Raw genomic sequence first — 72,089 nt, forward strand, 5'->3', positions numbered from 1 at the left:
TGATTCCCCCACAGGGGGAGTCACCCAGGGACGCTCTAGTCCATGATTGGCCCTCCAGTCTGCTCTATGCTTTCCCTCTGTTTCCAAGAGTGATTCAGAAAGCCATATCCTCTGGAAGCAAGATGATTCTAATTGCCCCACACTGGCCTCGCCAAGTCTGGTTCTCCTTTCTTCGTCAATTCCCAGTGGACAGTCCTTGGATTCTGGACCTAGTACCAGACCTACTGACATACATGTCGGGGCAGTTCCATTCCTCCCTGCGGACCCTCAGGTTGACAGCCTGGCTACTCCACTTCCATCGTTAGTCAGACTTCATCGTTTTTCGCCTGAGGTGGTGCACATTTTATCCTCTTCTCATAAGTCTTCCACCAGGAAGATTTATTCCAGCAAATGGAAGAGATTTTCCATTTGGGCTCATGCCCAAGGACTTGACCCTTACGCAGCCCCAATTCCAGCTGTTTTGGATTTTTTGTCCATGCTCTTTCGGCAGGGTTCTGCTCCTGCTACCATTAAAATGCAGCTGGCTGCTATTTCTAATTTTCATACCTCCTACGAGCCTTCCCTTATGGCCCATAAACTCTGTAAGGCCTTTCTGAAGGGCACCTTGTTACTCCGGCCTCCTGTGTCAGAACCTATCATGCCCTGGGATCTAAACTTTGTTTTGCAAGCCATGACTTCCCCACCTTTCGAACCAGCTGCCTCCCGTGAGTTAAAGTTTCTGTCTTGGAAGACTGCTTTCCTAATAGCCATCACATTAGCCAGACGGGTGTCAGAGATTCAAGCTCTGTCCATCAAACCCCCGTATTAAATCTTCCATAAAGACAGGGTTTCTCTTCGACCTAATCCGTCCTTTCTTCCTAAAGTAGCATCTACTGTTAATCTCAATCAGTCTATTGAGCTGCCAGTTTTCTTCCCTCAATTCTCGAACAAAGCAGAGTTTAGATTTCATCAATTGGACGTGCACAGGCAATTACGATTCTACTTACCCAGGACAAAACAACTACGAAAAGCTGACCAATTGTTTGTGTCTTTTTCAGAAAGTAGAGCAGGATCCCCTATTTCCAAGGTTACAATCTCCAGATGGATTTCAAGTTGTATTTCCTTTATTTATTCCTCAGAGGGCAGAAATCTACCGTTCCCCGTCAAGGCTCACTCTACTAGGGCTGTTTCTGCGTCGATAGCTTACCATGCCAGGCTATCTTTGGATGATATTTGTGCTGCAGCCACGTGGACTTCCCCACACACCTTTATTACTCATTACAAACTGGACGTGACTTCTGGGAGCCAGCTTCCTTTGGTTCCACAGTCCTCAGGAGTATCTTCCTTTGAGCCTCCCAGGATAGAGGTGCTGGGGATGCTGTCCCGTGAGTAAGAATGTAGGCGAGACTGGACTACATAACATCAAGAAGTTATGTACTCACCATAACGTTCGATGTATGTAGTCCATCTCGCCTCACATTCTTACATACCCTCCCACCTGCCCCCTTCCTGGAGGATTTGGAGGTTGGAATTGGTGTTTGAGTACCCTTCAATGGTAGTTGTTTTTCTTATTCCCCTTGATAGTGTTCTACTGTAGTGGGTTGTTATGCATGAGGTTAGATTGTAGGTTCGCAGCAAACTAGATCTGGGGCTATGGAGCAGTGCAACATGGGATACCTGTTTAGCCCAGCCAATAAGAGACTTTGTTCTAGAAAATAAAAGTTGGCTGAGTCGGAGCCGATATTCGGCTCCGAACCCATGAGTAAGAATGTGAGGCGAGTTGGACTACATACATCGAACGTTATGGTGAGTACATAACTTATTGTTTTTTTAATGGTCAAAGGTGTGCCCACTTTGAAATTGAAGGTCTGAGATTGGTGGTACCTGGAAAAAAATCTGCTTACTTTATCAGTGACCAGGATTATCTGTCTGGTAACCCATGGAAAAGGTCAAGGCAGCTAAGCTGCAAGACTAAATTTAGCAAACTAATTTGGAGCTCTAAAAGCATTAGAAGAGTGACCCTAGAAAGTATGCAAATAGGGAACAAATCACTTTCTTCTTATTTGTCCAGGCACTGTGTTGCTTTATGAAGTAGAGCGCAGGAGGAAAATGAATCTTCCAAGTAAGATTTAAAGATATTAAACTATCAGAGCAGTAAACTGTTTTTAAGCAAAGTGCCAAACCTCTTCAGCGTAATGGGCAGAGTTTGTTTTGGAGAAGGGTTAAATAAAGCAAGTGCTCTTTTTTGAAAAGCAGACAATAAGTTGTTAAACTTGTAAAGAGTTTGTATTTTAAAACCCATGATTAAAGTATTGTTTATTTATGGTGTTTTTAAGCTTTATAGTAAATGTATTTATTATTTTATTTATTACTATTGTACTGTATATAGTTACAGCAATTTTGTGTTTATATGTGTTATTGAAAACATTGCGTTTGATGTAAAATCTTGGTTTATTCTTGACTGATAGGAATCTGTTCTGATCCTCTAAACCAGTTAGGCCATTATACAGCTTACGCCAGCCAAAAACTCTCAAGCCAATTCTCTACCCGCAATGCCCCTGTGTTCATTACACCAGATCTCGTTTGCCGCTCTGTCAGCAAGACACGTCGGCCTTCTCTCATCCAAGTGTTGCCTTATTTTTCTACTTTTAGTGAGAAAGTTATATATTTTGCCTTAAACTCCTTCCAGTTCTGTTTGTTTTCTATCGTACTTATAAATTACTGTATTTTCCTTCTCTACCCACCCCTTTTCTAACTCATTGGGTTTTTCTTCATACCATCATTGGCACTAGCCCTTTTCTACGTCAGGTAATCTTATCTACCATCATTGGTAGATTTCTCCTCCTCCTCTTTCCTCTTGTGTGGGTGTAAGAGTGTGGTTTTCTTTTTCAGTGTATTTTTATTTTTGCCCTTCATTTTTGGATATGTCTGACAAACAAACCATGACTGAAAAATTTCCTGACAAACCCCTAAGGGTACGTCAGGTTTCAAATGTGAAGACTGTGATGGGAAGTTGCCCAATTCTGATGGGTATCTTTCTTGTGTATAATGCTTAGGGGCACCTCAGTTGTTACTAGAGTGTGAAATTTGTTAGGGGTTCAAAGAACATTGTCAAGAGTGTTGGTACAAGCTTTTGCTCAAAGGTCTCCTTAAATCCCCCTTCACTGAAGCCTTGTCCAAAGCAGACATGAAAAAGGATCCTTCAAAAAAGAAAAGCCTGTCTGTACCGACCTAATCGTCTGTTCCAGAGGCTCCCACTTGGAATTCCTCGGTTCCGCATTCTTCAGAACAGATGACCAAGGCTCTGAGATTTCAGACTTGACTCCTCCGCACCATAAACCTCTACAGTGCCATCAACTGCCTTGGCAATGACGTCTGTGGTTAGTGGCTCAGCACCGGCTTCACCTATTTCAATGCAGCCTGCTACATCAGCACCAATGCAATTTCAATCTACCCTCTCAGCGCTGAAATCTATATTGGAAGTGCCCAGGACAAGATATTCTCCTATGATAGATCCCTATGTAGGACAAGTACTAAGCCCATTTTTAGAATGCCCTGAGTCTCCTTTGGCCCTCTTGATAAAGTCCTCCAGGAGTCTCTCAGAACTGGATGTCATTTGGTAGATCAGCTGTTACTGGCCAGAGGTATCCCTTTCCCTTCTCATCTGGATTTGGAATCTTTTCTCCTGGGACTCCTAATTATCACTGTCTGACCACGACTGCAGTTTCAGAGCACAGCACTTCAATACCCCCGGTACCGTCTGTCTCAGTTCCAGAAGTTGCTCTGACCTCTTCAGTTCCTGTTTCAGAGCTGAGTCTTGGGGTCAAGACCCCTCCTTCGGTTCTGGGGTTCCCAGATCTGCACCCACTTTGGGTACAGTGTCAGTCTTGGTTCCAGAAACCCTGGCCTTGGAGGGTGGCTCCTAAGAACTGAGTATGACCTCTGTTCCGAGGTGGTCTTTCTCGGTTCTGGGCTCCAAATTCTCTTTCTACAGGCTCCCAACTGGTCCCACCCATATCGGAGTGACATGTTTCCCTTTCCTCTGGTCCAGATTTGACACCTATATCTACAACAGGACAGCGAGCACCAAAACTTCAAGTTATCCATCCACAGGGTCCTTCTTCAGAGTCCTCCCCAGAGATCCCCACTGAGGAGCCACCCCGAAAAAGAACTTGCAAGAGGAAGCATCTAGATTCCCCTGAAGAATCTGTCACAAAAGACCTGAATTTCGATGAAGGGGAGAGTTCCCCACAGTCACCCCCTAAGGATGTCTCCTTTGGAGACATCCTCAAGATTTTGAAATAGAGGGGTAACTGGAATTCCCAAGTCCCATCCTCTGAGGACATTGTGTAGTTGCAAGCCTTTGGTGCTCAGCCATCTACCTCCTGGGTATCTCCACCCGCTGACTACCTGTTAAAACTAATCATGCAGCGGGCTTGGAAGGCTCCTGACTCCACAGAGCCTGCTCATCGGAAGACCACCAATATTGGGTAAAGGGTTTGTCAGATGCCATGGTGGTGGCAGCAGCCACTAAAAAGGAACTAGCCGACTAGAGTCCCTCTGTTAATCCTCCAAACAGAGTCCAGGACGATAGACGGGGTCTGGAAAGTGGATCTGCACTTCATCGACCTTCGTACTTGGGTCCTTGAATTTTATGGCACATTTTACAAGACTCCAGAGAGACCTGATTAAGGAATTATCAGAAACTCTAGGTGGAGCTGTGTCCGGCGAAGTATAAGATATGGTTGCCTCACAGCTAGCCACCCTGGTATCCATTTTGAACTCATCGCCCATGCAGTTGAAGCGATGACCAGGGCAGCTAGTTCCAGTGTTGCCATTAGGTGACATGCCTGGATGCGCTTGTGTGACTTTGCGTAGCCCTTCGTCTTCCTTTGTCAATGCTCCATTTGACGGTTCTTCCCTGTTTGGCCCTAAAGTTAAGGACACACTTACCAGATGTGAAAAGGGTGGTAAGACCTTGTCTGCCTTGGGCATTAATTTTTCTACTCTTCAACGATCCTTCTCCAGGAATCAGAGGAGTGGGAAAATGTGGTTCAAAAAGTCTCAGAAATCTTTTCATGATGCATGTGGCAACGGTTCTCTTCGAGGCAGAGGGGGGAGCTCAGATGGAAGACGCCAACCCCAAGGCAGAGGTGGCCTATGAAACCAGGGGTCCAGAGATTCCTTCTCTGGACAGCCCTACCAGTGTTGTTGAAAGGTGGCCTGATTGCTTACCTATGGAAGACTTTCTCTGCACCTGTCAGCCTGGTGGCAAATGACAACTGATTCATGGGTGCAGAAGATCATTGCCAGAGGCTACAGTATCCCTTTCAATAAAACTCCCAGCTGTATATGTATATCTACATGGTGCTGAGGCTTAAGTGTGTGGCAGAAGAGCACTGCTGCCTTGGGCTGTGATCAACACCAGTTGTATCCAAATATGTGTTATAAAACAGTGTAAGAAACTTCTCTATGTGGAAGATTTTCAGTCCATATATTTCTAGTTAATCACTGTATATTAATCAGATCAGACAATAGTAGTAGAAGTAGCGAACGTAAACCCGTCAAGTCAAAAAGTAATAATAGAAAATATATAATTCTACAGCATTACTAAGTATTCGAAAGTAATCCAAGCAAGGCAGGCCGTCTGTTTCCAGTCGAAAATCCTTTATTAAGTACACAGACAAGCGATCCAAGTAAAACAAAAATAGAGTAATAATTTCCTCACAAGCTTTCTAAATATATATATACTTTTTATCAGGCATGGGAGTGGTTTATTGTGCTGTAAGACAAAGTGTTATTGGTACACATGAAGACAAACTTGTGTAAGAACGCAAAAACTGCACAGCAACACCCACGAATCCTTGACACAGCACACTAGTCCCAAAGCAAAGTACACAAGAAAGCGAAAGATGTACTTTAATAACTTTAAGTGTACAACAATATAATCCACTTTTCGTTAACACAAATAGTTCAACTTCTTCAGAAAAATTCATTCAAGAATTTTTCTGAAGAAGTTGAACTATTTGTGTTAACGAAAAGTGGATTATATTGTTGTACACTTAAAGTTATTAAAGTACATCTTTCGCTTTCTTGTGTACTTTGCTTTGGGACTAGTGTGTTGCTGTGTTATTGGTACACATGTTAAATTCATATCCCTTCCCCCATCAGTGTGACATTCGAGCTGGTCCTGCCCTACCTAGTAGCTGTCTTAATAATATATAGCCCTAATGTACTTTAATGGTACATCTTATTTAACCAAATTATTAAGTAGATTATTAAGTCTGTGATTTTATCCAAGGCAATATACTACATGGCTGGAAATATATCAACCTTAGTTCATTTTGTGATCAAAAATTATATATAAATATATGCATATACATTTTGCATGTAAAAATCAGTTTCTATTTTCATAACCTATTGTTAACAAAGATCGCTTTCGTCCTTCTAGACTTCAGGTTTGTGTACAAGAACCCTAAAAACCTATATAATTGTATAATTAGTTAGTATTGTTATTACCATCATTTTGAATAAAGTGGAAAAAAGAGAACTAGAAAAAAATAAGACAAAATGTATTTATGATGATGGAAACAAAATATACACTTAAATATCAAATGATTTAAAATGGTATTTAAAACCAGTTTGTAGAAAAAAATAATAAAATAAAATAAAATACAATTAGTCATGTAAACAATGTGGCAATTTTCTAAGTTCCAGTGCACTTTTAATTGAACAGTAATAGTTTAGTCCAGGCTTTCTAAAAGAGTTCAGCTTTAATTGCCACATGAGTTCATGTTTCTCCAGAATATTCGGGATGTCTCCTTCAAGATCACCCATGTCTATGTGATCCAGGATCTGGAACTTAAAACCTGTGTGTCTTTTATGAAGAGAAAGGTGTTTGGCTAGTGCATTATTTTTACATCCAGAGCGGATTTCTGACAGATGACAAGAAATCCTTCGCTTGAGTTTATTTACAGTCTTCCCCACATAGAATGTATCACATTCATTGCACTGTGCCCTGTAAATTAATTTTTTAGTGTTACAGTCACCCCCTGCACTGGTTTTAATGATCTTCTTTAAATAAGGGCAATAAAAACTATCACCTTGCTGTATAAATATACAAAATGTACAATTAGTTTCACATCTTTTAGTGCTTTTCTCACATGGTCTAGGTTTAAATTCAACAAAACTTCTAATATTCCTGGCCTTCCTATAAACAAATGATGGGGTTTCACCTAAGATGTTAATCAGAAAAGGGTTTCCTGTGACAATGTCCCAGTTTTCTTCAATAATATTTTTGATACTGTGATAATCCAAAGTGTATGTCAGGATACAGCTATTTTTGCATTTGTTATTCTCTGTGGAATTACTTAACATTTTTCTACTGGGGAGGTTGAGTGAAGGTGCTTCAGTCCTTTTCAGTTCTATAATGGGTTCCAGGATGTTTTTTAACATCTGACTTTCATAGCCTCTCAATAGAAAATCATTCTCTAAGTTGTTCAGGTTTCACAAAAATGGTTCCATCTCTGTGGTAATTCGAGCTAATCTATAGTCTTGGGATTTCACTACATTATACTTGGTTTTTGTAGGATGTAGACTTTTACTGTGGAGTAATAAGTTAACCCTCGTTGGTTTTCTGAATAGATCAGTGGTGATTCTGTTATTGCTGGTGTCCTTGGAAATCTGCATATCTAAGAAAGTGGTTGAAGTACAGGTATGGGAAGAGGTAAACTTCAGGAAGGGGGTTGTTTGATTGAGGTAAGTGATAAAATCTCCAAGATGCAAGGTGTCACCTTCCCACACAATAAAGACATCATCAATAAAACGTAAATACTGTACAGCCAAAGAGCACAGTTACGAATTCTGGCTTACCAGGAATTCACCCACCTTGCTATCATCTCACTGCCTTCTATTCCTATCCTGCCAGTAGTGATTATATTTTGATTACAAATACTTTGCATTTTTATGCATGCACACTGTATTTAGTAGTAGCTAGTTATACATTTTAAAATGCAACAACCTCTTCCTGCTTTTATGATAATGTGCTACCATCTTTTTCTCACACCAAGGTCGCAATTACAGTATACTTATAAAATATGCTAATCATACTATTGATGTGGTAGCTATGGTCGAGCAGTCTCTCTACAAATTTTGCATGCCAGCACTTATTCACCACTTTTCTCCAACTATGCTTGTATAACTCATTACATGTGAGTGATACCTGCAGGTGCATCTGTAGTTGACTCCTACTGACACCTCTAGGCATCAGATATTACTGGTTCATATTTGCATCAATAATTCTAAAACTGTTATCTACAAGGTTTTAAAAAAAATCATCTTCAAGCTTACGCAATGGCAAACTCAACTGCGTTAATATTTGACCTCTAATGCAGATAAATATTAACTGTTGTTTTTATAATATTAATTTTTATTGAAATAATTTTCACATTTTTTCTAAATATCTTAACCAAGTAATACAGACAGAACTCCTTATCCTCATTTGAAAGCTCTCAGCTAGATGAATAGAATGCTGCTGACAGTGTGTTCAGCTTGAGTGGTTGCTGAGATATTGTAAGTTGTTTGCAAAATATTACAAATGTAATGGTTAGTGGGTTTACTGTGACTTATAAAATTGTTTAAGACCTAGAACTTAAAGAATAATGTGACTATAAAATTAATTTTTTCTGATTAGTTTTTCATTTATGCTTCTTTCATAACCCCCTATGGTTCCGGTTCCAGAGATATTAACATTTGTTTGAAATGTGAGGATGTAATTTGATTCTGTCAAAAGGCTTGGGCTCTGCCCACTGGAAGTTGCAGTGCAAACTTCCTGAGCTCCATTAGAGAGAATGAGATAAATTAACCTTGACGCAATATTTTTTAATGAAATAATACAATTTGTAAATAAATTAGGTAATGCACTTTTAAAATTAAGCATAAGGACGCACACATTTCTTGTTTAGGAAAAGAAGCATTAAAAATTTGATCAGGTAGATGGTATTAGAAAAAAACACTATTGGCTGTCTAGCCCAATTGCTGCCTATAACTAAAGGCAACAATAATCTACATCCCTCTGACTGAAGACCATTTGCCAGTTCAAAAAAATCTTAGAAGCAAAATTTAGACTCAAACTCTCTCTTTGATTGCACAGCAGGCTTCCTCTGATGTTCATCGTGTTTCACTGTTGCAGTCATGACTGTAGGGTTCTCCCCTGCCGGCAGGCAGTCCTCGGTTGGCCAGAATCCCAAAGTCTGGGTCCGGCGTTGGCTGTTCAGCCATGCTCCCTGACGTCAGAGTGCCAGGAGTACAAAGCTGACAGCCAACGCCATGTTCTCCAGTTTTTCTTGCCGTGCAGTGATAGCAGTTCGCAAGTGCCGGTCGGCTGACTCCTGACAATTTTTTCTCAACAAACTTCAGTCCAAAGACTTTCTTCTCCTACTCAAAGCTAAGTACCCCGTTGAAACTTTTTCTTGCTCCAGTCCAATGTCAGAAAAAGTTAATAATTGTATTTCATGTGGGAAGCAAATACCTCATAAGGATTTTCATTCTTACTGTATTCCTTGCTTAGGCCCTGACCACGACGTAGCTAGTTGTCGGTTTTGTGCTAGATTCAATCAACGTACAATTAAACAAAGGTACGATTTTGCATTTCATTACTTCGGTAGGCGTTTTAATTACAAAATGTCGTCGGATACGGTTCCGGCTACAGGAGTTCACAAACGACGCAAGGACAAAGACAGGCCTCCGAGGTCCAAATCAGACGATATCGTTCAAGCAGAGCCAGCTTCAGGTTCGGCCGTCGTCAGTGTGGCACTTTTGCAGCCTCTGTCGTCGGCCATTTCGGAACCTATGGCCGAAACGGACTCCCACGAGGAGCCAACTAGGCCTTTGAATATTTCTGTTGTAGGACCTTCGGACAATGCTCCTTCGGATGGGTCCGGAGCCGCTGTGCAGGTACCGGCTTCCGAAGGGGTTTTCAGGCCTACTCAACTTCTAATAAAGGCAAAGCCTCCTTCCAAATCAAAGACTGCAACACAGGCCTCTTCTGATCCGGCTCCCAAGTCACAGAAACAGTTACTTAAGATGACGGAGGACTTACTTACTATGATTAGGGGTTCACATCCCCCTCCAAGACAGGAAGTTTACTATGACTCCTCTGATCAGGCTTCTGTTTCTTCAGTTTCTTCTTCTGACCAAGAATATTCTTTCCCTCCTTATGAGGATTCTGATGCTGAGGAATCCATTCCTTCAGCTTCTCCCCCTAAGGACTTCTCTTTTGGGGAAACTTTGCATGAAATGAGGGAACATTTCCACTGGGAAGGACAGGAGTATTCGGAATCTAAGAAAAGACTAAGGGATTTTCTTCTTCTTCCCCAACATAGACCCCTGGCTATTCCTCCTATTTTGGATATTGTGGATGATGCTTTTTCGGAGGCTAACTTAACCCCTGACTCTTTTCCTCCAGCTCCTGTTAAGCCTGACAGATATTACAGGGTTCTTGATTCCCACCAATTTTTTATACAAGAACCCTACTGCTGACCCTGAAACCCTTTCTCAGGGCCTAAGGGAGTTAAGGCCGCTTCTGCTAAAAACCCCATTCCCACTGAGAAGGATTCCAGATCTTTAGAAAGATGGGGCAAAAAAGTGTACACTTCTGCTACTTTATCTATTAGGGCTTTAAACTGTCAGTTTCATATGCTGAAATACCAGCAATTTCTCCTGTCTGTTTTAAAACAAAAGCTAACTTCCATTTCCGCCTGTGCAGATGATAAGGAATTACATGACTTAATGCATGCCACTGAACAAGTTGGGAAGCATGGTTTACACTGTGGATTTGATGCCTTGGAGGCTTCTTGTAGGGCTGCTGCCTCTGGCACAGTAATTAGAAGGCATGCATGGTTAAAGGAACAAAATTTGCCAGATCAAGTAAAAGCTAAATTATTGGCATAATGTTTTGTTTGGATCTAAAGCTGAAGAGGTGATTAAAAAGATGGAGGACAAGGCAAAATCCATGCAAACAGTTAAAGATTTCTTACAAGTACAGCCACCCAGATTTAGTAGGAATTGGCCTACTAAAAATTGGTCCTTTCCCAATTCAGACAGGCCTCAGAGGGGTAGATACAGACGCTCCCGAGGAAGGCCTCAAACACAAGCCTCTTATAGACCAAGACAGTGGACTGCTTCCACCCCTAGGGGAGGAGAGGACAGGTCGCAAGCTCATAGGAAACAGACTCAATGCCTCCCTCTGTTGGGCTGCAGGAACTTCTTGCCTGGAAGCCCCTCTCGGAGGAAAACTTTCTCTTTTTCACCAAAATTGGACTCATATAACCCAAGACAAGTGGGTTCTGGATGTGGTTCCAAGAGGATACAAATTCCATTTTCATACCCTACCAAGGCCAAGCAGATAGCCAGATCTTCCAAAACATCAATGGACAGAGGCCTTAAACCAGGTGGAAGCTCTCTTGGCTATGAAAGCCATAGAACCAGTTCCACTTTCAGAGATGGGACAAGGTTTTTACTCAAGGCTCTTTCTAGTCCCCAGGAAGCAAAATTCATGGAGACCCATTCTGGATCTGTCAGTCTTGAACACTTTTCTAGAGATACCAAAATTCAAGATGCTTACTCTACAGCAGCTACTTCCAATGCTGACCAAAAATGCATGGATGGTAACTTTAGATTTAAAGGAGGCATATTTACACATTCCCATCAGGCAGGACCGCAGAAATTACCTCAGGTTCAAGGCCGGATCGAGGCACTTTCAATTCTCTGCACTGCCCTTTGGATTGTCTACTGCGCCCAGGGTCTTCACCAAATGCCTGGCTCCAGTAGTAGCTTATTGCAGACTCAAGGGAATTCAAATTTACCCTTATCTGGATGACTGTCTTATTCAGGCAGACAGCAAGGATGTCTTACTCCAGCATCTACAGTTTGTTCAGAATCTTCTCAAGTTTCTGGGATTCACTGTAAACATAAAAAAGTCAAATTTGACACCCTCACAACGGATAATTTTTCTGGGAGCTTCTCTAAACACAACAACCCAGATGGCATTTCTGACATCGAAAAACAGTTACAGCTGGCTTCAACTTTCAAAACCTTGGCAACTTTAACTCAGCTATCTGCAAGGAGATTCCTGCAGGCTTTGGGTTACATGGCCTCCTGCATCCTTCTCGTACCATATGCAAGACTACATATGAGGAAAATACAGTGGTACCTAAAAAGTGTATGGTCTCAGCATTGCCACAGTTTAGACATACTGATCTCCATCCTGCCTTGTCTTCAAAAGGAATTCCTTTGGTGGTCCAAGGCATGTACTCTAAACAAAGGAAAACCCTTCTGTCTCCCTCCTGCCTCTCAGATACTAACCACGGATGCCTCAGATTATGCATGGGGAGCCCATTTTCAAGGCAACTGTCTGCAGGGCCTTTGGACAAAGGATCAAAAGCATCTGCATATCAATTTAAAGGAAATGTTAGCCATTCAGAAAGCTCTGTTGGCCTTCAGGAAACTTCTACAACCAGGACAACTACTGATACGGACAGACAACACCACAGTTATGCGGTACATAAACAAGCAAGGGGGATCTCATTCCTACCCCCTTTGCAGACTAGCCATGGATCTGTGGAACACAGCTCTAGCTTGCAATCTGGACCTTCAAGCTCAGTTTCTACCAGGAAAGCAAAACTTCCTGGCAGACAGTCTGAGCAGAAACCTTTCGGACCCACACGAGTGGATGCTGGACACCGAAATATTCAAGATGATAGCAGTCTGGGGATGTCCTCAAATAGACCTCTTTGCATCCCACCTCAATCATCAACTACATATTTTTTGCACCAGGACTTTCCACGAACAGGCTTGGAAAGTGGATGCACTATCATTCAGTTGGAGAAACCTCACGGGATATGCCTTTCCGCCTCTTCCTCTTCTTCCACGGGTATTATTAAAGATCAAACAGGACAAGCCCAAGATGATAATCTTGCTGGCCCCAAATTGGCCGCGACAGTTTTGGTACCCAACTCTGAAAAACCTTTGTCTGGAGCCCCCTTGGGTTTTACCACAGACTCCGAACCTTCTGTCCCAACACCAGGGTCAGGTTCTACACTCCCATGTCAGAACTCTCAGCCTGGCGGCCTGGTTAATCCAGGGTCTTTGATTCATTCTCTCCTACCCAAGCAGGTTATGGATGTCATTTTAGAAGCCAGACGTCCTAGCACTAGAAAATCTTATGCAGGAAAATGGAAAAGATTTTGTTCTTGGATGCAGGCTCAGGATTCTGATCCTCTTCTTCCTAACATTCCTTTGATTTTACTTTACCTGACAGACCTCTTGCATAAGGGTCTCTCTTTCTCTTCCATTAAGATACATGCCTCTGCTATTTCTGCTCATTATAATACAGACCCTCCAATCTTTTCCCACCAGCTCATGAGACAGTTTCTCAGAGGAGCTAAGAACTTAAGGCCCCCTAGATCTCCTCCCATTCCTGCTTGGGATCTCAACTATGTTCTGGAAAAGCTCACCTTACCTCCTTTTGAGCCTGCTGCCACTTCTGACATCAAGTTTTTATCTTGGAAAACAGCCATCCTGTTAGCTCTGACCTCTGCCAGGAGAGTTTCAGAGTTGCAAGCTCTTATGGCTGTGGAACCTTATATTATTTTTCATCAAGACAGGGTGTCTTTAAGGACTAATCCTACTTTCATGCCTAAGGTGGTTTCCAAAGTGGCTTTAAATCAAACTATTCACTTGCCAACTTTTTCCCCACTCCTCAAAATAAAGGGAAAGGATCTTACATTCCTTGGATGTACACAGACAACTACGTTTTTACCTGGACAGAACCAAGGACATCAGGAAATCAGAGCAATTGTTTGTTTCTTATGCTTCAAGTTCCCAAGGTAAAGCCATTTCAAAACAGACCATTTCTAAATGGATTGCTCATGGAATCAGATTTTGCTATTCACACCATGGAAAGCAAATCTTAGGGAGTATAAGGACTCATTCCACCAGAGCTGCTGCCACGTCCGCTGCCTTCCTCAGGGGAGTTCCTACCAAAGACATTTTGGAAGCTGCAACTTGGAGTTCAGTGCATACTTTTTCAAAGCACTACAATCTACCTCTCTACTCTAAGTCTAGGGAAGGCTTTGCTTCTGCAGTCTTGCAGGGCCTTTTAGCCACCTCTTCTTCTTTATGACCACCTCCCTTACATTCTGCTTTGGGATTCTACCCTACAGTCATGACTGCAACAGTGAAACACGATGAACATAGTACAGTTGTGTACACTTACCATAAATGTAGATGTTCGAGTGTCTTCACTGTTGCAGTCTGGGTTTCCCTTCCTCCTGTCCCCTCTTATTTTTACTTTTGTGCGGCTCCTTTTTTCACCATTCTTCTGAGGTGTATTTGCAAAGGGTATGGGACCTTATTCATTTTGGGACTCCTGACATCTGGGGCAAAAAAAACTGGAGAACATGGCGTCAGCTGTCAGCTTTGTACTCCTGGCGCTCTGACGTCAGGGAGCATGGCTGAACAGCTGACGCCGGACCCAGACTTTGGGATTCTGGCCGACCGAGGACTGCCTGCCGGCAGGGGAGAACCCTACAGTCATGACTGCAACAGTGAAGACACTCGAACATCTACATTTATGGTAAGTGTACACAACTGTACTTTATCTGCAATCCATGTAAAGTATTTATTCTCTGGTCACACCTTTATTAAAAGTTCACCAGACTGGAGCAACTGTAGAGCTGCTTTTCAAAGAAAGAAATGCTTTACTTGAAAATCCAGATGAGTGGTAGTGTCTTTTTGGATAATTCCTTCTTTTCTAAGTTTGTTGAAGTTATGACCCCTCACATTCGCTTTGCCAGAATTTTAAATCTAAATGTTGTGTCTTTTGGCTTTTCCCGGTTAGGGGTCGCCACAGTGGAACTCCGATCTGCTAATGATTGGCAGTAGATTTTTATGTGCCGAGTTGCCAGCCCTGACGCACAGCCTTCAATGAAGGTACACCCATTCATGCATGTCTCCACACACAAGATGCTTTAGCTGAGAATCGAACAGGACAATGTCTTACTGTGAGGCGACAACGCTACCGCAGCACCAATAACTTCTCTAAAATAAAAATTGCTTAAGTAATAGTTATAACCTCAAATAAGGTAACAGCATTTGACAGGCAGTAAGTACCAGTCTGAGGAGCTCAGAGCTCTGCTAATATATGTGTATGTCTGAAACCGTTTCTTCATCAAAGTTACGCTTCACTTTTATTTGTGGAGGGTTTACGTAAAATCTTGTACAATTCCTCTTTCACATCATACAGTTTTGTTGCTAATTAACTACTCGATTTTTACTGAGAACTACAGGTTTTGTATATTTTTTTCACAGTTTTAAATGTTTTAAGAGTGGTGGTAAGTTCTAAATCTATTTCAAAAATTGGAAGCAAGCTTGGTTAAAGAATCTTTATCTTTAGGCTTACGTTTGTTCTTAAATTGCTTCTTCCTTGAATTTCTTTGACAGTGTGATACACTTGAAACATTTTTTAATAACCATATAAAACTTAAGAGCTATAAAAATGGAATGCTGTCAGCCTCACTACAGGACCTCTTCCACTTAACAGGACATATTTGATGACTAGGTGACTTCCATGCACTATTAATCATTCTGTGACCAGAGCCAAGAAGTCTGTGAGGGACAAGATTCTGAGGCACATACAGCCAAAATACTGTAACATAGCATTTGCATTGTCCAATATAGGTTTCAACTAAAACATATACCCAAAATTACTGTTGCCCAGCACTGGGGTGAACTGTGTATTTGTGTTGTACTGCCTTTAATCATATTGTTACCTAGCCATTTTGGTGACCTCTGTTTTGGTATTTATTTTGTATAGATATACACACACACCCACGTTATCTATACACAAAAAAGCCACCAGAACCAGTGTAAGCACTACAAATACTGTACTATGGTAGCTTTGTCACCTCACAGCAAGACATTGTCCCGTTCGATTCTCAGCTAGAGCATCTTCTGTGTGGAGGCATGCGTGAATGAGCATGCCTTCGTTGAAGGTTGTGTGTCAGGGCTGGTAACTCGGCACGTAAAAATCCACTACCAAACATTAGCGGACCGGAGTTTCGCTGTGGCGACCACTAACCGGGATAAGCCAAAAGACACAACAACAACTGTACTATGAAGACATTCAAGGTTTTTGTTACACCTGGCAGATAAAACAAACTAGTATCACCACTGGAAGTAGCTTTCTGACTGTAATTGTGCTTATATGTGTATAGTACTGATGTCAGACATTGGTACCTAGACTGTCTTGGTATTTAGTGTGTCATAAACATGTACAGCCAAAACACTGCTATTGGGTTCCCCTACATTTATTTCAGTACAAACATGTATACCCAAATACTGTTATACAGCATATGGTATGAACCTGAGTCTTCACTGTTCTAGAGCATGGTTGTAACAAACTGGAACGATAGGGTGGTTTTGGAAATTACAGAAAATTACTATATTTGACGCATTTTTGTTAATCTTTCTCTAAGGCAGCCCTGCGACAGATTGGTAAGGTCTGATTTTTAAACTTTTATTACTACAAACCCATTATTTGCCACACATTTTGTGCACTTTGCACAGCTACAGAGCTCTAACAGTATGTTAGGTAGGTTATGAAAAGTATGATATTCATATTTTTGTGCTTACCTGTGTAAGGGAGCATGGCAAGATGATAAGTAAGGTGTTATTTTGAAGATGGTGTCACAGTAACAGATTTCTTATGTTTGTCAATATCTGTAAATGAGTTTCAAATGTGTAAGGTATCATTTGAAGCTTTCATTACTACAAACACATAGGTCAACAAACATGTTTCTGCTGCTGTGCTGCACATATACAATAGTTTTATGAACACCTGATTTGATGTTATCTATGTCACTATTCCTCACACTTGAGTTGTTGGATCTGACATTGGCTCCGAGCTGGCAACTTTGCAGATAGCTTCTAGGCTTGAGCTCCTCCCACTCCCATGATCCCTTGCTGCCCTCTAACCCCTCAGATCACGTTTGCCATGTTCCGCATCAGATGCATATTCTCTGGCTCGAGTCTACAGTGAGGATAAGTAGCTGTATTTTCTAAAAATGTTTTCTTCTATAACAGAGTTTGCTGTTAGAGTTTAGTGTTTTCAGTGCAGTAGTGGTAATTTTAGTCCCTCCCATCCCATTTTGTTTCTCGGTGTTTTAGCACCCTTTTGGTAGTGGCATTACTTGGTTGGTTTTTGGTTTAGTTTAGTACTTTGTGGTTTATTGTGTTGTTACAGTCCATAGTGGTATTGTGATCGGCTGTGTTTTCTGGCTCTGACTTTCACTTGATTTCCTGGTTTTGAGTCCAGCATGTCCCTTAGGCTTAACGTTAATCCACCATGGCTGACAAGCCAGTTAGTTTCAAAAGGTCCTCCTCATGCGGTCAGAAGATGCCAGTGTCCGGTTCGCATGATGAGTGCCTTTACTATTTAGGCATTGACCACTTGGAGGTTGAATGTGACATTTGCCCTGCATTCAACCCCAGTGCTTTGGTTGAGTGCTGAAAAAAGCTCCTTTTCAAAGGGTTTTCTCAAGGGGGTCCCTTGGGCCAGTCTCCTACCAAGCTTGGACCCTCCAAGCATAAAAGAAAGGCCCCTTCGATCCCCTATTCTTCCCCCTCAAAAAAGGCAAGACTGTCGGATCACAGTTCCTCAGATCAGACTCCACCCTTGACCCAGTTGGATCCGATCTCCTTGAGTCTTAGGCCCCATGACCCTCCCCATGGATCCGGGGCTTCCACTCAGAGGCCCTCAAATCCAAGGTTACTAGAATCTACTGCTGCTGCCAAGGTCTCTGGATTGAGGCCTTCAGATCTGGCCATATCTGGACCAGCCACGGATCCGGCTTCCTCATGTCTGAGTCACATGGGATCCAACTATTTGGATACTTGCTTGCCCTTGGATCTGAGGCAGTTGGAGCCAGGATCGGTATCGGATCTCATGAATAACATAGAGGATTCCCCCTCAGTTTCTGGCTTGGGGCAGTTCCCTTCTGCATCCAAGCACATGAGTTGTTCCTCCAAGAGGAGGTCCTTGGGATCCAGGCATCCATCCCTAGATAGGTTTTCCACCTCCTCTAGGTCCTCCAGGAGTTTGCTTTCAACAGATAATGACAGGATGATGAGGTCCTTCCTTAAGGCTCAAATTGAGTTGGGGCTTCTTGCATCCCCTGCCCATCTGGCCAGGGGTCCATCCCCTACCCCCTCATTGGTTTCTTGTCCGACTCTGTTGTTTTCAGACCTTCAGGCTCTGGATCGCTCAGGGGAGGAGATGGGGGTCCCTAGATACCTTTCCATCCCTACCTCGTCTGAGTCCCTGACTACTTGTGCCCAGCCTCCCCCTGGGCAGGAGTCATCTCAGGCCCAATCTGTCACCATAGAGTCCTTGGGTGGGGGCTCTGGACCAGTTTTCTCAGATCGGTCCCTTCCCCTTTGAGCTTTGGCCCTCAACAGCTTGGGGTTAGTACTATCTGGAGGCCAGGAGATGCTGGCTTGCTCTGGTCCCTCTTTTCAGGTGGGCTTGCCTGCCGGGAGTGTGGATGGGGCATCGTCCAGCTCTTTGGCTTTCCAGGTGGTAGAGAGGACTTTTTCCTTCGGCCTTCCAGGGACCATCCCAGCCCCTCAGAGCAGACTCTTCTCATCCTGTTCTCAGTCAGCCCTCTCGAACTAGCATTCAGGTGGGAGTTATCCCACTTGGGGTCCCCGTCTCTTCCGAATCCTCCCCTGAGCCCCCCTATAGGAGGTCCCTCAGAAGAGAATTGTGTAAGAGGAGATACCTAGACTCCCATACGGAGTCTCTCACAGAGGATACGGACCTTGATGAAGGGAGTCTACTTTATTTACGTGAAAGCGTAAAACCGCAAATACATATGGATTGAACCATATGCATCGAAGGTGCAAGCCGTCGAAAACTGTAAACAAAAATGTTTACTTCAATGTAGTGCGATCTTGGAGTTGGTATATTTAAGTAGCGGGGTGTGGGGGGTGCAGGGGGGCTTGCCCCCCTGCCTACATCTTTTTTTTTTCCTGTGTATTTTTTTCTTTATTAACTTTCGAACATTTTAGAGTTCAATGTATATGTGTTGATCTTTATGCATTCGAACTTTTGAACGTTCGAGTTAAGAAAGTAGACCCAATGAAGGGGATGGGTCCCCCAGATCTCTGCCCAAAGATGTCTCCTTTGGGGACATCTTAGAAATCCTCAAGCTTAAAGGCGGACAGTCTTCCCTTCCCCCATCTTCAAAAGAGTCCATGTTCCTGAAGGCTTTCAGGATGGGACCATCTGCCTCCTGGGTCCTCCCCTGTGGACAAACTTGTTGACCTTATCGCCAGCAGGGCATGGAAGGAGATGGATACTGTGGAGCCTACTCCTAAATGCGCTGACAAGTTCCTCAGCCCTCTTCTAACAGTTCTAGTCCAAGGGTGTGCCAGGCAATGCAATTGTGGTAACTGCTGCCACTAAAAAAGAGTTGGTGGAGTACAGAACATCTGTTCATCCCCCTAGCCATTAGTCCCAGGTGATTGACAGGCATGGAAAGTGGGTTTTCACCTCAGCTACATTCGGTTTGCAGGCGCTTAACTACTTGGCACATTTCATCCAAGTACAGAGGAACTTAGTCAAGGAGCTTGCCACCTTCCTTTCTGAGTTGCTACCTGCTGGGGAACTAAGTAATGTGTCCCCCAAGCTATCTACACTTTCTTCTCTATCTAATTCATCAATGAGGCTGATTGCCAATGTTATGAAAGGTGCCTCTTGAGCAGCCAGTGCAGGCATAGCTATTCAGTGTCATGCCTGGCTGTGCCTTTACAGCTTTATGGGGTCCTTTAAGGTGTCTTTCAATAATGTCCCCTTCGATGGATCTACCCTTTTTGGCCCTTCAGTCAAAGAGACTCTCACCCGCAGTGAACAAGAATGCAAGACCTTGTCAGCTGTGGGAATCAAATTTTTCACCCCTCAGTGCTCCTTCTCCAAGATGCAGTGAGGTGCCAGGAAAATGAGGTTTCATAAGTTGCAGTATGCCTTTCCAGACACCTAGGATGAGCCCTCCTCTAGAGGTCTGGGGAGAAGGTTCAATGGCAGATGCCACCCCCAGATTCAGAGGGGGGGCTGCAAAATCAGGGGTCCAGGGAAACTTTCTCTGAGAAGCCTTAGCAGTTCTTCTGAAGCACTGCCAGACTGTCCTGCCCTAGAGGCAGTCAGGGGCCATTTGTCACTGCCCCTTTTAGCCTGGCCAAACATTACAAAGGATTGCTGGGTACATTATTTCCAGGGGCTATTCTGTTCCCTTTTCTCAGTCTCTGCCTCCAATCAGGAGATATATCCCTGATGCACCACCCTATCAGAGGGAGTTAGCCCAGAAAGAAGTGTTCAAGCGACTTCAGAAGAAAGCCATCCAAGAGTTCCCCCAAGGACAGTAAGAATCTGGAACTTACTCTCGCTTATTTTTGGTGCCAAAAAAGACAGGACATGCATCCAATCCTGGACCTCAGTGAGCTCAATCAAGTTCTGGATGGTCATAGTTCAGTCCATCGTGCCTCTTTTGCACAAGGACGATTGGATGTGCTCTGTAGAGCTCCAGGATGTATACTATCATATAAAAATATGCACAGGCACTCCAGGAGGCATCTCCACTTTTGAGTAGGGGCCAATCACTACCAGTTCAGGACCCTGCCCTTTGGTCACACCACACCACAGCTCCCCGGGTGTTCAAGTGCATGGTAGTGGTCGCAGCTCACCTAAGACAGCAGGAGGGATTCCAGGTGTTTCCATACCTTGACAATTGGTTCCTCACAGCTCCCACAAAGCATCATCTGGCCACTGCCTCTCAGTACCTTCTTCAAATGTTTGACCAGTTAGGGATTACAGTGAATCTCTTCAAATCGAATTTGGTTCCATCCCAAAATTTGGAATTCATCTGGATGCAGTTGGACACTGTGTAGTAGATTGCAGCATTCCCTCTTTGCCATGTGCTTCTCATCAGAACTCATGTTCAATGGCTTCTAAATCTGACTCATCCCCAGGCCCACATTATTCTCAGGGCCTTAGGGTCCATGGCAGCGACGATCTATCTAGTACCATTAGCCAGGTTCTGCATGAGGGTTCTGCAGTGGACTCTAGAGGTCCAGTGGTCTTCCCTGTCCCATCCGATGACTGCCCCTATCTGTCTCACTCCAGTGTGCAGGCACCATCTCCTTTGGTGGATCCAGTCTCCCGAACACCTAGCAGGCAAACCATTCTCTCTCCCTTCCACAGTGATCTTGAATGCTTCCCTGATGGGGTGGGGGGCATATTCAGGGAAAGACGGTCCAGGGCATGTGCTCCACCACAGAGTCCAAACTACACATCAGTGTCCTAGAAATGAGAGCATTCCTCCTCACGTTGCAAGCCTTTCAGGATTGCCTCCCTCTTGGTACCATTGCAGTTCACATAGACAACATGGCTGTTGTGTGATACATCAACAAGCAAGGGAGCACACATTCTTATCTGCTTTGTCACAAAGCCATGAGGGTGTGGGAATGGGTGATGTCCTCAGGGCACTTTCTCCTTGCAATGCACATTCCCGGAGTGTCCATCATGCTAGCGGAAGGACTCAGCAGGGCAATCCTGAGTCCTCACAAGTGGTCCCTGAATCCTTCTGTGGCGAAAGAGATCTTTCTAAATTGGGGTCAGCCAAGCTGTGATCTGTTCAGTTCCCCTCACAACCACAAATGCAGATTTTTTTGTCCTGATTCCCCCAGTTGGGGAGTTCCCCCAGGGATGCTCTAGTTCACTGTTGGTCATCGGGTCTCCTTTATGCCTATTCTCCTATACCTTTAATTCCCAGAGTACTTCAAGAAGCTCATCGCCTCAAAGCCACCTTGATGCTTTTTGCCCCGTTTGCTTCTGCAGCTGTGGTTCCCATTTCTACAGTCTCATTTGAAGTACCCCCTGTTGGATACTAGATCACTTTTGCGGATCTGATTTCCCATCCTGCTCAGCTTATGGTTCCCAGCTTCCAGACTCTTTGTTTGACAGTGTGGTTTGTCCACTTCCCATAATCTTAAATCAGTCCAGGATTGCTTCTCCTGTCAGAAACCTTATTCTGGTCTCTTAGAAGGCATCCACTAGAAAGATATATCTGAGTAAGTGGAAAAGGTTCTCTATGTGGGCCAGACAGCAAAATCTGGACCCTGTCTCAGCTCCCATCCCAGATATCTTACTCTTCTTGTCTTCACCCTTCCAGGAAGGGGCTAGCTTCTCTACTATCAAAGTGAAGTTGGCAGCTAACTCCAATTTTCATGTTTGCGAGGAACCTACCTTTTTTTCTCACCTGTGTAAGCCCTTTTGAAGGGTGTTTTTCTGCTCCAGCCTCTTGTCATGGATTCCCCCCCCCCCCACCCCTTGGGACCTTTCATTTCTGCTGCAGTCTCTTGCACAGAGTCCCTTTGAGCCTGCTACACTTGTGACATCAAATTCTTGTCATGGAAGGCGTCCTTTCTGCTAGCCATCACTTCAGCTAGAAGAGTTTGAGTTGCAGGCTCTTTCTATCAAACTACCTTTCATGGTGTTTCATAAAGACAGAGTGGCTTTTCGAACTAATCCTTTGCTCATGCCTAAGGTTGCCATGGAAGCGAATTTGACTCAGTCAATTCAGCTGCCAGTTTTCTTCCATAACTTTTCTAATAAAGGGGAATATTTGTTGCATATGCTAGATGTACATAGACAAGATTCTACTTGGATAGAATGAAGGATTTTCACAGATATGACCAGCTGTTTGTGGCATTCTCTCAACAGAAAGGGTCAGGCAGTCTCTAAAGTTACTATTTCTTATTGGATTTCAATGTGCATTTCCTTTGTTTATTCGTCCAAAAGCTTATTCTTGCCAGGTCCAATTAGAGCTCATTCCACTAGGTAAATGGTTATGTTAGCCGCATATCTGGCCTGTCATTCCATAGATGAAATTTGTGCAGCAGCCACCTTGTCTACTCCTCACACTTTTGTCAATCATTACAAGCTTGACATTGTCTCCAGGAACAGGACTTTCTTTGGATCCACAGTTCAGCATGCCCTTCCATCAGGCCACCCAGGATTTAGGGTAGCTGGGGACCCTGACCCAAGAGTGAGGAATAGTGACATGGATAACATCAGATAAAGGGTTATATGCTCACCATAACTTGGCATCTGTGTTATCCTATGTCACTATTCATTGCTATCCCTCCCTCCTTCCCCCATCCTGTGGGATCTAGAGGAAGTGGAGATATCTTATTTGATGGTCAAGGTCTTTAGCTGCTTTCTAGCTTTAGGGCAAACTCAATCTGAGGGGTTAGAGGGCAGCAAGGGATCATGGAAGTGGGAGGAGCTCAACCCTAGAAGTTGCCTGTAGAGTTGCCAGTTCGGATACAATGTCTGATCCTACGACCCAAGACTGATGAGTAGTGACATAAGATAACACAGATGCCAAGTTAAAGTACATAACTCTCTTTTTTTTTTCCCATGCATACCATGATATTATGCACTACACCAGAAGACTGCCTAGTTTCTGCATTTTTTTCCTGCTGCTTTCATGGTTTAGATCTCTATCTTGATATTTGAAATGGAAACATTCCCTAATTCAATACCTATGAAACTTAAGACATCAAAATATTTCTGTGACTGTCATATGCTGAGCTAAGACTAGCATCATAATTGTTACTTGGTATTTGGTTGTCTGAACTACTTTTCAGTAAAAGCCAGTCTGCCAGATTTGTCTAAGCAAATCAGCATACACTGGAAGTTTTGAAAACCTTCCTTGAAGCTTTGAGCCCTCACAGTTACATTAGATAAGAAGGTGCAGGATTGAATCCTCCTGCATAACAAATAACTTTCGGTGGCTACAATTCACATAATCAGCTTTCAGTGAAAAATTACTTGATGAGATAAACTACGTCTCTTTAATACTTGGGAGAACAGCATGATTTGAAGTACTTTGGCATTTCAATTCAGCCCTTTGAGGACATAATAAAAAATTGTTTGGCTTACCTCGCATCTCAGAAAATGGTGGTAGGTAACCATTGCAGGACTCTGCATGAGGTTCCCTAATCCATCCCCAGGCCTATTGGTCACCATTTGAAGGCTAAATTAAATTGAGACTAGGCATTGGTCACACTTTCCTGAAGGTAAATATCATCTCCAAGGTGACCTTACTGCCTTAATGTGTCACAACTGTCTTCTCAAATAGTGAAGGCTCAAGTTCACTCACATCTTTCACATCCTAGGATAATGAGGACCCTGTGAAAGAAGTACCCGAGGCAAAAAGCTTATGGGTGTGTTCCATAATGTAGGCACTGGTCTTTTCCCCAGTTGAATGGCTTGAGCACACCTGTGATATGCCAGCTCAAGAGGAGGGGTTGTTCTAGTTCTCTGCCTTGATATCAGTGATTGCAAATTTGACCAAAAAATCTTCTCTCCATTACTTCTCTGTAGAGTCTAGAATGAGGAAGGTTGTCTGAGGCTGCTGATACTAGGTCTTGACGTTCTGACCCCAGAAGTTGAGAGTTACATTTGATATCTGGTTGGATCAGTTTTCTGTCTTACCTGTCCAGATTCCAGATCTTTTTAATAGATCAGGCACTGGAAAAGCTGACAGTCCTTGCAGAGTCTAGGCACAGGAGGAATTGGTCAAGAGTCTTTGTAGTGTCCACAACAGTTTTAATGTGATCTGCATTTGTTTTTGACTGCACTAATCCTATGGATTGAGTAGAAGACTCGGGTACTCCTCTACACAGCATGACATGGTGCAGGCTGTCCTTCCTCTTAGAGAAATTTAGGCAGACCACCTTGTATTTCCCCTTCTATGAAGATTCCATTGGTCTAGTGATATGAATCCAATCAACAAAGTATAAATTAAAAAAAAAAAGTTTCTGTTCAGTCAGCCGTCACATAATGTGGTCAATTACTTTCAACAGAGAAAACATGTCCCCACTGTGTCTAGGATCCTCTGTGATTTCCCTTTGTCTTCAGCCTAAACCACCCCCCAAGGTTGTTTATTTGGTGTGAATAGTCCACAGATCAGAACGTTCACTTAAATTGTTATCTTAATTGTTTGTGAAGTCTTTGTTGACTAAGTTGCTAAGGTATAAGTTTGTGTGTGTAGATGTGGTGTTTGCCTGCTGTTAGTACTACGGTGAATTGTTTCAGTCTTTTGGACTACAGGTTTTGAAAAGCACCAGTTATGAAAGTGCACTTAATTTCCCTTTTTCAATTTCACAATTTGGGGACAATTTCTAAAAGTGCAAGAAAGATCCAGCAAAGCTAGAGTCTTCTTTGTGTAATACCTTAAAACACATGTAGTGGAGGCCCATGAGATATATGCACATAACCCCTTAAGGACATAACAGTGTTTCTGCTACATGGCTTCTGAATGCCCATGATTTTTCACTTCTTTATGGGTACATTCAGGCCAATAAAGCCAAACTCTAATAGCTGTAGGCATGCATGTTTCAGCCTTTTTTTTTTTACCTCGTTATACAGCTAATCAATCCATTTATGCTGTACTGATGACATCAAAAAAGGCCATAAATTGCATCTCTACAGCTAGTAGGATTTAGCTTTATTGGCCTGAATTTACCAATAAAGATATGCAAAGTTGTGGGCATTCAGAAGCCATGTAGCTGAAACACTGTGTTACATCCTTAAGGAGTCATTTCCATATATTCCATGGGCCACCACTACAGAAGGTTTAAAGTATTCCATCGTAAACACTAGCTTGGCTGGGACTTTCTAGCAGTTTTTACTGAATGATTTGTGTGACCTTTTTACTCTTTGGTGCACTTTGGCTTGAATTTCTAATGGTGAATGTATTTTAGTATAGATCTTAATTCATCAACCCTCAGATGGATATTATAATTATATTTTTACATGCCGATAAAATTGTTACATCCTGTCAAATGAATGCCATCCTGAATATAGACGCTATAATGCAAAATCATTGCAAGACAAATGCATATTAATTCTTTACTGCCTTGTGTTTTCTTACTTGTTTATCATCATACTTGCTGTCACTGTTGTTACTTCCTATCTACCAATGCAGAATGTGGCAGAGCCTGATTTGAATGACAGTGCTGGGAATGATTGTGTTACAGAATTTGTAACTACATAGCTGGAGGTTACTCCTCTGTCTTGATTATTTAAGAGAGAGAGCAAAACTACGTGTGTATAGCTCATTATGTTTCTAGCAGTCTGAACTGCTGCTATCAAAGATCATGTGTGTGTCTTGACGAAATTGAATGCAGCACAGAATAGCTGACATATGGCCAGCAGTATTGATGTCATCTTATTTTACAGCTTTGTGTTCTATCTCCAAGAATCAATTTCAAGTCCCTGATAACCATAAGTAAGCAGGCTGCTTCCCTCCTCATTTAGATAAAACAGCAAAACTGTGAGACGCAGTCATCCTATACATCCTACAACCTGTCTGTCCTTATTTTTTGTCCAAATTACCCTAATTTATAGTAGTAAACATGCTTCTAACCTTTCCACAATTAATTTAAAACTCTGCAAAGTAAAACTAGCAAAATTACATGATCTGATTATGTCCTTCTCATTCTGATTCACGTATGGGTTACAGATCCAGTCCTTGGATCCAACTCTGCCGTCCTCTGTAGACTTCAGTTTTCAGGCTCAAGCTTCTCCCTTTACCCACAATCCCCTGTACTAATTGTACTAAGCACAGCTTCCTCATATCTTGTTTGCTGCCAGTCACATCAGCCATGCTCTCCAGTGCTTGAGTTTCAAATTGCAGTTTCTTCTCTGTTTTTGCAGATGTGTATTCTTTTTCTGTAGATTTATTGCCTTTTTCTTCCTCCCGACCACAAAGCTTATTGCTGACATTAGTTAACCTGTCTAGGATAGTTTGGGTTAGAGTTTGAACTTTCTCTTAGTTGTTTCCACAGTTAGGTTATTGCTGTTATTGTAGTTATAATAATCTTTATAGCTAAACTAGTATTGTAGTGATTTCACTTACTTTAGTAGTGTTGATAGTTGATGTGAAGTTGTCCAAGCTCACCTTCAGTCTTTAATGGGTTTGGAACCGATCCTCTGTTCCGACTCGGCCATTTACTAAAGCTCGAGGTCTTCAGCTAGCTTGTGGCTCACTCCCTATCCCATGATGCTTCAGGGCATTTCCCAGATCTCATTTGCCACTGAAACGGATCGAGCGTCTGATTCTAGCTCTGGCTAAGTCAAATGATTTTTTCTTCTTTTATAGCTTAAATACTATTTAGATTTTGACATATCTTGTATTGTTATAGTAGTGTGATAGTTCCCTTCCTCTAAGCTTCTTTAAAATGCTTTTTTTTCCTTAGTAAATTTGTGTTTGTTGTTACTATTTGGCCAAGTGGGTTAGGCCTCATATTCCTTAGCCCTTTTATTGATGAGTCTCCTTTATAGATTTAGATATATACCTTTTTGTAGTTTAGTAATAGAGTAGTTTAAACATTTTAGACAGTATTAATAAGTTTTACCTATTATCAGCCTGTGGTTTAGGCTTGTGTAGTGTGTGTTATTACGTTGTGAGGCTGTTTTAGTTAAAGAGCTTTTCCTTTAATATTGCTAGCATTGTATTTTACAAGAATGATATTTTCCAGTAAAGTCTGTTTGGTATGAATCTCCTTTTAGCTCATTTTTTTCCTAAAAGCTATTTAGCCCTTTTAAATTAGAGGGCTTATTTCTTTCCACGTGTGTGTTTTTGGATTATAGAGAGACACTAATCGCTAAGATGTCAAAGCAGCCTAAAGAGTCCAAAGTTTTGGGGTGTAAAAGGTGCCCCAGATGATAACAGAAAATGTCCATTATGGATGGTCACACTGATTGCGTCTGTTGTTTGGGGGCCCTGCATTTACAGGAGTCTCGCTCAATATGCCATTCATTCAGTTCGAGAGTCCTTCATGAACGAAGGAATAAGATGATTCTTAAGGGATTACTTAAGCCTTCCTTTTCTGAAGCTCTGGAACAGGGTCAAAACCCTTCAAAAAAATCATTGTCTCCCCCTCAGAAATCAGACAAGGGCTCAAAAAGACCAACACTTGCATCTTCAGATGGATCAGAGCCATCAAATAAAGTTTCAAAAGTATTGGAGCCAGTTGAACTTGTCAGAACTTCCACCTTGGTTCCATCTGTCAGGACCAATGGTGTTGCAAGTTAGGAGCCACTCACCTACCTTGGAGCAGTTTCTCCTATACTTGTATCATCAGTTCTCCAGTCTGTAGCATCACCAACTCCATCCTCTTGTTCTTCCAGGTGTTTATCAGACTATGATAATGGACCGCCTTGTGCAGAAACTATTGAGGATGCCGGCGCTGGCAAAAATTTTATCAGAACTGAGTCAGCTTCAGAACCGACCAGACCAATCCCTTTAACTTTGATTCCTCATCTGACCCAGACTGTGGCCTCAGAGCCCAGAATGTGTGGAACCAATAGAGAAGGACCTGTCAGGGCCGAGACCTACATCGGCATCTTTGGCTCTGACTGCTCTGACTACCTTGGTGCCATCTGAGGGGTCTAGGGGGGAACAGTCAGACTGAGTTTTTATCAGTTCTGAACTTGCCTCTTGAGGCCTCGGCTCGGGTGAGCTTGGATCCTACCTCAGTCTCGGAGTCTTTTGTGGTGCTGGGAGGATCTTCTGGTTCCTCAGAGCCATAGGTTTCTTCAGGTCATGGAAAGGGGGCTTTTGCAGCTATGAAGAGAGTCTTGTCCCCACGGGCATCTTCTCTGTTAGATCCTCCTAGTCCTTCCCCTCAGGCACCAGTATCTGTTTCTGCACAACCTATCCCACAGTGTAGAGACCTGAAGCCTCAGGATGCCCCAGAGGGCAAACCTCTCTCTTTGGGAATTGCTCCGGAAGCTCCATCCAAAGAGGCACCCCGAAAGAGACTATGTAAGAGGAAACATTTGGACTCCCCAGAGGAGTCACTTACACCAGACATGAACCTTGATGAATCAGAAGGGTCCCCATGGTCATCCTCTGAAGATGTCTCCTTTGCAGACATCTTGGAAGTACTTAAACAGAGAGGTGGCTGCAAGGCCATTAACCCTTCTGATGAGTCCGTTTACCTGAAAGCGTTTGGGTCTCAACCTTCCGCCACTTGGATGTCTCTGCCTTTCAATGAGCTTATGGAATTAGTTTGCTGAAAGGTGTGGGAGTCCCTAGGAGGCCAAATAAATTTATAACATCCCCAGAAGACAAGAATTTTCTGACCAAAGGTGTTCCCATAGATGCTATGGTGGTGGCGGCAGCCACCAAAAAGGAGTTATCAGAAACATCCACGTCTGTCCATCCCCTGAACAAGAAGTCATGTATGATGGACAGATACAGTAAAACGCATGTTCTTTTCAGTGGCCTTTACATTATGGTCCCTGAATTACCTCTCTGTAACCTGATGAAGTGAGATCTCTTAAAGGAGCTTGGAGATGCTCTACAGGGTGCTGTAGCTGCAGGAGTGTCAGATAAAGTATCTTCCCAGCTCTCCACCGTTAAGTTAATAGTTAACTCATCCATGAGGCTCATATCCTATGCAGCCAATGGAGCGAGTAGGTCAGCGGGTTCAGGAATTTCCCTTAGGAGACCTTCCTGGTTGTGCTTGTTTGCAGAACCCTTCAAGTCATCCTTCATTAACACCCCTTCGATGGTTCGTCACTTTTCGGAACTAAAGTCAAAGAAACACTGACCAGGTGTGAACAGGAAGGAAAGACTTTTTCTGCCATTGGGAGTCCGTTTTTCCACTCCTAGAACCTATCCCAAGGGACAAAGGGGAGGAAAAATGTGGTTTTGAAAATCTCAGAGAGCCTTTCAAGACACACATGGTGAACCCTCCTCCAGGGGCAGAGGAGGAGGGAATAATGGAAAAAGCCAGCCACGTGGCAGAGGGGGTCCACAAAATCAAGGCGACCGAAAATCATTCTTCGGCAAGCCCTTTCAGTGTTCCTGAAAAGAGGCCCACCTGTCCCCCTCTGGAGGTAGTCGGGGGTTCTTATCTTTGTACTCAGCCGCCTGGCTAAAAATAACAAAAGACAAGTGGGTACAAAGGAATATATCCAGAGGTAACTCTATACCCTTTTCTATCCCACCTCGACTACTGAAAAGGATTTCAGACATTCCACCTAGTCACAGGAAGAAAGCAACAATAGAAACTCAAATGTTGCTAGAAAAAGAGTCATCCAACCAGTCCCAGCAGACCAGATAGGATCCAGAACTTACTCAAGGTTCTTTTTAGTTCCAAAGAAAACAGGGAACTGGAGACCCATACTGGATCTCACAAATTTAAACAAAGCTGTAAAAAAGACAAAGTTCTGGATGGTTACACTGCAGGTGATACTCCTTTTTCTGTGGAAAGACAATTGGATGTGCTCTGTAGACCTCCAGGATGTGTACTATCACAAAAATATGGACAGGCCATCCAGGAGTCATTTTCACTTTCGGCTGGGAGCCAGTCATTCCCAATTCAGAGCCCTGCCCTTTGGTCTCACTACAGCCCCCAGAGTGTTCACCAAATGTATGGCAGTGGTTATGGCTCATCTGAGATATTTAGGATTCTGGGTGTTTCCATATCTAGATGACTGGCTCCTGACTGCCACCACCAAGCATCTACTTTTTCAAGCAAGAGACATTGTTTTGAATACCTGTGCTCAATTAGGAATAATGATAAACTATGAAAAATCTGCCTTATTGCCATCTCAGCATATTGTTTTTATAGGTGCAAAATTAGACAACATGACAATGACAGTGAAGCTTCCACCAGAGAGGATTCAAACCCTATGAGCACAGGTTCGAGACCTCCTCTCAAAAACAAAGGTTCAGGCAAGAACAGTTTTCAAGGTATTGGGTATGATGGCATCAACAATCACTACGATCCCCCTAGCTCAGATGCACATGAGGATCTTTCAGTGGCTCCTATTCACACAGTGGTCCATACAAGAACTTCCAGTGTTGCACCAGATAATCCTAACAGAATCTTGCAAAAGGGACCTTCATTGGTGGCTACATTCAGAACAAGTAACCATAGATCGTCCTTACATTCTGTCATCCCCTCTGGCCACAGTGACTATGGATGCCGCCCAGATTGGGTGGGGGCATTATCAGGGAATGACAGCCCAAGGCATGTGGCAGGATCACTAGGCTCATTTGCATATCAGTGTCCTAGACGGTGCTTCTAGCATTGCTGGCATTTCAACACACTCTCTCACTGGGAACAATTGCAGTCCAGACAAACAATATGTCAGTAGTTTGGTACATAGACAAATAAGGAACCAAATCTTATCCCCTTTGTCAAGAGGCTCTCAGAGGATGGCAGTGGGCATGTCCTCCCAAAGTTTTCTGATAGCAGTGCACATCCTGAGGAAGTCCAACGTGATAGCAGACAAACTCAACAAGGCAATTCTAATGCCTCATGAGTGGTCCCTGAAATAAGAAGTGGTGGAAATAATTTTCTGAAAATGGGGCCAGCCTTGCTGCGATCTTTTTGTCACGTCCATGAACACAAAATGCAGCAGCTACTTTGCCCGAATCAACCCTCTGGGGAAATTCCCAAGGGATGCACTTGTACATGACTGGCCCCTGGGTCTCTTCTATGCCTTGCCTCCCTTTCCATTGATACTCAAAGTTCTTCAGAAAGCCAGTATGGTGGGAAGGACATTAATCCTGGTAGCCCCTTACTGGCCTCGACAGATTTTGTTCCCCCTTCCTACGGCCTCATCTTCAGGAAGAGCCTTGGATTCTGGACGCAGTTCCAGATGTCCTGATCCATTCATCGGGAACTCTTCATCCATCCCTTCAGACCCTCATGTTGACAGCTTGGCTGCTCCAATTCCAAACATAGCCAAGGCTACAAAACCTTTCATCCACAGCACAACACATCCTGATTTCTTCTCACAAGACATCTACCAGAGGATTATACCTCAGCAAATGGAAACGATTTTCAGTCTGGGCACTACAGAATCACATTGATCCTTATTCAGCACCTATATCTTCCATCCTAGAGTTCTTGATGAACCTGTTTAATGAGGGAGCAGCTGCAGCTCCTATTCAAGTGGAACTAGCAGCAATCTAAAATTTTCACTTTGGGAATGAAGGTCCAAATATTATGTCAGATAGACTATCGAAGGCTTTTCTGAGAGGCACTAATCTTTTAAAACCACCCATCAGGCCTCCACTACCACCATGGAACCTAAACCTGGTACTATCAAGATTAATTCTTCCTCCATTTGAGCCATCAGCATCATGTGATTTAAAGTTCTTAACATGGAAGACCATTTTCCTAGTGGCAATTACATCAGCTAGGAGAGTTTCGGAGTTACAAGCCATATTTATAAAACCACCATATTTGTTACACAATGACAGGGTGTCACTCCGAACAAACCCAACCTTTCTACCAAAAGTATGTTCAGATTCTAATTTGAACCAGTCTGTAGATTTGCCAGTTTTCTTTCCCAAGTATGATAATAAGGCAGAATATATGCTTCACCAGCTTGATGTTCATAGGCAGTTGTGTTTCTATCTACACAGGACAAAAGAATTCCGGAAAACTGACCAACTATTTGTATCCTTTTCAGAATGCAAAAAAGGCATGCCTGTAGCAAAAACTACTCAAGGTGGCTGTCAGACTGCATTTCATTCACTTATAACTCAGCAAATAAACAGCTACCAGACAAGGTAAAAGTTTATTCTACTAGAGCTGTTTCTACCTCCTCTGCTTTTTGTGCTAAACTACCAATAGATACCATCTGTGCAACAGCTACCTGGATGAGACCTCATACCTTTATCACTCATTGAAAAGTAGATTTGGCCTCTAGGGACAGGGCCTGTTTTCTGTCCACTCTTCTGAAGAATATACTCCCATGAGCCACCCAAGAAAAATGGTGCTAGGGATGCTGTCCCATCAGTAAAGAATGAAGGCCAGATAGGACAACTTCACATAAAGAAGTTATGTACCTACTATAACATTTCATGTGAGTTGTCCATCTCGCCTTTATTCTTACATCCCACCCTCCTATAACCCCCTTCCTTTGGCTCCTGGAGGAATGAGAGGTCACAATTTGGCACCTAATGGTTTTTGACCATTTTCTCTTAGTTTACCAGCTTACAATAATTCCTTTTTTCCTCTATGCAAGTATATTTGATTGCATGCTAGCTGTTTCTATATCAGCAAACAAGATCTGGGGAATGCCCTGAAGCATCATGGGATAGGGAATGAGCCACGAGCTAGCTGAAGACCTCGAGCTTTAGTAAATGGTCGAGTCTGAACTGAGGATCGGTTCTGAACCCATCAGTAAAGAATGAAGGCGAGATGGGCAACTCACATGGAACATTATGGTAGGTACATAACTTCTTTTTCTTGTAGTTAGTAGTATAATTATGGATAAACTTGGAGGTATTTAAGAGATGTACAGAGTGCAGACATAAAATTCCACACTCTGACTCTCGTGATAAATGTGTTTATTGTCTAGGAGAGGCACAATTACAGTTGCAGTCTGCTATTTGTATAGGGTTTAACCCCAGGGCTTTTGCTGATAGGTGAAATAAACTGATTTTGAAAGTGATTCTGCCTCCCTCTTCTCTTTCTTCTCCAGGGGCTCACCCCCAAGTGTGCTGTATCAGGTTCAATTACAGACCTGAAGGAGCATGTGCATAAACACTCTAGGACTTCATCAGAACTTCTATCTAAAATTTAAAATTCCTTGGATGCATCTTCTTCAAGACCAGGTTTGGCTCCAGCAGATCCAAAAGGCCTCTCAGCTCCATCTGGGCCTATGCCAAAGATGTTATTGGCTCTTTCAGATCTGACTTTTTCTGGATCGGTGATTGTTTTGACCCCTTTGGATCCTGCTGATTCCTCAGATCAGAGGAGGTTGGATCAGGCATCTCACACTCCATTACCCTGTATGTCAACTTTGAAACCCAGGACTTTGGATCCAAGAACTGGCAGCCGGTCACCAGGATCATCCATCTGGTCAGTCTGTCCCATGGTTCCTACAGACCCCGCGCCAGTCCCGTCCTTCCTCTGTGGCTTCATCCAGATCCTCCAGAAGACTCTAGGAATATGATGTGGACAGGTTGCTGGGAAAGATTATCAGGGAATTACCCTGACACAAAATGAACTAGGTGAACCAAAAACAGACAGTGCTCGGTAGTAGAAACCAAAATTTTAATCCACAGTGACTTGAAGCGCTTTTCGTTTGTCCTCACGACAAACTTCCTCAGAAGTACATACAAAACACAAAAGCAGGTAGTATTTCAATACTCTGATGTAATTACATGTCTAATCTATACAAAACCACATGACCCACAGCAAGTACGTAAAATGTAACACTAGAACTGAAAGTATATATTCAAATACTCTCTTTAAAAATATATATATTTCAAATTTCTGATGTACCATATAAACACATATAAAAGTGTATGTATGTATATATAAAATAGTATGTATATATATATATATATATATATATATATATATATATATATATATATATATATATATATATATATATATATGTATATATACATATATATATATATATATACACACAATCAAAACTTTTCAATTAACATCCAATCCTAAAAGTAACGTTTTTCAAAAAATGAATGCTGACATTAAAACCTATAGGTCAATCGTGATTAATAATTGGCACTGTAAAACTACCAAAATCTGCTTTAAACACTAGGTAGTTATGGCTCACCCAAAAACTTCTGTTTACTTTAAATAGCTGAACCTTAAATTTGATCATCTCTCCAAACTTTTTAGTTTTAAAATGCTACTAATTGAACAGGTGTCATTTATCCCAGGAAACCTGCAGGCATTGAATCTAATTTGCCAAGCCAATTCAAGTTCCTTTAAATATAACAGTACTGGACCTCCTCGCAAAGGGCAGGAAATGTGGTCATTGGCCATATACTTAAATTTATGATCATTGAATAACTGAATGTGTTTGGCCAGTACATTTTCTATTTTTCCTTTAGATATCGCGTACTGATGTTCATAAACCCTCTCACGGAGTCTACGCTCCGTTTTACCAATGTAGTATGCTGTGCAATATTGGCACCTGGCCAAATATACAACATTCTTAGACTGACAGTTAAACTTAAATCTAAGTTTGTACTCGTACTCATTGATAGAAAACATTTTAGTTACCTCCACGTGTCTACAAAAGTTACAGGACTCACATTTGAACATACCTGTGACTTTTGGGACACTGGACCACTGTTACTCTAGCAGGTTTTTACCTCTCTTGTAAATTACTCTTGGATGTTCACCTAACTTATTAAGAAGTGTTGGGTTAACCTTAAATAGCTCCCAATTTTTCTCTAAGATGCCCTTGATTAACTTACTAGCTATACTGTACGTTGTGATAAAGCTCAACTGAAACCCTTTATTACTGAAATCTAATTTGTTAGTATCCACCATATTACCATAATAGTTGAAACTGGTGGACTACTGTCGACCATTTGGGTTACACTATAACATTTGCCACTTAAAATAGGATTATACACCTTATTAGACCTCTTAAGCTTAACATCTAACGTTAAGCTGTCTATTAAATCCTCAGGGTAACCTCGATTTAAAAACATTGTTTTAAGGAAATAATATTCCTCTAAAAAATCTTCCTGATGGGTAACAATGCGCGCAGCCCTTACTACTTGACCCTAGATTACAGAATGCTTCTGGTAGTGTGGGTGACAACTTGAAAAATACAAAATTGGGTTTTTTATGTACTTCTGAAGACGTTTGTCGTGAGGACAAATGAAAAGCGCTTCAAGTCACTGTGGATTAAAATTTTGGTTTCTACTACCGAGCATTGTCTGTTTTTGGTTCACCTAGTTCGTTTTGTGTGAGGGTAATTTTCTGAGTTATGGTATCTGGGGCAGCCAGTAGTCAGAGCGTCTTTTTATCTCCAGTGAATACAACGCCAACTGGGTCTGATGTGAATGCAGAGGTCATTACGGAGAACTCCAAAAACCTTTTGGCATTTTTAACTGCCCAGATTCAGTCTATATTTACAAGACTGGAACGTTTAGACGAAAATCAATGTAAGTTACGTGGCTCAATGGTTAATTTACAACCCTCAAACATTAACGTTGGAGTTAACGGACCACAGCATAATGCCAACAATCGTTTAACGTATTCTGCAGTCAGTAGCGGTAACCTGGAGAATTCAACAGCAACCAACGTCAAAGCAGAATTGCATTTGGATTCAAGGTTAAGCACTGACTGTATGGCTGGCACCAATTTGCCTTCAATACCTAAATTGCAGACATTAAGCCTCTCCCAAGTCATATCAGGTGAACGATCAACAGATCAAGTTTGCCAGGGACCTGTTTTGAGGAATGAACATGTTACCGTCTCGGGGGTTTATTGGAATACCTTCCCTTTCCACCTGGATAGCTGATGATTTTTCTTTATCGGGTGAATTAAATGGAAGAATGGAAGGGAGTCAGGCCAGAGAAGGTAATAACTTTCCACTTGATTTAGTGACAAAGCTCAAAAATTTAGATAACTATATGATTAAATTAAAGAAATTGCAGCTTGAGATCACGTATTTTTGTGAATGTCTCAAGCACAAGGTGGTGCGGAAAGGGTTAAGATGCCACCATTACCCTATAGGACTGGAAGCCGGGTCTGAATTCCATAAAGAACTGACCTCATTATTTGATAGACAAGGGTTTGAGCTAATTGAGCTTATGATCAAGCATTACAGTAAATGGGTGGACAGTTTGATCAAAGTTACAACAGAGTTGGATGCTAGCATTAAAACAGACCTCGAGTATGGTCGTATATTTTCTAGCATCGACCAACATATGCTCAAATTAAAGGTCAATAAACTTAAAAAACTAGAGCGAGATTGTTCTGCATATGAACAGGGGACAGCGTACCCAGCCCCACCAGTAGCTCAAGTCTGGCAACAGGCTATGCAGTTGATGAGTCAGCCTGTGCAAGGTGCCCAATTGAACAACTTTAATAACTATAACAACAGGAATAGTTTTACTGTGTATCGACCAGGTGAGACCATTGTTGGGAATGACGTTGGGGAATGTATTGATGACTCTGTGTCAAGTGAAGTAGTTGAAGTCAGAAGGAGTGAGAGGTTACAAAATGCCTCTTGAGTACAGACTAATAGCATACAATTTAATCAAAATTTTCGTCAGGCCAACTACACAGGGGCCAAACCGAAACAAAAGAAACCACAAAAGTACAACAAGAAGGGGAACCGCAAGAACAACAAATGGAAGAATTAGCATTGGTTGCCCCTCATGCTTCCGTGGGTATGTCAAATGGGGCAGTGGAACAAGGTCTTCAGCATAGCAGTCTTCACTTGGATGAAGTGGAGTCTGTACCCCAAGTAGACTGTGGACCAGTTGTAGTTACCAACAAAGCCAGTGATTTTAAAGTTTTTAATTTTTCATCGGTGCAAATTTCACCAGAAATAGTGGACCTTTTAGCGAAGGGGCACACATTTGTCCCTTCACAAAAGTTGGATACAGTAAAGACTATTCTTGACATTAAACCTTTTACAAGAAAATTAAACCTAGTTCTTGTTTTGGGTGATAGGTTGAATGTCCCAGTCGTGGACAATTTCTATATTCCCAGTATTTTTAATCCCCCATTGCACCCAGTGTTGCAAATTTTTGAGCAAGTATGCGAACTGGATGTTAGACAGAGTGCCAAATTTGGTAGTAAAATGTGTAATAGGCATAACATCAGCAAGGAAGAACAGGGGTACTTGGAGTTTATAAAATCACAGGAAATACGGATTTGTAAACCCAACAAGGGTGGTAGTTTAGTTGTGTTTGACAACTTGGATTACGCGAACTGCATGAGGTTATTGTTGGATACCTCAGCATACCAACTGAGTTCACGCTCAGAAATCAATAAGGCATAGCTTATTAAGAGTTGTATTAATGACTTATTTATCGAGGGGAGAATTGAGCAGTATATGTATAATTACATGTCAATGTCTTTTCCGAAGTTTCCCTACCTTTTCGGCATTCCCAAATTACATAAATGTTTGGAGGATCCTCCTATGCGCCCCTTGGTTGATGGGCATAATTCTCTTACTTACTCATGTGCAAAATTCATTGATACCATTGTAAAGAAATATTTACAATCTGAGATGCAAGTGTGTAAAGATTCTTGGTCTTTTTTAGAGAAGATGGAAAATCTAGAATACAATGAGGCTTATAGCTTCCTTACAGTGGACGTTAAAGACCTCTACACCTGCATCCCACACACCCTGGGTATTGAGTGGATCACTCTCATATTAAAGAAGAAAGGAGCACCAAATGCCGAAATAGAGTTAGTTATGGAGTTGCTGGACCTTATTTTGTCAAACAACTTTTTTATGTTTGGTAAAGACTTTTATCTGCAAAAAGTGGGTGTAGCCATGGGCTCCCCATGTGGGGCAAGTATAGCTAATCTTGTCATGGGAGTCAGAATTTGTTTTTACAAATGGGAATGTGATGGACTCCATAGTACACTACACCTGCTTTTGGATGATATTTTTATATTACTAAAGGGTAATTTGCAGTCCAGCATAGAAATAGTTGAATATTTCAACCAGTCTACAGATTTTTTTTCAGTTTACATCATCATTTAATACTGAAGCAATTGCGTATTTAGATGTTTGGTTAATGAAAGACAGAGCTCAGCATTGTTTTGTAGGAAAAATACATATTCTAATGCATTTTTGCATTTTTCAAGTTGTCACCCACACCACCAGAAGCGTTCTGTAGTCAAGGGTCAACTAGTAAGGGCTGAGTGCATTGTTACCCATCAGGAAGATTTTTTAGAGGAATGTTATTTCCTTAAAACAATGTTTTTAAATCGAGGTTACCCTGAGGATTTAATAGACTGCTTAACGTTAGAAGTTAAGCTTAAGAGGTCTAATAAGGTGTATAATCCTATTTTAAGTGGCAAATGTTATAGTGTAGCCCAAATGGTTGGCAGTAGTCCACCAGTTTCAACTAATTATGGTAATATGGTGGATACTAACAAATTAGATTCCAGTAATAAAGGGTTTCAGTTGAGCTTTATCACAGCATACAGTATAGCTAGTAAGTTAATCAATAGCATCTTAGAGAAGAATTTGGAGCTATTTAAAGCTACCTTTTCAAACTCGTATCTTAGTTATTCTAGTTGGCACCCTGACCATCAGAAAAAAGCTATTGTTAAAGGTCAGATGGTCAGGGCTGCCAGAATGACTAGTGGCGAGTTGGATTTTTTGAGGGAGGTTGAATTCATTATGGGCATGTTTATAAGGAGAGGATATCCTGAGATGATGTGTAAGGTTATAGCTGATGAAGTTAAGCGAAAGAGAGCAAATGGTATGTACTGGGCTTTATTAAAGGGGAGATTCAACAATGAGCCCCCAATAATAGGTACGGATGACACCGTCCTTATGGACATCAACGAACTTGCAATTAGTGAAGCAGCTGTGGACAGTGCGGATAAGGTGAGGCAGGAATGTGGTATTTATTTCATTACCACTTATTCATTTGATGCACCTTATATTAGGGACATAGTGCTTACTAATTGGAAATTACTTGGACTTGACAGGTTAGTATGTGAAAAGTTAGGTGGTCCCCCTAAATGTGTATTTAGAAAGGCACAATCATTCAAGCAATTGTTAGAGAAGGGAGCTAATGCTAGTACATCCACTGCAAAGAACATAGGTAATTTTAAATGTAGTAGATGTAGTGTGTGTTCCTTGATATGTCCTACAGATTCTAAGTTTAGTGTAGCTGGTGTTTCCATTAGGCTCAGTGGACATTTCGACTGTTACACCAAGAATGTGGTGTATGTTGCACTATGTGGTCAATGTCCAGCATATTATATTGGTAAAACAAGTAGAGCCCTTAGAGATCGTATAATGGAGCATCAGTCAGATATAAGATTAAAGAAAAAAACTAATGCATTGTATAGGCATATTGAATCAAACAGTGGGCATACATTTAAATTTTGTGTCATTCAACAAGTGGTTATGGATGTACAGGGGAAGTTCCTTGATCTTCACCTTGACATCAGTGAAATGAGGTGGCAATTGAAATTGAATGCCATGGTATTTCCTGGCATCAATGATTACATCACCATTGCCCCTATTTTAAAATTAAAGCACATTCTTGGATAAAGGGCTTTTTAACTGATGCATTTATCAAATGTATGTTATATTTTGTTGTTTTTAAAATTAGTACTGCACATGATTTACTATACAGTACCTTTTCATTGTATTAGTGTGTTTAGTTCACTTTAAGTTAATGAGATGTTTATTGACTTATTAATCAATTAATGATGTCATGTCCTGTTTCTATTTAAGTGTGTATGGTTGTACTTGTTTTTTTTAGTCATTTGTATTCTGAAGAAGACTGATTAAAGACGAAACCTAGGTAAATTCGTTTGTGGCTGGTTGTGTTCCACAGAGTCAAGTGCTGGTCCCTGTTTTATGTTCTATTTAAGGTTAACCCAACACTTCTTAGGAAGTTAGGTGAACATCCAAGAGTAATTTACAAGATAGGTAAAAACCTGCTAGAGCAACAGCGGTCCATTGTCCCAAAAGTAACATGTATGTTCAAATGTGAGTCCTGTAACTTTTGTAGACACATGGAGGTAACTAAAACGTTTTCTATCAATGAATACGAGTACAAACTTAGATTTAAGTTTAATTGTCAGTCTAAGAATGTTGTATATTTGGCCATGTGCCAATATTGCTCAGCATATTACATTGGTAAAACGGAGCTTAGACTCCGTGAGAGGGTTTATGAACATCAGTACGCGATATCTAAAGGAAAAATAGAAAATGCACTGGCCAGACACATTGTTATTCAATTACCATAAATGTAAGTATATGGCCATTGACCATGTTTCCTGCCCTTTGTGAGGAGGTCCAGTACCATTATATTTAGAGGAACTTGAATTGGCTTGGCAAATTAGACTCAATGCCTGCAGGTTTCCTGGTCTAAATGACACCTGTTCAATTAGTAGCATTTTAAAACTAAAAAGTTTGGAGAGATGATCAAATTGAATGTTCAGCTATTTAAAGTAAACAGAAGTTTTTGGGTGAGCCCTAACTACCTAGTGTTTAAAGTAGATTTTGGTAGTTTTACGGTGCCAATTATTAAGCACGATTGACCTGTAGGTTTTAATGGCAGCATTCATTTTTTTGAAAAACGTAACTTTTAGGATTGGATGTTAATTGAAAATTTTTGATTGTATATAGGGCCCTTGTCATATCTTCTTTGAGGGCTTCAGCCCCAGCGGAGTTCAGCAGGGTTTCTCATGGTCCCATGGATTTCCAGGTTTATTGAAAAGGCTTTTTCTGCAGAAAGACCCAATCTCTTTGGCTACTGCTCTGCCCCATCACTCCTCATTGGATCTGGGAACTGGGCTTACCATTCCTGTCCATGGTCAGTCTGTTTCGAAGAGTATCCAGGATTTCCCACCAGAGGTGGTTTCCATCTCTTCTGATCCCTCCCCTGAATATCCCACAGAGGAGGTACTGTGGAAGAGGATGTGCAAAAGGAGGTACTTAAACTCCCCATTGGAGTCTCTCACCAAAGATACAGACTTCAGTGAAGGGAAGTGATCCCCAAAATCACCACCGGAGGATGTTTCCACTGGAAATTCTGAAACAGAGGTGGCTGGTCAGCCCAAGATCCTGCCTCTGTGGAGTCTGTATTCCTAGTTTGGGATGAGCCCACTCATAAATTTGGTGGCATGCCATGCATGGTAGGATCAGTATACTATGGAGCCTATGCCAAAGCATCCTGACAAAATTATTTCTCCACCTATGGATTGTTCCTTTTGATCTAAGGGAATTCCAGTTGATGCTGTGGTGGTGGCAGCCACCACTAAGAAAGAGCTAGCTGAGTAAAGCTCTGGAGAGAAACTGTCTGCATTGGTCAGGGAAAGATCCTTGAGATTTACAGAACCAAATTTTCTTAGCCCCTTTCTGGTTCCTGGAGTAGGTCCATTGAGAGGTGGAAAACTTGAGCCCTACAGCAGACAAGGTCTGCCGAACAGGGAGTCTAGAGCGATGGGCAGATTTGGCAAATGTGCCTACACATCAGCCACTTTCACACTGAGAGCGCTTAAATACTTGGCACATTTTATCACCTGCAGAGACACCTAGTCAAGGAGCTCTCTGATTCCTTGGCGGAGACCTTGCCAACAGAGGATTTTGGAAAACTTTCTCTGAAGCTGGCTACTCTTTCTTCCCTAGCTAATTCATCCACAAGGCTCATTTTTCACTCTGCCGAGAGTACCTCACAGGTAGCGGGCACCGGCATTGCTATACACAGACATGCTTGGATGAGGCTTTGTGACTTCGTGAAGCCCTTTAAGATGTCTTTTGTTATTACTCCCTTTGATTGTTCCTCCTTATTTGGACCATCAGTTAAAGACATCCTAAGCCACAGTGAGAAAGAGGGCAAGACCTTGTCTGCTGTAAGGATCAAGTTTTCCACCCCTCAATGGACAGGAACCAGAAAGGGGACAATAAAATTTGGTTCTGTAAATCTCAAGGATCTTTCCCTAACCAAATCGCAGACTTTCTCTTCAGAGGCAGAGGAGAGGGCTTCAATGGGAGGTCCCACCCCAGGAGCAGAGGAGGTACCACAAAATCAGGGCTTCAGGGAACCTTTTTCTGACTAAGTCTATCAGCGCTCCTGAAATATTGTCTGACTGCTCTGCCCTGGAGGCAGTCGGGGTCATTTTTCCCCGCACTCAAATGCTTGGGCCCAATTTACAAAAATGTTTGGGTGCAAACTATAATATACAGAGGCTATTACATTCCCTTTTCCCTTGCACCAGCAAGAACACGAAGGAAACTTCCCAATGTCTGACCATTCAGATGGTGTCCACAGTATTAGAAATTCAAAAGTTACTGCAACAAGACTCATTCAAGAGGTCCCAACTGAACAGAGAAGATCCAGAACTCACTTTCACTTCTTTTTAGTACCAAAGAAGACCGGGGACCCAAGGTCAGTTTTGGACATAAGCAGACTGAACTTGTATGTAAAGAAAGTGAAGTTTTGGATGGTTATGGTACAGTCTATCCTTCCATTGTTAAGGAAGGATGATTGGATGCTCTTTATGGACTTAAAGGATTAGTACTATCACATCAAAATAGACAGGTGCTCTGGGAGTCATTTGCTGTTCAGGCTGGGAACCAGCCACTACCAATTCAGAGTCCTGCCCTTTGGACTCACCACAAATTTATGGCAGTGATTGCAGCTCATCTGCAAGGTTTTAGGCTGTTCCCATATCTAGACAACTGGCTCCTGATTGCCCCAACTGTTAACTGTCTCATGCCAGAGGCTACCTTTTTTGCGTCTGTATTATCTTATCGAAGTTTCAGAATATAGAATCTGATATGGTCGACACCATATCATCGAATTCTGAAACATCGAAAGATAAAAAAAAAAAAAATGCCTAAAAACAAAAATAAATAAAAATGTACCTTTGCTGCACCCCCACACCCCCCTACTTAAATATACCAACTCCGCGACCGCACTACATGGAACTAAACAGAAATCTCCCCTTACGGAGACTTCTGTTTAAACGTTCGATTTTTTTTGCTTTTGCTAATCTGGTGCCGACAATATCAGCTTCGATATTGTCGGCCTTCGACAACGTGAAGTAGACCCTCTTTATCAGATATCGGATCTCCTAGGCATCACAATAAACCAGGACAAATCACAGCCAGTACCTGTTTAATCCTTGGAATTAATCAGGGCTCAGCTGAACACAGTTGCCCAAATAGTGCTGTTGCCTCTAAACCAAATAAGCACCCTGAGGAGCAAAGTTCACATCTTGCTGACTCATTCTTCCCTTCCCACCAGGCTTGTTCTTTGAGCTCTTGGGACTATGGCAGCTGCCATAATATTAATTCCCCTGGCAAGGTTCTGTATGCATGTTCTCCTGTAGACCTTGGCTATGCAGTGGTCTATACTTCACCAGTCTCTTTCTGTTCCTAACAAGTTGACAAAGATTTGCAAGACCCACTTGGAATGGTGGATTCACTCTGATCTGTCAGTTGGCAGACTGTTCATTCTTCCCTCACCCACAACCACAGTAACCACAGACACTTCCCAGCTAGGAGGGTTATTTCAAAGGGAAGATGGTCCAAGGCATGTGGACTTAGAGACCAGACTGCATATCACTGTCCTCAAGATGAGGGCAGTCCTTCTCTTGTTCCAATCCTTTCAGAACATTCTCCCTCTGGTACATCAACAAACAAGGAGGAACCTGCTCTTACTCCCTTTGCAGGGAGGCCATCAGAATTTGAGAATGGGTGATCAATTCACACCACTTTCTCATTGCAGCTCGCATACTGGGGAAAATCATTGTGCTGGCAAACAAATTCAGCAGGTCCGTTCTGGCACCCCACGAGTTGGTCCCTCAACCAAACAGTAAGGAATCAGATTTTCGACCTTTGGGGTTACTGTTGCTGTGATCTTTGCTTCTCCTCAGAATTACAAGTGCAACAAGTACTTCATGCTGATCCCCCCCCCACCTGGGGAGTCCCCAAGGGACACTCTAGTCCACGCTTGGCCCTCTGGTCTCCTCTATGCTTATCCTCTCGTACAGTTGATCCCAAAATTTCTTCAGAAAGTTACAGTTGAAGAGCACCGTAATCTTATTGGCCTCACCAGATTTGGTTCCCCTTCCTCTGGTCTCATCTGAAGTATCCCCGTGGATATTGGAGCCCAATTAGGATTGCCTAACCCACTTGTCTCTGGGACTCCAAGATCTGTCCACACTCAAACTTATGCATGGTTTCTCTAATTCCAATGATTGTCAAAGGGTACAGGCTCTTTTCTCCCATAAAGAGTATTATTTTGGCCTCTCAAAAGGCCTCTACCAAAAAGGTATGCAAAAGCAAGTGGAACAGATTTTCTGTTTAGGCCGCTAAAGAGAACATTGATCCTTATTTAGCTTCTATTCCTACCATTCTATCTGTCCTTGCTTCCCTGTTCAAGGAGGGATTCAATTTTGCCAAGATCAAACCTCAACTGGCTACCATATCCAATTTCCACTCTGGTCTGTCTTCAGGATCTGTAGCTTCTTTTTGGTTATGTAAAGCTTTTATGAAGGGGATTTTCCTTCTCAGATCTCCTGTCAGCGACCCCAATCCTTCTTGGGATCTTCCCTTAATTCTCCAGGGCCTCACTCAGAATCCTTTTGAACTGGCTAGTGATTGTGACATAAAATTCTTGTCTTGGAAAACTGTTTTCTGGTTGCTATCATCTCAGCTAGAAGAGTTTCTAAATTGTAAGCCCTTTCTTCTAAACCTCCTTGCATTGTTTTCCACAAAGACAGAAGTTTCCCTGTGCACTAACTCGTCTTTTATGCCTAAAGTGGCTACTGAGTCAAACATTAATCAGACCATTCAGCTACCAGCTTTCTTTTCCAATTTTTCCAGTAAAGGGGAATGCCTGTTGGATTTGCTGGACTTTCATAGACAATTCCGTTTCTATCTTCACAGGACTAAACAGGTCAGAAAATCAGATCAGTTGTATGTGTCCTTCTCATCTAACTGCCTAGGGCAGACAGTAACAAAGGTAACTCTTGCCAAATGGATTACTAATTGCATTTCTTTTATGTATGATAAGAACAATTTGAAGTTAGCTTCTCCACCTAAAGCCCATTCAGCTAGATATATGGCCACATCTGCATTTTCATCTGGAATTTCAATTGATGACATCTGTGCAGCAGCCACTTAGTCTAAATCCCATACATTTATGATTCATTACAAATTGGACATTGTCTCCAGAAGAAGGACTTCTTTTGGCTCAACAGTGCTCTGGCATGTCCTTCCTTGAGACCACCCAAAAGAGAACGTAGCTGGGGACTCTGACCCATACGTGAATCAGAACAAGGACAACATCAGATTTTTAAGTTATGTACTTACCATAACTTGGCATCTGTGTTGTCCATTTTCATTCTAATTCACCTTCCCTCTCATCTGTCCCCTGTCCCAGAGAACCTTCTTTCTGAAGGATCTATGAATTGTTTATAGGAACCTTTGTTCCTGGTTGAGCCTCTGTGTTTCTTTTTTTTATTCCTTTCCTTATTTCTAATGGGCAGCAAGCTTGATCTAAGGGAGCTGTGCTTAGTACAAGGGGATTGTGGGTAAAGGGAGGAGCTCGAGCCTGGCAGCTGAAGTCTGTAGAAGATGGCCGAGTCAGATCCGAGGAGCAGATCCGTAACCCATATGTAAATTAGAACAAGAATGTACAACACAGATGCCAAGGCATGGTAAGTACATAACTTAGATTTTTTTTCTAGAATGCTAACAGTTGACGTACAGTCCACCACATCCTTCCATAAGTGTCAGACTTCTCATCCTCCTGCAGGAGCATTGTATGACTAGAGTCACCTTATGTCTACCCTTACAATTCAACATTTTTATTTTAGGATTAACATATATAACATCAGATCTGATATTGTTAATCCTTGTTCATTCCTTACACATGGGTATCGGATCCGACCTCGGAACCGAGCCGGCCATTTTCCAAGCTCGCGTCAGCTTCAAACTCTCAAGCTAAACTCTTACCCACAACCCCCATCTCCCTGTTACCTCAGATTTTGTTTGCCGCTTTGCCATTCGGTGTGTCAAACTGCTTCTCTTGAGCTAAGTATAGTTATTTGTTGTTTAATAGTCTCTCATATTACTTTTCTGTCAGAAAAGTTTCTATTTCATTGTCTCTTAGCCTATCGCATCTAGCGTACATATTTTCTTCAGGTTTTTCTGCTCTTTTCGCTACCTTTTTACCGTAAGGTATTCTCTGTTTACCATCGTTGGTAATCCTTCCCTTTTTTCTCATACCTTCGGGTATTCTTTTGTACCATTGCTGGTACCTTTTTCTGTTAATTAATTTGCTGTCATGGCAGATAAGAAAGGTAGTCCAGGCTTTAAGCAGTGTTCTGATTGGGTTGGGAGGGTGGCCTAATGGTTAAAGTGTTTGCCTTACAAACACAAGGTGCAGGGTTCGAGTCTCACAAGGGATAATTGGCTAGGCTTAAAATGGCTCGCAAGGGCAGTTAGCTTAGTACTAATCTATGAACCTATAAACCTATAAACTGCCTACTTCTGATGCACACTCTTTGTGCATTTATTGTTTGGGGGCGTCCCACTTGTCTGTGGACCCACCCTGTACTATCTGTGAAAACTTTTCAAATAGAACTTTGTTGGAAAGGAAAAACAAGCTGTTGCTGAAGGGACTTCTTAAATCTCCCTTTTCAGAGGCTATTTCTGGGTCGGTGGTCTCAACCCCTCCCTAGAGCCCATAAGAAAATCTTGGATGTTCCTACCAAGGCTAAATTTTTGCCTTCGTCCCTGGCTGGGGACTCCCGCCAACCAAAACCTAAAAAGGCTAAAGTTTCGGCTCTGGAGCTCACCCAGTCAACCCCAGTGCTTTCGGTGCCTAGATCTTTGGCACCGTGGCCTTTGGCTCCTTTAGTGATCTCAGCTCCATCTTCTCCTGCAGCCTTCACTATATCGGCACAGAGGGGCTCCTCGGTTCAGACTATTACCACTGTATCGGTACCGACCATTCAGTCAGCGCAGACCTTGACCATGTCGATTCCGACATCATCCTCGGAACCGACACCTTTATTGTTGACTCCAGTTTTGTCAGTCCCAGCTTCGGTACCGACAACCACTTCAGCACTGATCCCTGTGTTGGTGCAGACCATGACCTTGGCACCAATGACTTTGGTGCAGACAACCGTAGTCCAGTCACTCTTGGCACCATTGTCCTTGGTGCAGACTGGTGAGATGGGCACCGAGTTTACCTCTTCTGTGGACAGGCCTGTTTCTCCCTCAGTCTCCGTGAGGTCTACTAGAAGCCTTTCCGAACATGATGTGCTGCGTCTTGTGGATCAGGTACTCTTGGCCAGAGGTATCCCACCCCTCAGGAACTATCCTTCTTTGGGAGATGATCACCCATCTCCAAAGACCCCTTCTTATTCTCCTCCTTCATTGCCTTTGAAGTCCATGGATATAACACAGTCTTCCCCTTCTGCGGTCCCCTTTACGGATCTCACTAAGGAACTGCAGTTGCCTTCATGGCAGGAAAGTTTTGCTACGAGCCAGGATGTCAGTTGTGACACACATAGTTTGCTGCTCCACAGCCATCCAGGGACTCCTGGTTGGCAGGCTGAGCCACCTAGGGCAAATTTGACCCCTGTCCTAGACATTTACTCCTCTTCAGGTGGACCAGCTTTCCAACTAATGGAGAAGGCTTTTGCTGCTGCTGGCGATACTGGACTGTCTATCCCTCCGCCCTCCTCTGGTACACTGATTTCACAAGTCGCACCTAGTGGACACTGGGTGCAAGGGCCTCAGGACATATTCCAACAGGAATCCCCTTTTCCGCTGTCTTCTCCAGCTTCTCCCACTGAAGAGGTCCACCGGAAAAGTTCATGTAAGAGGAAGCACATGGACTCCACAGAGGAGTCCCTCACTGAAGACACAGATTTTGATTAGAGGGAAGGATCCCCCTGGTCACCCTCTGAGGTATCCTTTGGTGATATCCTCGAAATCCTTAAATAGAGAGATGACTGGCAGCCCTTTAATCCAACCTCTGAGGAATCTGTGTTCCTGCAGGCCTTTCATGTCCACCCCCCTACCTCCTGGGTTACTCCACCTGCCAATGAACTTGTCCGGCTTATCGTGCAGCATGCTTGGAAGGCTCCTGATACCGTCGAAGCTATTCCTCAGAGGCCAGATAAGATTTTGTCCCTCCTGCTTTGGATCCCCATTGGTCAAAAGGCCTTCCTGTGGATGCTTTGGTGGTGGCAGCCACAACAAAAAAGGATCTGGCAGAAGAAGAAAGCCAGAATGTCCATTCGCCTAACAAAGAGTCCCGGGCCCTGGACAGGATAGGGAAGTGCACCTTTGCATCAGTGACCTTTACTATCAGGTCCCTGAATTATATGGCACACTTTACCAGGCTTCAAAGGGATCTGATTTCTGAGTTCTCTGAAACCTTGGCTGGTGCCATGTCTGATGAGGTCTGTGAAAAAAGTGGCCTCTCAGCTGGCCACCATTGAAACAATATCTAACGCCTCTATGTGACTGATATCTCATGCATCAGAAGGAGCAGCTAGAGCAGCAGGTTCAGCTGCAGTCTTGAGACGACACACCTGGATGCCCTTGTGTAATTTTTCAGAACCCTTTAAGCCTTCCTTTCTTAACGCTCCCATTGAGGCCTCCTCATTGTTTGGGCTCAAAGTTAAAAGCACACTGGCCAGATGTGAACAGGACAGTAAGACCCTTTCTGCCGTAGGTGTCCATTATTCTTCCCCTCAACGTGCTTTCTCCTGAAACGAAAAGAGTGGGAAGATATGGTTCAAGAAATCTCAGGGTCCTTTCCGTGACACACAGGCTGAGTTCTCCCCTCGAGGCAGAGGGGGAAACTCACAGGGAAGATGCTCCTTTCGGGGCAGAGGGGGTCCACATAACCAGGGTTCCAGGGATTCTTTCCCTGGTCAATCCTACCAGTGCTCCTGAAGAGCGGCCCAACTCCTTTCCTCTGGAGGTGGTTGGGGGACGTTTCTCCTTGTACCCTTCTGCCTGGCTAACCATCACCAACGATTCTTGGGTACAAAGGATTATAACCAGAGGTTATCATATCCCCTTCGATCTTTATCCTGCCCCTTCAAAAAACCTTCCCAACATTCCACCCAGTCAAAGGGAAGAAGCAACACTAGAGATAGCAAAGCTGCTAAGAAAAAGAGTCATCCAAATAGTCCCTCCAGACCAGATAGGATCTGGATTCTACTCAAGACTATTTTTGGTGCCAAAGAAAACCGGGGACAGGAGACCAATTTTGGATCTCAGTGTATTGAACAAGTTTGTGAGAGTCAAAAATTCCAGATGGTCACAATACAGTCTATCCTCCCGCTTTTGGAAAAAGATGATTGAATGTGCTCGATAGATCTTCAAGATGCGTACTACCACATAAAAGTGGACAGGCCATCAAGAAGATTTCTGCACTTCCATGCAGGAGCCAGTCACTACCAGTTCAGAGTACTGCCCTTCAGACTATCTGCAGCCCCCAGAGTGTTCACAAAGTGCATGGCAGTTGTCATAGCTCACTTGCAACTTCAAGGATTCCAGGTGTTTCCATACCTAGATGACTGGCTTATTTCCACCCCCACCAGACATCTACTGGAAGAAGCCCTGGCATACTCTCTCCTCGCTGCTCAAAGGCTAGGCATAACCATAAACTGGCAAAAATCCAATCTCACCCCATCTCAGTTGACAGAATTCATAGGGGTTATCTTGGACACAAAGAACTGCAGAGCTGCTATTCCAGAGCACAGAATTTTAAGGATAAAGCAACAACTGATTCCAATCCTTTCAAGGGAGAAATCCATGGCTCACTCGGTTCTACAGCTATTGGGTTCCATGGCAGCCTCCATCACCATTGTTCCCCTGGCCAGGTTTCACATGAGGCTTCTACAATGGCTACTGCTCACCCAATGGTATCCTTTTCAGCATCCTCTCTTAGCCATGATTCGAGTAACCCACAGGTGCAAACGGGATTTAAATTGGTGGATGACACACAATCTGCCACAATGGTCTTGCTCCTTCTCCCCCAAGCAACCCAAGGCCACAGTGACCACGGATGCTTCCCTGATGGGGTGGTGAGCTATGTCAGGGACAGACAGTCCAAGGCACTTGGTCCGAACTGGAGGCCCATCTGCATATAAATGTTCTAGAGCTGAGGGTGGTGCTTCTGGCTTTGCAAGCATTCCATCCCCTGCTGCCATCTGGGACAATTGTGATTCAGTCAGACAATGTGGCGGTGGTCTGGTACATCAACAAGCAAGGTTGAACCAAATCTTACCCCCTTTGTCGAGAGGCCATGAGGATATGGCAATGGGTGATGGCTACCAACCGTTTTCTTCTAGCAACGCACATTCCCAGGAGTTCCAACGTGATAGCAGACAGACTCAGCAGGTGCATTCTTCAACCTCATGAGTGGTCCCTGAATCCCTTGATAGTGACTATCTTCCACTGCTGAGGCCATCCTTGCTGCGACCTCTTTGCATCCCCGACCAACTACAAATTCAGCAACTAATTCGCCCTGATTCCCCCTCTGGGATAGTCACCCAGGGACGCTCTAGTCCACAATTGGCCCTCGGGTCTTCTTTACGCATTCCCACCCTTTCCCCTCATTCCCCAGTTTCTGAAGAAAGCCTGTCGGTTGAAGAGCAAGGTGATCCTCATAGTACCATATTGGCCTTGACAGATTTGATTCCCCTTCCTTTGGCCTCACCTACTAGATCGACCATGGAGTCTCCATCCAACCCTGGAGTTGATCTCACATCCACAGAACCTGATTCATCCCAACTTGAACAGCCTGAAGCTCACGGCTTGGCTACTCCAATTCCCTTGATTGCCAGGCAGAATGATCTTTCTTTACCAGTACATGATATTCTCATTGCATCTCATGTCTTCCACTAGAATTACTTATCTGAGCAAGTGGAAAAGATTTACCTGTTGGCTGAAAGATAAACAAGTAGATCCCTTCTCAGCACCAGTGTCGATAATACTAGACTATCTAGCCGACCTTTTTCAATTGGATCTATCGGCCTCTACCATTAGAGTTCATTTGGCTGCAATTTCTAATTTTCATGAGGGTGTCCAAGATTCCTCTCCTATGTCCCACAAATTGTGCAAGACCTTCATAAAAGGTGTGAATCATCTGAAGCCACCTTTTAGAGAACATATTCAACCACGGGATTTATCATTAGTTCTACAAGCTGTGACAATGCCACCTTTCGAACCAGCCTTTTCTTGCGACCTCAAGTATTTGTCATGGAAAACCTTGTTTTTGGTTTCCATTACTTCTGCCAGACATATTTCTGAGCTTCAGGCTTTATGTATCAAGAGTCCATACTTGATTTTTCATAGAGACAGGGTGTCTCTGAGAACTAATCCATCATTTCTGCCTAAAGTGATCTCTGAAATGTCCATTAATCAAGCCACTGAATTGCCAGTTTTCTTTCCCAATCATTCAAACAGAGGAGAGTATTTCCTACATACCCTAGATATCCACAGGCAAATCCATTTTTACTTAAACAGGGCTAGGTCCTTTCATAAATCTGACCAGTTATTTTTGGCCTTTTCTGGATCTAGATTAGGATCTGCTGTTGCTAAGTTCACATTAGCTAGATGGTTGGAAGGACTGTGTGACCTTCATTTATACACAACGTAATATCTCGTTGCCCACTACATGAAAGCTCATTCAACAAGGTCGGTGGCAACTTCTGCTGCCTTCCATGCCAGAGCTTCCTTACATGACATCTGTGCAGCTGCAACTTGGGCTCATACCTTCATCAATCATTACAAATTGGATTTGGCTTCCAGGGTAAGAGCATCTTTCAGTTCTATGGTGCTCAGGAATGTCCTTCCATGAGAGCCTCCCAGGAATAGAGGTAGCTGGGGACTCTGTCCCATGCATAAGGAATGAATGAGGATTAATAGTATCAGATAAAGAAGTTATATCTTACCATAGCGTTCCATCTGTATTGTTGATCCTTGTTCAGTCATTACGACCCTCCCTCCTTCCCCCTCCTGTGGTTTCTAGTGGATATCACCATCCAGTTCTCTTAGGTTATTTGACCAGAGGTAGCCTCTACCTTCTTTGACTTGCAAACTCAATCTGAGGTAACAGAGAGAGGGGGATTGTGGGTAAGAGTTTAGCTCGAGAGTTTGAAGCTGACGTGAGCTTGGAAAATGGCCGGCTCGGTTCCGAGGTCAGAACCGATACCCATGCGTAATGACTGAATGAGGATCAACAATACAGATGGAATGTTATGGTAAGACATAACTTCTTTTTCTGAAATGCCATCATATTTTGAAAATTTTATTTTTTTCCTTTGCTAAATGTCTTATGTCTTTACATCATTCCACTTATATTGTTTTATTGCAATCATTGTATTTATTACATTATAGTCTGTATTTTTTCTGAGATCCTGCTTTCCCTTTGTTCTGTTTATTTCCCTGTCCACCCACCAATATGTTTGTCCCCCACTGTGCAAGTTTACCATTTTTTCTGCCTCCTGCTCAGTTACCCCTGTGAAGTCACAGCCATCTCTTTTCATACATCTTTAAGTTTTTCTTGGTGTGATGACACAGATACAGATCTTTCATCTCAGTTCATGCACCCAAGAATACACCCACTTCCTCCTATTTATGTCATATTCACTGGTTATTGGGGGGGGGGGGGCTTTGTGTTAGGCTAGATGATTTTTGTAATACCCAGTAGAGTGCTTAGCTCAGATATTCTAGTTAGGGAATCCCTGGCTGTATTCCTAATACTTGACAGCTGTGTCTTTAATGCTTCCCCTACATGTTCTGGAATCATAGTATGTACTGACCTGTCTGAAACTGTTATGTGAGTTATAGTTGAAGCATTTGTTTCAGAGAGAATGTGTGTGTACAGGTCCAATGCAAAAGGTCTTCTCTCTGGTGTATTAATTTAATTCTGTCTTATTCTGGAGCATTTTTTTTTTTTATTATTATTATTATTATAATAATACATTTCTCATGATGCTTATAAAGTGAGGTGGAGAATCCACCAGGCTTCTCCTGTTGGCCCGTTTAGAACAGTGCCATTTTCACTTGTCAGTTCACCTTATCATTTGCCATTACTAAAATTGCAACCTTATGTAACTTGGAGTCTTTATCATTTAGTCGTTCAAATATTTTTTTTTTGTGTTATCTCCTTTAGTGATGCAAGCATCTACCCATGTTGGCAGCAAAGAAGGATAAGAAACACAACGAAGTGTGTGTTATTGCACTCAGTCGAGGGTTCAGTTCCAGATAGTGTGCTGTATGACAGAGCTGATGCATATTTTCTAAGCATATGATCAGGTTGTACCACACACAGATCTAGAAAATGTCACAATCCTGCTTAGGGAGTGGGTTTGGCATAATGGTTAAGGTCTTCACTTATTGGACACAAGATACAGGGTTTGATGCTGACTGTGGGATATTGGCTAGACTTAAAATGACTGTTCAGGGCAGTTAGCCTGGTATTTACCTGTGAACCTATTAAACTTGAGCCCATTTGTTCCCCTGTATTGGATATCCTCCAGCAATACCATCTAAAAGGGACATCTTCCACACAGTCATGATGATAACTAGTGCCCTCACTTGCATCCTTGCAATAAGAACATTCCTTTATGACCATAACTCCTCTCTTAGACAGAGAAGGCTCAGCCCATGTCACCAAGAAGGTCAGTACACCTTCCCCATATGAGTGTATACTTCTGTGTACCCACGACAAAGGCTACCCTGTTCACGACTTGAACTGAATTCAGAATGCTAGGATCATGTTGTGGAATGCCATTCCCTTTTCCTGACATCCCATGACTTAGATCTTCCCTTCTCCCAGGTTGAGCACACCCATCCCTCCCATGTGTGAACCAACAGATGCCTACGCCTCCAAGAAAACTCAGTTTACCAGGTACATAATCAAAGCTTTATCCTTCTTTACAGACAGAATGAAACCATGTTTTTCATGCAGGTTGTATAAGTCTGAAAGCTTCTTAGTGGCTGCAGTAAGTTGTTTAATCCTTTTCTTTCTTATGAGTGCTATGGTCAGTACTTTCACCTCATATTTAAAAGTTTCACTAGACCTGTAAGGCATACTGTCAGGAAGATTCATTTGCATATATTTTTTAATATCTTAGCCCAATATATATTGTCAGTTCAGGAGACTTACAGATAAGTTATTAACCAAAATGCATCCACCTGTCTTGAAACTGCACAGCATCAAGGTGACTGCTTTATAACTCAAAACCAATGTATGAAGAAATTCATGTAGCCTTAAGTCTGATTATGGTCCTGTGTCACAAATGTAATAGTCTGATCTACTATGAGAGAGCAAGTCAGGAAATTCTGTATACTTTGCATCCTCAGGTTTATTTCCCTCTAGACAAAGTATAGAGATCATGGAGCATATTTAAATGAGCAGTGCAAACAAATGAAATATTTATTTATTTTTTTATTTATTTTACATTTGTTGACCGGGATAGTCCAGCTGGATACATATCCGTTTTCAGTGGAGGCCCGGGGAGAAAAGCTCCAAGGAAGAGAGGTACATGAGCACATATTACAAACATTACAATGGAAATTGAACATTTAGTATAATACGTTAAATACACTTATGATATTAGAAAAGTACCAAAAAAATAGTGATACAAGAGCAAATATTCCAAGCAATACAACAGAAATTAGACATTTAGTACAGTAAGTTGGTACGCTTCTAATTATGGGTTAGAACAATAAGTAAGTAAAAAAGATGGAATCAGGATGAAAGGAGTTGGTAAGATAGAATGTAAAGGTTATAAGGTGACCCGTTTGAGTTGGGTTACATGGTGGCTAGTCTAGGCCATAAGGGGTCGTGGGCAAGGGATATTAATCAGGGTTAGGGCATGGGCATAACCATTGGGTTTTTAGAAACGCCGGAGGTGAATTTTAAATTGGTCCAGAGTGGTCAATTGTCTAAGGTTGCTTGGAAGGGCATTCCATAACTTGCCAATGGAATTGGCATAGAGAGCATCCCCTCCTGAATTGTTTGGTTTGATGGTCAATACTTGACTAATTTTGGATGACCTAAGGGATGATAGATTTGAATAGGAGGTGAGAATGTTGTTGACAGAGGAGTTTTGTCAGGGTGTTTAATGATTTTGAATGCCTCGGTAAGCTGGTTAAATTTCAGAAGATTAGGCAATTCTAACCATCCTAGTGTTCTAAGGTTTAGGCAATGGTGGGTTCGGTAGGGCATACCGGTGATAAATCTAGCTATGTGGTGATAGGCAGTGGATAGTTTATTAAGCTCTTTTTTGTGAAGGAAGGAGAATATAGGGGAGGCATAGAGGAGGGTGGAGAGGAGGTGAGTTCTGGCAATGGTTAGCTTGGTGTGAGGGGTTAGGAATTTCTTTATCCTGTACATGGATCCAAGTTTCTTGTTCAGTGTTTTAGTGGTCAGGTTCACGTGCATGTCAAATCTAAGTTTGTGGTCTATTGTCACCCCAAGTAGTTTGGTGTGGGAGACTGGATAGATTTTGGTGCCATTGTTAGCAGAGACAACAAAGATAGGAGTTTGGGTGCTGGGAAATTGTAGACTGGGAGGTATTGCTGGAGAAGGGAAGAATAAAAGTAATTTGGTTTTGGTTGGATTGAGTAGGAGTTTTAGGTTTGAGAACCATTTTCTACTAATGAGAAGCAGATTTGGGTAGTAGCTTGAAGGTTGGTGAGAGAGACGTCAGAACAGATAAGGGTAGAGTCGTCTGCATATTGGATGCAGGTGGTATTGGGAAGGACTGAGTGTAATTCATTAATAAAGAGAGTGAAAAGAAGGGGACCAAGGATAGATCCTTGAGGGACACCGATATTAGTGGGAAGAAGGTCTGAGATCCTATTATGCCACTGTACTGCTTGTTTTCTACCAGAGAGGTATGCTGAACCAACTAATGGTGGATTTGCTAAGGTTGAAGGTTTCAAGTGTGAGGAGAAGTTGTTTATGGTTAACCATATCAAAGGCTTTTGAAAGGTCAAGAAAGAGCACAGGAAATTAATTTGTTGTTCGGTTGCAGTTAATTGAGTCAACAAAGGAGAGAAGAGCAGTGGTGGTGCTGTGATGTGAAAGCCGTGTTGGGAATTAGATAGGAGTTTGTTTTGGGTAAGGTGGGTGATAAGTTGCTTGTGAATGCAGCGTTCCATAATTTTGGATAGAGGAGACAGGATTGCAATGGGTCGATAATTAGATGGATCAGTGGAGGGACCTCCTTTGTGGAGAGGAATAATAAAGGAGGTTTTCCAGATAGAGGGGATCGAGGCTTCAGAGATTGCACGGTTAATAAGGATAGATACAGGGTAAGCAATGGCATCAGCAGCTATTTGCAAGTATTTAGCCGGAAGTTGGTCAGCCGCTAGGGTGGTTGGTTTAAGTTTTTAGAAGTACGGATATAGGAGGTAGAGGTGGGTGCTAAGCTGAGGGCAGGTTGATTAGGAACCTTGGGGGGGGTTGGGGGGGAGGTAAGCTGACTGGCGAGGGACTGGATAGTCTCAGTAAAAAAAGAATTGAAAGAGTTTGCTATCTCACTTGGATCTTTATCCATAAGTGTTGCAGGTGTGGGGTGGAAGATTTACCTGGATGGAGGAGTTGGTTGAAGCCAGCCCAAAATTTTTAGGGTTATGTTGATGCTTATCTTGGAGGTGATAGAAATATTGCTTTTATCGGATGTAACAGCTGCTTTAGTTGAATTTCTAAGCTGAAGGAATTTGTTACGGTCTAGAGGGGTTTTAGTGGTTCTCCATTTGTTCCATGCCAGGTTTCTGAGTTTAATTTTATTTTTGTGTCATTAGATAGCCAAGGTGCGTCGATCCCTAGTTCTAATGAGTCGTTTTGGGGCATGGGAGTCCAGTATTTTGAGGAAAGTGTCATTAAAATGGGATACACTTTCTTCTAGGGAAGGGTTTTAGGATAGACCAGTTGCATGCTTTAAGGTCAGCAAGAAATAGATCCGGATGAAATTCTTGCTGTTCCTAACAAGTCTGGTTAGGGGTAAGTATTTGGGCATTTATGTTTTGTTATAAAGGTAATGAGGTGGTCACTAAGGTCATTGGGGAGGGTCCCCACGGAATAGTTGGAAGGGTCTTTGTTTGTAAGTATCCAGTCTATGGTACTATCTTTTGTAGGGATAGCCAATTCTAGTGGGAGAAAGAATAAGTTGGGAAAAACCATGTAAGTTAATAGGAGAGGGTTGGAATGAGAGGAGTATAGAGACCAGTCAATGTTAACGTCTCCTAAAATTATTGTTTCTTGTGGGTAGAAGGTGGAAAGCCAGTTGAGGGTTTGTTCAAGGATTTCAGTGTTGCTCCCTGGGGTAAGTAGGTGACTATGAGATTAATACTTTTTGGTTATTTAGGTTAATTTTAGGGCAATCAATTCTTGGTTACGGAGAATTGGAGGTTGAAGGGATGTCTGGTAATGTTCAAGGAGTTTTGAATAAGACTGCTATTCCTCCACCCTTTCTTGTAACTCTATCTGCCCTGAGGATGTTATACCCAGGTGGGATGATTTCCTCATCCTTGGTGATAGGTTTGAGCCATGTTTCAGAAAGACACATGATGTCAGGAGTGAATTTCTAGCAGAGCGTGAAGGTTGTGAACTTTGTTGTTGATGCTTCGTACATTGAGGTGAAGCATATGGAGTGAGCCTAATGGGCTTCTAGTAGTGCTACGGAGTCTAGGCTTAGGTCACTGGAGGGCCAGGGTTAGGTGGATGTCACCGCTCTAGTTATGGATCTTTTAAATGGTCAAGTATTCTTTGGAGTTTAATTATTAGAATGAGATTATCTCTAGATGAGGATAATTTTGGGTAAGAGAGGGTGAGGTGGAAGCAGTAGAGATTGTTGTTAGAAGTTGGGTAAAAAGAGGGATGAGTACAATTGAGGGTGTCATTGGAGTATAGGGAGGTTTGGCTGTTGGGAAGGTAGGCGTCTGCAGGGTTTAAGGTGTCATAACTTGTTAGCAGGTAGGTTGAGATAAGTAGAAGCATAATAGGAGGGAGGTTAGTATAAGAGTGTCCTGCCATGGTGTGGGGGAGGCTACCTTGTTACAACTAGTGAGCAGAGAGACTAGGAGACGGGTGGTGAGAGTGTTAATGAAGGAGTTATAAGGGAAAATAGGGGGTGGTCCTTGGAGTAAAGTCAGCTGATGAGTGGGGGAGTGGTATTCAAGAGAGGGACTGTAGCGATTGGGTGGAGGGAAGGGGAATGGAACTAATGAGCAGATAAATGTAGAGGTAGTGGGGGGTGGGAATAGGGGCAGGGTGGGCGCGGAGCCCGAGCGAGCGGAGCGGGGATAACACCGCCAAGGATTTACCTTCTTCCAAAGGTAGCCACTTTAATAGAATGTAACAGCCTGTTTTTCAAGTAAAGGGTCCACTGTTATAATAGGCTTGAGTTAACAGATAGGAGGTAAGTGTTGGTAGAATTCACAAAGCAGATGGCTTTCTGTTAAGCAGAAAGTTAGATGAGAAGAGACTAATCAAGTCCCAAATCTTTCCGTTGTTGCCTGACACAACTGACTGTACAAAATGCTGTGAGAAGGTATATTGTTTTACCTAGTCAGGTTAGTTATATTGTTTTGCTAGCTGTGTGCATTCGCACAGGAGAGGGTCGTCTTAGGGCTGCCGTGTTGGATAGGTGCCGCTACTTTAGGGTAAGGGGCTGAAAGGAGAAAATGAAATACAGAGTGGTTAAGATTCAAGCAGTGCACAGTCGCAGATATTTTAAACAGGTCAAGATAGGACATGTAATGCAGTTATTCATCTGAGTAAAAAAAAAAACAGTTATAAAATTGTTAATCACATATTACTTTTTTCTGTTTGGCGACCTGCCTTAAGCTGTAGAACTGAGGCAACGCCACTGGGCCTTTAGAGCGTGCTCTGAAGTACGCACCATAAACAATGATAATAAATTATGAGAAGTTTAGAGTTTAAGCACGTAAAACAAACACTTTCATTGAAGGTCAAAACAAAAATGAGAGATATACAGAAGTGTTTAGCTAGGATAGTGAGCAGTACTAACTACGCGCTCATGTTACAGCAGTAACCCTGTTATATAACTTTTTACAAACACGGAAATTCAACTGCCCCAAAAACACTTTTAAGCAAAAAGAGACTGGGTGAATATGCTTCTCCAGCGACTGCTTAATCACAACTATACAAGACACGTGCTATCATTCAATCGGATTCCTTAATACATACATAATCAAAACACTTCTAAGCAAAAAAGAGACTGGGTGAATATGCTTCTCCAGTGACTGCTTAATCACAACTGTACAAGACACGTGCTCTTTCTTAACAAACAGCATTAGTTCCGTAACAAACTACTGCAACATCAAATCAAGCAAGGCTAGCGTCACAGTGATTCATCCACAACAAACCTTAGTTAGGTTAATAATAACTGTTGAAAAAAAGACACTACTGGGTTGAAATCAATTTACAACATACCCAAAGTACTCCAGAAGGCGACCGCAAATATACAGCGGTCTGGTCGGATCTGGTCCTTTAGACAAAGTGACGGAATTACCATGGGGGTGTAATGAAACCTCGGGAGCAGGGATTGCACCGCGGGAACACCGCCAAGGATTTACCTTCTTCCAAAGGTAGCCACTTTAATAGAATGTAACAGCCTGTTTTTCAAGTAAAGGGTCCACTGTTATAATAGGCTTGAGTTAACAGATAGGAGGTAACTGTTGGTAGAATTCACAAAGCAGATGGCTTTCTGTTAAGCAGAAAGTTAGATGAGAAGAGACTAATCAAGTCCCAAATCTTTCCGTTGTTGCCTGACACAACTGACTGTACAAAATGCTGTGAGAAGGTATATTGTTTTACCTAGTCAGGTTAGTTATATTGTTTTGCTAGCTGTGTGCATTCGCACAGGAGAGGGTCGTCTTAGGGCTGCCGTGTTGGATAGGTGCCACGCGTTACTTTAGGGTAAGGGGCCAAAGTACTCCAGAAGGCGACCGCAAATATACAGCGGTCTGGTCGGATCTGGTCCTTTAGACAAAGTGACGCGGCGGAATTACCATGGGGGTGTAATGAAACCTCAGGAGCAGGGATTGCACTGCGGGAACACCGCCAAGGATAAGAAAATAGCACAAAAAGATGAGTGCTTCAAAAAGACTAGCAATATTAAAGAAAACTTCCAGGTAAAGATAAGCATGCTAAAAGAAAAAGGTGGCAGGTACCAAGCAGAATTTTAAGATATTAAAGATAGGTAAATGGAGTATCCAGAAAAAACTATGAAAGAAAGACCCTACCATCACTGATCTATGTTCTCTGATCCAGAGCAGGCATCCAGGAGAGTGAAATTAAATGGACATCAGAAACCCATGCTAATACCAAGACTGCAAGAAGTGATGTAGTTCCAGCTGAATTGTTTAAAGTCCTGCAAAGTGACAACACATTTGGAAAACACAACCAGCTGCCATTTCCAGGCTGGGGGAAAAAAAAAAGCAACGCTATAGAGTTGTTCACATCATCAAACAGTTGCACTTGTTTGGCTTGCTAGCAAGTAATGACCAAAGATCTTACAAGGTACACTCCAACAGTGTGTGTGTGAGTATATATATATATATATATCAAGGACTAACAGATCTACAATCTTATTACAAGGCACATCAGAGTTTAAATTAATACCATCCGCTGAATTATACAGAAAAGGAATTCTAGAAAAATATTTACTTCTGCTTTTCTGACTATTCAAAATCCTTTGTGTGCATCATACTAATAGGTTCTTAAGGAAGTTGAAATATTAGATCACCTTATTTGGTTCTTGAGGAATCTGACTGCAGAACAAGAACTAGCAGTTTGCAACTAAATATGGAATAATTGGTTCAAGAATGAGAAAGTATTGCAACAAGGCTGTCTTATCACCATCCTTATTTAACTTGCAGGCTGAATATAGCTGTGAATTGTTGGGTTAGGGATATCAGATCTTGGAATCAAAACTGCCAGAAGAAATGTTAACAACATCAGATATGCAATTGATCTTACTCTGATGGCTGAAAGTAAAGAAGCTGAAGGGTCTGGTGATGAACATAAAAGTACGGAGAAATTGGACTACTGCTTAAAAAACAGTTATGTCATCTAGCCCTGTCTTGTATTTGCATATAGACAAGGAAGAAGTGAAGGCAGCAACAGATTTTGTTTTTCTGGGTCCAAAGATGTCTTGCAGAGGATGATTACAGCCTTCTAATACTTTTTGGATGGAATGCTATGGTAAATCTGGGTAAAATCTTTAAGACCAAAGACATCACATTATCAACATGTCAGTCTACTCAAAGTTATAGATCTAATGTAGTCTTATCTGTCTGGTCTCAACCTGTGGGCTGTCAGACCTGACTGATCCAAAGCCATCCATATTCAGAATCTTCATACTCAGAGCTTCGCCTCCTCTACCCTTCAGCCCCTACTGTAGCACCCTGTCACCAGATCTCATTTGTCACCATCATGAGTGGATCATGGAAGACAAGCTCTGCCTTGGTGTATCATTTGCATATTGCTAGTGCCATTTTAAACTGCATTTTTCCCTCTACCTGTTTTTTGATAGTTGTAGGATAAGAGTGTTAGATTTATTAGTATTTGGGCTATTTTACTGCTTTTTCTAGGTTTTTGCAGTGTGATGTGTCTTGGTGTTTCTACTTTGGTTCCATAACCTTTTAGGTTGTAGCAGTAAGGTTGTGTGAACCTTCTTGTTCTGGTATGTGAATCTTTCTCTAGCTGTTTTTTTTCCCCCTTAGATAATAAGTAGTTCATAACGTTTGCTGTGTTAGCTTTGTTAGGTAGGTAGTATTTGTGTGTGTGTGTGTGTGTGTGTGTGTGTGTGTGTATTATCATTATTAGTATTGCTGTTGTTGCTTGTTACAGTATTTTGTGGTACCCCAGCAGTGACAGCTCTAAGGCTTCAGGGATCAAAACTTGTGTGTTGTGTGGACACAAACTGCCTCTGCAGGATGCCCAGAATAAATGTGTGTACTGTTTGGGTGCTGCTCACTTAGATACAGATTGTGAGGCGCTTGCTGCTTTCAGTGCTCTCTCCATTAATGAGAGAACCACCAAACTGGTTGCTAGGGTTCTATCAAGCCATCTTCTACTTCCTCTCTCTCTCCTAGTAAGAAGTACAACAGGTGGGAGAGGAGTGGTCTAAAGATAAGGATCCAACATTTTATGGACTGTTTTAAAGCCTCCTTTATTAATGCACCCTTTGACAGTTCTTTTCTTTATGGCCCTAAGGTCAAGGATATCCTTAGTAAGAGTGAACAGGATGCAAAGACTCTATGCCATCAGAGTTCCTCTCTGAACCCCTCAATGGTACTTCTTCAGGAACCAGAAGGGTAGGAAACATGTGTTATATCACAGAGTGCAGCAACCTTTCCAGGTCACTCTTAATGAAGGTTCCCCCCATGGCAAAGGGAGCAACTATAACAGATGCCACCCATGCAACAGGGGCAGTCCACAGAACCAGGACTTCTGCAGGGCTTTCTCCAGGAGGGCTTTCCAGTAAACCTGAAGGGTTACCTGGCTGTCCCTCTCTGGAGACATCACCTCAGATGTATGGGTGTTGAGAGTCGTGTCCAGAAGTTTTTGTTCACCCCAAAAGATTCTCAAAAATTCCTTCTGAATGTTCCACCCCACCAGAGAAGAAACACAGCAGTGTAAGTTCAAAAAACTGCAAGTCAACTGAGTCATTCAACAGGTCCCATTAGACCAGTGATGGTCTGAGGTCTATTCCAAGTTATTTATTTCTACCCAAGGAAAAACAAGGACCTCAGACCCATTCTGGATCTCAGCAAATTGAACCAACCAAATTCCAGATGGTCACAGTGAAGCCTATTCTACCTGTTTGGAGGAAAGATGACTGGATGTGCTTGGTGGATCTCAATGCACTTCAGGAGATTTCTGCTCTTTTGGCTAGGACTCAATCATTATCTGTTTTGGGTACTGCCTATTGTTCTCAGCACAATTCCATGGGTGTCCTCCAAATGTATAGCAGTAGTGGCAGCCTGGCTTAGGTTGCAAGGGTTCCAGGTCTTCCCCTACCTTGATGATTAGCTGCTGACCATTCCCATGAAGGCATCACGCATCAAAGCCAAAAATTCCCTGTTTCAGTTGTGCCTGCCCTTGGGCATAACAGTGAATCACAAGATTTCCAGCCTGGAACCAGTTCAAGTGTTAGACTTTATCAGGTGCCATTAGGATAAAGTCAGACAGCCAAGCTGCTGTTTTCCAGGCTAATTTCACTTTATCTACAGGCTTCTCACATTCTACAGGTTGCCAGGCCCTCTGGCACTTCAGTACTTTGTCTGCTTGGGTACATGACAGCTTTTATTTTTTTGTTTCATACCTCTTGCAAGACTCCACATGAAAGTTTTGTACTGGACTCTTGCAGTACAGTGGTCCAGTCTGACTCATCCCATGGATTCCCCAATGCTTCTTACAGGCATTTGTTGCCACCACATTCGATAGTGGTTGGAGTCCCTGCTGATCGCATTGGGTTAACCCTTTGTTTTTCTCCATCCCTGGGCCATGGGCACTATGGACTTTTCTTTTCTGAAGTGAGGGAGCATTTCAAGGGAAGACTGTTCAAGGTACCTAGTCAAGGAAGAATGGCAATCTGCACATCATTGCCTTAAAAACGATGTCAGTCCTCCTAGTATTGCAGTCATTTCAGGACCTCCTCCCTAAGGGTGTAATTGCCATACAGATTGACATGTCAGTGGTATGGTATCTGAACAAGCAAGGAGGAACTTAATCTTATCTCTCCTGTGTCGAGAGGCTATGAGGGGTTGACAGAAGGTGATGTCCACTTAATGGTTTCTGATCACAACACATTTCCTGGGGAGATCCAACATCTAGGTGGGCAACTTGAACAAGAACATTCTTCTGCATCACAAGTAGTCCCTGAATCCCAGGGTAGCGGGGCAGATTTTCAGTCACCAGGGCATACCTTGCAGTGGTCATTTTGTATCTCATCCTACACTAAGCACGGCAGTCTTTATGCCCTGATACTTCCAAAGGGACAGTCACCAAGGTAAGCTCTTCTGCTTGCTTGGCCCATGTGTCTCCTTTGTGCTTATTCCATAGTACCCTTGATAGTTAAATTTATCAAAAAGAAGCCCATTGTAGAGCAGCTGTTGATGATACCAGGTTGACTGGTGAAAGCGCTCAGTCTTTATTGTTTGAAAGGAATAAAATTATTGAACCTTCGTGTTTTGGTGCTGTTGCCTTCCTTGCCTACACTGTGGTTGAGCTTGCTGTGGTGAAATTAGTTGTTTGGATCCTGCATTGGTTTTCCTTTTTTGTGTGTTCAATTCGTGGTTTTTCGACCTGGTGTATCGTTGGTGAAGGTGGTGTACTGGGACATGGAAGGTATTCTACAGGAGCTAACCAATGTCATTGGTAAGCTCGTTAAAGTATATAGTGAAGTGCGAGGAAACAATGAAAATGAAGGAAATGTTAGTCCAACGGACTCACAAATGCGACTATACACTTTACACTCAATGGATGATATCACCCCAGGACAGAGGGTGAACAATTCTAACAATTCCAATTCCTACAGTGGTGCGGTAAGAAATAATAATGGTTTCAACCAGGAACTACAGAGTCCGAAGGGACCTGGACCGTCTACATCATCAACTAGTGCCGTTCGGGCACATGAACTGAATTCATGGTTTGAGGCGCCTGCCTTTGAGGTTGAGCAGGACATACCAGGAAGTAATCGCTTCACTGGAAAAGGAAAGGAACAGTATCCAGGAACGCTTCATGAACAAATTTTCAAATACGAGAAGCTATGCAGGAAATACAGGGCTATGCAGTTGGACAATTCCTTTTTAAACAAATCCAAGGAATTGAAACAAGTACCCAGGGGTTTGCGAGTCTGGAAACTACCAATGGGGGTTGAGTTGGACTCAGACGCCTTCAGTGAGTTAGTAGCATTATTCGACAAAACAGGTATGGAATTACTCGACATCATTATATGCAATAATGACATTAAATTGGTCAATTTACGTGAAGAAATTAATAGATTGCACACAAGCATAACTACAGATTTATTATTTTTTGAATATAAAAATAATTTTGAAAAAGTCATTAAGAATATAGAATTGTTTGTCACTAAAAGTAGGGCAGTAAAACAAAAGAAATTGGTTAGGGACACTATGGAATATGCCAACAAACTGGCCTACCCTCCAGGTAGGAAAAACGACAGGAGAACAGAAACTGTGGAGAATTCGTTCTCTGAAGACACACGAATGCCTTTAGGGGCATCTATACCTGACGAGGAGGAAGTTTTTTTAGAAATACAGAATTATCCACGCAGGTCAGAGAGGCTTCTAAACAAGAGGCCACAAGGGAGAGATGTCCCACAATTTTGCCCCGGGAGGAGGGGGATGCAACCTTACTGATAACGAACAACAAAGACTTTAACAGTAATTTCAATATCTGTTTTGATTTAGGAATTGATGTATTATATGATGTAAATGATAGTATGAATGAGAATAGTGAGAATGTGAATACAATGATAGAAGAATTTCAAGGTGAATGCATTAATAATATGCAAGAAAGAAATAACTGTGGATTCAATGTCAAAAATACCTCTGTATTATTAGACAATGAATATAATATATATGACAATGTGCACCAAATGGTTACATCTCACACTATATCAACTGGGGAAGACAATATGATTGATGCAAGTCAAAATATAGATAGAACGAATGTATATGTAATTATTAATAGTATTACAGGAAATGATACTTTGGAAAGTAATAGTGGGGGGACAGAAATGTCTTCTTACAGGGCAGTAGACATGGAACCTGCTCTGAAACATGAAATTCTTAGAAATGGGGGAAATACAATATATAATTACACTGACTTGAACATAACTGAGACTCATTTTGAATTATTTAGTAAAGGGATTAGTTTTATTCCTAATTTTAAACTAGATATAACACAAGTGCTCATCAATTTAAAGCTTTACACAAGAAAACTTAATCTCCAGTTATATTTCTCTGCTTTAGGACCTAAGACAGGGGTTTTAAATACTGATTCCCACACAGCTATACTTAAAAGAAGGAGTACATTTATGCCACCACCTAATAAAGAAATAAGTTTATTTGAACAAATGGTTGAAAGAGATTATAGGAGAATATGTTCACAAAGAAGTCAAACACAGGATAATTTATTGGAAAGTGAAAGAAAAGTTTTACATGATTTAACTACAACAAATGAATATAGATGTATGCGTCCAGATAAAGGAGGGGGTATGGTCATCATGAACAAAATGGACTACAGTGGACACATGAGGATGTTAGGAGATGAGGGTACTTACAAGCTAGCGTCAACATATGAAGTCATTAGGACATACAGTAAGATCAATATATATCTCCTAGATGCATTATATCAAGGGGCAATAAATGAAGGAGAATTTGACTATCTATCAGTGAAATTTCCAAAAATGCCCAAATTATTTGGAATACCCAAGGTCCACAAAGGAACTGACCATTTACAATTCAGGCCTATAGTATCAGCAAAAGGTTCAAAGACAGAGCCTATGGCAGCCTTTGTGGACCATTTTTGTAAGAAGTCTTTGATAGATGCCACACACATCCTAAAAGACTCTTGGCATTGCTTAGAGAGGTTAAGGGAAGTATATGATGTAGACATCAGTACATTTAGTTTTTTAACTATTGATGTAGTGAATCTTTTCCTGACAATTCCGCATAAAGAAGGTTTGGAATTGTTTTACAATAGTTTACTGAGTAGTCCGAATTTTAATAAGGAAAGAATAAACATTTGTCAAGAAATCATGGAACTTATCTTAACAAGTAATTACCTTACATTTGAAGGTGAGATATACCAACAGACCAAAGGGGTGGCGATGGGGGCTAGGTGTGCCCCTGTCTATGCCAATTTGGTTCTGTTGGCATGGGAAAAGCATTACATCTTTTCAACTAGATTTATGGACCAAATTTTAATGTATAATAGGTTCTTAGATGACATACTAATTTTATGGAAGGGTAGTGAAGAAAGTGCAACAGAATTGATGTCATACATCAATAATACTACTGAGTTTCTGAGGTTTACTCATTCATGGAATAAGATGTCTATTAATTACTTGGACATCTGTATATCAAAAATGGAAGGGAGACTGTTTAGTAAGTTCATCTCTACTTGATTCCCAAGTAGACTATTCTCTATCTGTAAAGCTTAGCACTTACTCCTACAGTACTTGCACCTTGATAAAGCACTCTTATTATAGATAGTACCCCACCAGCCTAAAACCCACTTCCCCCGGAGTCCTTTGAAAGTCTCTTTATCTACTACTTCTAGTATGTCGAGGGATCAATTGCTAGTGTCCTCTCCAGCTCAACTGGTGAACCTGGGAATATTGAGGCAATGTTACAATTGCCTCATGTACACAGACAATCCTCTCCTTCTCCCACAAAACACAAATACATGCGTGAGATGCAACTATATGGCCAAACTGGAGGCTGAGCTCTCTCAACATAGGACTGGCAAGACCAGACAGGAGGAGAAGGTAACCACACACAATACATACCCAGTCACACATGGTACCATCACAACTTCAAATCATACACATACTCACACAAAGACATACTCGGAGGCTCTGATCAAAAATTTACCAAAACAGCAGAGGCCACCAAAGCAGACACCCAAACAACTACCACCTCACGACCCAACACATGCAACACATAGACCACACAGTCAGAGTGTCAAACAGTCACAGCCCTTAAGGCCAAACAAAATGCCAGACACACTTGTCATTGGCAATTCCATAGTCAGACACACTGACGTCCCGCTCATCAGACTGAGTAAGGAGAAGGTCACAGTAAGCTGGCTGTCGGGCGCTAGAATCCGCCACATAACGCAAGCACTCAGGTCTCTCAACAGCAGGTACAAGTACGACTCAGTCATTGTCCACGCTGGTGTCAACGACCTGAGACGTACCTCCTTGGACTACATGAAAAGGGACATCGAGGAGCTCTCTGATTATGTAGCCCAGGCAGGTATGACCCTGACCTTGAGCAGTATCCTACCTTCACCTAGAATGATGCCACAATACAGTGATAAGATGATCAGCTTTAATAATTGGCTTAAATTCTGGTGTCATTCAAAGGGGATCCAATGTCTGTCTGCCTGGGATGACATGCTGGACAAGCCACGCTGCTTCAAGGGACGGCTTGCACCTGTCACCCCTGGGCTTCGGATATTGGCAAAGGCTCTTGCCACCCCATAGTGCCTTTTTAGGCAAGGCTCAAATTCTAAACCTACCACCCTAGAACACCAAAAGGAAAAAACTAAGGGTAATGCTGCTCAATGCCAGAAGTCTCAATCTCAAGATGCACGCACTCGAGGCCCTTCTCAATATGGAGAACATCGATGTCTGTGCTGTGACAGAAACCTGGTTCAAGGCTCCTGAGAGCACCCCAGCACTAACAGGTTTCACCTCATATCATGCGTTCCGGCCCCAAAATCCGGACAACACCAAGAAAGGAGGGTGTCCATATTCATAAAGGACACCCACACCTCAAGGTTGGTGGCAACGCCGATGCATCGGAGACCATCCAGGTGCAATTAACCATAGGCAAGACTGCTCTGCAATTTGTAGCATGTTACAGGCCACCCTCTCAAACTCAGGAACCTCACATGGCCTTCCTGAAAACATTGGAGGGGATAAATGTATCTCCAAACACCATCATACTAGGTGACTTCAACTACCCTAATATAGACTGGGAACACTACTCAAGCCGAACACTCTAACCCAAAGATTCCTGGGTTCATAAACTCAAATGCCATGGAACAACTAGTCACCATCCCCACAAGAGGAGAAAACATACTTGATCTCATCATCACAAACATGGGATCAAAATGTTCAACACCGGAAGTATACCCCTCACTGGTGAGATCAGATCATAAACTAATCTCGCTGGAGGTCCTCATCCCGCCCCCACCTGAAACAAAAAAGACCACAGTGAAAACTTCTCAAAAGCCGATTTCACACTTCTAAAAACTAGTGTGGTCTCCTTTAAGGCCCCTGAGCCAGTGGTAAACATTATTCAAACCGCTGAATCACTTACAAATGCCTTCTACCAGCACCTACAGGACTGCATGGATCAGGCAATCCCAAACAAAACTAAGACTCTCTGTACCATAGGCAAGCGTCCAGTCTGGTGGACCCCAGCCATAAACAAGCTCTACAACAAAAGGAGGAAGCTACTACAAGATAGAGCAAAATCCTTGAAAGGTAAGACACCTTTGATCATTATAAGTAAAAAACTAAGAGCTCTCATAAAATCATCCAAGGCAAATTCTGAGAGAAAAATCGCCAAGGACTCTAAAGACAATCATAAGGCCTTCTTTAGCTATGTTAGAAACCTAGGAGGAAACTCCCAGATATGCTCAGAATTAGTTCAAAATGATGTGAAAATTACTGAACCTACACACATTGCTAACATACTGGCTGACAGGTTCAGTGCAAACTTCTCCCCTCCTCCCCAAAAAGGAGAGATATCTATTCCAGAGGATTGTAGCCCCCAAACATCTCCAACGCCCAGGTGAGAACTCCCTCACTAAGGCAAAAAACACAGCTTCCATGGGACCGGATGGTGTCCCCGGCTGTGTGCTTCATGAACTCAACGAGGAATTAAACCCACAGTTAGGACAGCTGTTTAATCTTAGCCTCACCTCAGGATACGCACCCAAGGAGTGGCGCACGGCGACTGTGGTCCCACTTCATAAGGACGGTGCCTCCACAGACCCTGGAAATTACCGCCCCATTAGCTTGACAAGCCTTATCTGCAAAGCCATGGAGAGGATCATAATGGAACTCATAAATAAAGACATAGGGAACTTGCAGACTTTGGATCCAACCCAGTTTGGCTTTGTCAAAGGCAGATCCTGCCTCTTAAACTTGGTTGACTTTTTCGAGACAGTCACCAAGGCCATTGATGAGGAAAGGCAGTCCATACAGCCTACCTCGACCTGGCAAAGGCCTTGACACAATACCCCACTCAGGTATCATCGAAAAACTCATCAGCTTGAATGTAAACCCATACATCACAAGATGGGTTGCAAACTGGCTAAGTGACAGAACCCACAGGGTCAGAGTTGCTGGAGCCATGTCAGACTCAAAGCCTGTCACAAGTGGTGTCCCACAGGGCTCAGTCCTGGGTCCACTCTTGTTCGGCATCTACTTTTCTGAAGTACAAGCAAACACAGGAGGGTTATGGCTGACAAAGTTTGCAGATGACTGCAAACTGGGCCATAGTCGAAAACACATCTGACACAGATATCCTCCAGAAGGGCCTCACAGAAGCGGATAACTGGTGCCAGAGCCATGGCCTGAAGTTAAACGCCAAAAAAGCATAGACATACCCTTCAGGAAAAACAAGGTTACCCCTAGCTACCATATAGGTGGCAATCCACTGAGCACAGAAAAGTCATCAGGGATCTGGGGACCCAAGTTGACAGTAGCCTTCGTTTGACACTCATGTTGCTAAAGTAGTTAGGAAAACCTTCTATATCGCCCACCTGATCATGAAGGGATTCACATCTAGATCAAGGGAGGTCATCGTTCCCCTGTACTCATCACTCATTAGACCTATGATTGAGTACAATGCCCCGTTCGGAATGTATCTGACCAGACACCTGCTGCAGCTTGAAAGGCCCCAAAAGTTCCTCACCAAAAGGATAAAGGGTCTCAAAAATATGTCTTATGCTGCCCGACTGAAAGAACTCCAGCTCTATTCAGTCTCATACCGCTTGCTCAGAGGTGACCTGTGCCTGACATATAAGGCCATGTCAAACCCAGATTTGATGAATATGCTTCACCTCAAAAAATCTAGATCCCTCAGAACCACAAGGGCAGGAGACTTAAACCTTGACACGGTTATAAACAGAACGTGCTGGAGGGACAGATTCATCACCCAGAGACTCCCTATGCTGTGGAACAAAATCCCGGTACATGTGAGGCAGAGCACCTCGCTGGCCTTGTTCAAGAGGAATCTTGACCAATGGATGGGAGATCGCAGATATACCCCAGGGATTACTTCAGTGTCACTGCTTGACAGAGGCACAGAAAAATGATAGGCATAGTTTTTATTCAAACTAAAGGGGTGGCGAAAGCCACATAACTATGGGCTAGGCTTATAAATGCCCTTGGGCAGATAGCCTAGTATGAACCTATGAACCTATACACAGGAAACCCAGTTATTCAAACTCTATGCTGCACTTCAAGAGTTGTCACCCCTTTCATCAAAGAAAAGGGGTGATAAAAGGACAAATGGTTCGTCTATCTAGATTAGTCAGTAACGACGAAATATTCAAGAAAGAAATATGCACTATGATAGGGTTATTCTTGGAGAGAGGATACCCCCTAACTTTTCTGCGGAAAGTTAATAAAGAAATATATAAGAAAAGAAA

This window comes from Protopterus annectens, chromosome 6.part0 (genome assembly GCF_019279795.1).
Source record: "Protopterus annectens isolate FY-2018-M chromosome 6.part0, PAN1.0, whole genome shotgun sequence".
NCBI lineage: Eukaryota > Metazoa > Chordata > Ceratodontiformes > Protopteridae > Protopterus > Protopterus annectens.